The sequence below is a fragment of the Lacerta agilis genome, chromosome 14 (genome assembly GCF_009819535.1).
Source record: "Lacerta agilis isolate rLacAgi1 chromosome 14, rLacAgi1.pri, whole genome shotgun sequence".
NCBI classification, from domain to species: domain Eukaryota; kingdom Metazoa; phylum Chordata; class Lepidosauria; order Squamata; family Lacertidae; genus Lacerta; species Lacerta agilis.
In genome coordinates this window covers 23,917,346-23,988,577 of record NC_046325.1, presented here as the reverse complement: position 1 = coordinate 23,988,577, position 71,232 = coordinate 23,917,346, and the positions used below count along the sequence as shown (strand labels likewise).

The window sequence follows — 71,232 nt, the reverse complement described above, 5'->3', positions numbered from 1 at the left end:
CCACTAAAGGTAGAGAAGTAGCTATTTAAAGCCATACCTCTCTGAGCAAATTGAAGTCATCATCAATGCCACCTTTCCCATTGAATTCTATTGATTTTCCTCAATAATGCCAGAAAGTGACTGAGAGAAAAAAAGGACACCAGATAATCAGGCAATCTTGCTTTTCTTTTTCTTTTCTTTTAAAACTAGAGGATGCCTGCTTACTCTGGTCACCAACCCCACCTACCCACCAAACCCTTTTCCAACCCATGTCCCCTCACACCTGGCCAACCCCTGCTACTTTTACATCTGACTAAATCTTCTTTCCTTTACAAATCATCCACCCCTCCCCTATCCCCTCACAGCTCACCACCCACACAGCTTGCCCCAAGCCTCCCCTCCCCTCACAATTCAGCCCAACTCCTTTTATAAAAGGGTCGGAGTTGCTCCCTTCCTGGGCTCTGGGAAGGTCATGGGAGGAGCCCTCCGCCTTATAGAGGTATGGTTCTGGGCAGCAGTAGTGGAACAAGGTGGGGGGGCAGTCACCGCTGGTGTCATCCGGGGGGGGGTGACATTTGATGTGCCGCCCGCTCCTGACTCCCAAGCCTCCCGCGACTCCCAAGCTGTCAAAACAAAGGGGGAAGGCTGTCAGCAAAGTAGCACAGCTTCCCCCCTTCCCCCAACAGCTTGGGGGAGAGTTGTGGCCATGCAGCTTGCCCCCCTGTGATGCACGAGGCTAGCCCCACTCTGTGCGGCTAGTCCCGCCCCTGGATGCAATGTGCTGCTCCAGGTGGCAGAGCACCTAGCTCTGCCTCTGCTGGGTGGTTCCTTACTTTGCATGATTTTGCCTTTGCATCTGTACCCCAGAATGGAATCCTTGCAAAAGTGCCAAGCCAACTGCACTTTAGGCCCAAATAAACTGTGTATAGATGGTTCCAGCATCCACCGTGAAAAGGATCAAGGAACATAGAAAGAGCATTGACTGGTGCTGGCAGCAACTTGGGAATGATGCTTCTACTGCATCCCCTTTCATCACTTTCAGGATTAATAACAGAACTGCTGGGAGTCTGAACCATTCAATAATTGCTCCAAGGATACAACCAAATGTGCACATACTCAACTCTTTTTCTTCTGTTTTTCCATTAGTTACCCATAAGAACTGCAATTGGTTACAGATTAATAACCAGCAGTAAAGTTCGGTTATTCATTCTCCTATAACCTCTTGCTTATACTACTACTGCAGTGTACATGGGCCTGCCCTTGAATGTAGTTTTACAACTTCAAATAGTGCAATAAATTTGACTGAGTTGGGAAATGTATCATAATCAATTTTTAACAATCACTGCTGGATGCCAGTTCATTCCCGAGGTGTTGGTATTGACCAGTAAGTAGGGCTGGTGGGGGGGGGATGAGTAAATTTGAATTTAAAGGTGAACCTACGTAATTTACACTTCCCAAAACAATATGTGAAACGGCTTGCAGCCAGCCTTTGACATTGCTCCTTCTCTAAAATTTGAAATTCTTTAGTGTAGCAATTGAATTGAATTGAATTTATTTTTACAGTCACAGACCAGCTCACTAAATCAACAATACAAAAGTAATACATTAAAATTTGCACAACAAATACCATACACGTATATACACGTATACAGCAGCATTTAAAATATATAGATTAGAATCGGGGCATTTAAAATATTGCCTAAAAATTGCCATATAGGGTTCTGTTCATAGCGATAACACCACTTGTTCTCTGAGCTTTATGGCTGCTACACAGTATTTCGCTACTTTCAGGGTAATCTCAGGGTCCCTGTCTTCTACAAGGCATTTAAGGCATAGGAATTCATTTAAAGGATTTTGTATGACTGGGGAAATAAAAACCCTGCGTATGTCATTGTAAAAACGGCAACGTAATAAAACATGAGTAACAGATTCTACCTCCGGCAGGCCACAGGGGCAGAGTCGTTCCGCATATGGTTTACCTGCAAATCTTCCCTGCAGTAAGGCAGATGGTAATACATTAAATCTAGCAAGAGTAAACGCCTGTCTATATTTGGGTATTTGTAATTTTGTCAAATACTTTGCTGGAGAGAATCCTCTCCCATTGTCCCTTATAGCTAGATGTTTGTTCATCTCACTCGTATGGCGTTGGAGTTCCATATCCCAGACTCGTTGGCAAATGGTTGCTCTTGCTTTCTCGTATCTTGTAGCCAACAAGACCTGAGGCGAGAAATCCATTTCCGCCCCTTAGGAAGGAGGGGGAGTTGCATTCAGCACGATCCCAGCACGTGCGCAGGGGATGGTTTCATCCCCTGCCGCTACTGGCTGAGTCCTGGGCGCGGTGCCCGGCAAGGTCCCTCTGACGCCATGGTGGTGCAGCTCAGCGAAAATGACCTCGCCTATCAGAAGGGTGTTGATTTGCAATGGAAAATATTCGAGGACTTTAATGAACTGTTGGCTTCTTTTCCATCCATGACCTTGTTCTGGTCTACCCTTTGTACTGTACTTGCCCTATTGCAGTCAACAGAGCCAGGAAGTTGTTGGACAAGGCGGTGGCACGCCGGGTGGTGGCCCTTGGGGGTCAAGTCATTCCTCACCCGGCAATAAAATTCAGCGAGGCGGCTCTCTATCGGAACGATGGCGTTCATCTCTCTGATGAAGGAAATGATGCTTGGCTGGCGGATATTGTGTTAGCTCTTAGGTATTGGTTGCGGGTCTGAGGGTATTGGCGGCGAGCCCCTTTGGGGCTCGATTGGCGGTTAGGCATTGGATTATCTCAGTTAGAATCTCGGTGGGGGGGGAGGTTCGGCCATCACCTCCCCCCAAGGCTCTGAAGGGTACTTCAGTAAATGAGTCCGGGGGGGCGTGTCCCTGTCCGAAACCACGGTGGGTGAGGGCCAAAGGCACGCCCCAGTCCGGTGATCACTGGGTGAGTCCCTAGCTGATGTACAGCAGCAGGGTTCTCACCCATCAGTGGTTAACCCTTCCCGGACTGCCAGCGCGACGTGCTGGAGTCAGATATTGTTAGTTAGTTCCAATGCCTAAAGCCAATACCACTCAACATCCGTAACCAATAAAGTTGTGGCCTTTTATGCCCATTAACCTTATTTTCAGTGTCCTTTGTCGTCATTTCACCTCGGGGGGGGGGTCGGGTATTGATATGCAATCCCAAATCTCTTAGCTTTCCATACAGAGTGACTTTCCATTTGGATTGGAAAGCGTCCAAAAGGGTTAAGGGTGCCAATCCAACAGGAAAGAAAATAAGTTTCAGCCAGTAATGATTCTTCAGAATCCATATCCGGGCGCTGACAGGGATTTGCCCTACCTCCAAGCGTACTGCTATATTGAACCGCTGGTGAATTTTCATGAAGGTTTTTTAAATATAAAATAAAATTGCAAGCTGATGTGGAAATCTAGAAACTGAAGAGTGGAAAAAATGAGGAACAAGAGAAACTGAAATTTATGTATACAATTCTGAAGAAACCAAATATTCATTGACACATGCACTGTTTCATCTTAGAAATCTAGCCTGAATTATTTTTGCTTGAATTTTCCTTAAGGCTTCTTTCACCTCTTTATTTCGCAGGCTATAGATCAGGGGATTGACCATTGGAGTCAAGACAGTGTAAAAGGCAGAGAAAACTTTGTTCAAATCTCCTAGTAACTGAGTGTCAGGCAGCATGTACACAATCATCAGGGTCCCATAGAAAATGGTGACCACAATGAGATGGGATGAGCAGGTAGAGAAAGCCTTTTTCCTTCCTGTGGAAGAAGGGATTCTCAAGATGGTGGCTATGATGCAAGCATAAGATGTCACCGTCAGAAAAAAGGGGGGCAGTGTGAAAATGCAAGCGATCATGAAAGCAACAATTATAATTTTGTGAGTATCACTGCAAGCCAATTTTAGCAAGGGGTTGAAGTCACAAAAGAAATGATCAATTTCGTTTGCCCCACAGAATGTCAACTGCAACAAAGGAAATAATATAGTATTTCCTAGAAAGCCACTTATCCAGGACCCAATCATTAAACAGAGGCAATCCCTGTTGCTCATAAGGGTTGTGTAGTGCAAAGGTTTGCATATGGCCAAATATCGATCATATGACATGGCAGATAAGAGGAAACATTCTGTTGCAGCTAGTGAACCAAAGAAGTACATCTGTAAAAAACAGCCATTGAAAGAAATTGATCTGTTTCCAGTCACAAAACTGGCCAGCATCCTGGGCAAGATTGTTGAGCTGTAGCAAGTCTCCAAGCATGACAGATTCCCTAGGAAGTAGTACATTGGTGTGTGCAGATGCTGATCAGACATAACAAGTGTGACAATGAGGATGTTTCCAACCATGGTGATAATGTAGATTATCAGGACCATCAGAAAGAGCAAGACCTGGACAGCTGGGATATCTCCAAATGCCAGAAGGATAAATTCTGTAACCACTGTTTGGTTTTCCAATACCTTCTTTTCCATAGAATGAATCTAGAAATAAGTAAAATTGTTATTAAATAAACTTTTTCTATGTACAAATGGGGCTTTCCCCCCAGCTAGTAAAGGTAAATGTAAAGGGACCCCTGACCATTAGGTCCAGTCGTGTCCAACTCTGGGGTTGCAGTGCTCATCTCGCGTTACTGGCCGAGGGAGCCGGCGTACAGCTTCCGGATCATGTGGCCAGCATGACAAAGCCGCTTCTGGCAAACCAGAGCAGCGCACAGAAAAGCCGTTTACCTTCCTGCTGGAGCAGTACCTATTTATCTACTTGCACTTTGAAGTGCTTTCGAACTGCTAGGTGGGCAGGAGCTGGGACCGAGCAATGGGAGCTCACCCCGTCATGGGGATTTGAACCGCCGACCTTCTGATCAGCAAGCCCTAGGCTCTGTGGTTTAACCCACAGTGCCACCCGCCCCCCCCAGCTACTTTAGGTTAAAAGACTTGTTCACAAAACATGAGTGAAACATAAAATATAAAATATATTTCTCTCAAATCTCAAAACACACGCTTCACAACGATTCCCCCATCCCTGAAAATAGACATATTTAAATGTGGGACTTTCATGCAGTCTGAAATCCAGTGGATAACTAATTTCTGATCCATACATGAGTCTTCCACCCGGTCAGTTCATAATGGAATTCTCAATGATCAATTTAATCCAGCAACACACACACATTCATAAAGTTAAATCTAAGAGGGTATTAGCATACCATACAACAATAAGGATGCAAAAATACATATGTTGACAAGCAAAGTACTGTATTATTAGACAAACCTCATTCATTAAAGGGGCCAGCAACCTTTCATTTCTCAAGTTGCACAGAGATAACATTCCTACTTCTGAAATATCTTAATTTAAATCACTTTTAAATTGGAGGAATAAGGGGGGGAGAGATTATTTGCACATCTTTATCACATGATAGAAAACTATTATGTTTACCATGTAGTTACCGTAAGTGAAGTTGCTTTCTCCTTACCTAGATAATGGATATTGATTGGAGAAGAAACAGAGAAATCACACCTCATGGATGTGAAACTCTCAATTATGGTGTGGTTGAAACTCCAACTCCTAACAGAACAAAGAGATACCGGTATGTTACAATTGTCTAATTTACCAGTGATGAATATTTAGTGCATCCTTGCTGTATGCTGCAGGGAGAAAAAAGCATGAATTTGCAAAACATTTCCCACATGCACACACATACAGGAGTGGATTTAATGGTTTATGAAGACATTGAGTTCCTTGTTCTCATTTGTGCCTATGCACCATTAAAAAACAACAACAACAACAACAACGATGAAACAAACCTCCGAAATCTTTTATGCACCTGAATGAGGTACATGAACTCATCACAACAATACTCCCATGCTTCTATGCTGAAGTGATTTATAGATATATATGTTTCCACCCAGAGGGCTCACCTCCCCAAGGAGAGCCAGGTTTTGTTTACTTGGCATTTTTGCAACAGTTCCCACCAAGGAGCAAGTACTGAAGGAGAGCCATTTTAAATATTACAATACCCAATGCTAGGATAGCAAATTCAGTGGCTCCCATAACAAATCTAGTCCCCAAGGCAATCTTACCTGGCCTTTTGGGGCCATACAAATTACCTGAGTTGGTTAAAATGCCAGAGTTCCAGTCATGAGGACAAAGGAAGGTACTTTTCTTGTTTAAACAATATAAATATTCTACATATCGGTGTTACATCTCTCAGTCTTCTATTGTATGGTCAAATCAAGGCCTTTGACATAATAATAGCAATAATAATAATTTTATTATTTATACCGACCCATCTGACTGCAATTCCCCAGCCACTCCAGGCAGCTTACAGCACATAAAAAATTGTAAAATGTCAGACATAATTTTTTTTCCTATACAGGGTTGCCTTCAGTTGTCTTCTAAAAGTCAGATAGTTGTTTATTTCCTTGACATCTGGTGGGACGACATTCCACAGGGCGGGTGCCACTGCCAAGAAGGCCCTCTGCCCGGTTCCCTATAACCTCACATCTTGCAGTGAGGGAACCGCCAGAAGGTCCTCAGATCTAGAACTCAGTGTCCGGGCTGAAAGATGGGGCTGGAGACACTCCTTTAGGTATACTGGGCCGAGGCAGTTTAGTGTTTCAATGGTGAGAGCCAACACTCTGAATTCTGTTTGGAAACATACTGGGAGCCAATGTAGGTATTTCAGGACCGGTATTATATGGTCTCGGTGTTCCTTTGCTCTGTGCACAGACCTCCCTGCCATTGAACCGTCGAATTGGGGGGCATTGGCTGCTCAGAGGAATTAAGAGCGGGTGGGAAGCTGCCAGCAACCCCCTTTCAAAGGTTGAGGAAAATCTTTCACTGCTAAGTTAGGAACTGAAAGTTTGAGTGGCCTTTTGGCCGCGCTCCCCATTGGCTTGGGGAGGGGGCTCTCCCAGGTGCAGGGGAGTCAAAAAGGGGCAGCCCATGGGCAAGAAGGTCCTCTACGTGCTGGCTGTGCTGGAGGGTCCTTCGCGGCACATGAAAACCTTTTATTAAGAAATAATAAATTAAATATTGGATTTTCTGTAAAAGAATTCATTACAAGCTGAGGTGCGTGCGGAATTGAATGGGTGGAGGGGGGTGGAGGAGAGGCAGAAAGAAGAGCTAATTTGTCCATGGCTAGGGGGTGCAATCTGGACAGTTCTTCCAGGGGCGCAAGATCACCTAGCTATGGCTCTGCATATGGGTAATATATAGATTATAAAGGAAATGGATGTTCCCAAATATAAAGTCTGCTCATCTTCCGTAATATAATAATTGATGCTTCAAGGATCACATTTATTATAAAGAGGAAAGAAAGAAATAGTTTGTGGGTCTTCTGAAGGATCTCTAACGGATATGATACTCTTGAATATAATTTTCATACTGGATGACCACTATATTGGTGTGTGGTTCAGATACCAAATAAAGTAGCTAGGGCACTTGGCTCATATTTTGTCAGGGTAATGGCTCTGCTGTGACTGGTCTTTATTTTTGGATGGCACCTTTCAAAGACCAGCTCCTGAGGAAGCTGACTTGATTTCGAAGCCCACATTAAAAAAATTCAGAAATTATGGAGAGAATCTGATACCCAGGAATTTTAGGAGATCATTGCCACTTGCAAACACATCATATAATATAAGGCACCATTCACATGAGCTTGTGTGTTTGTGTGTGCGCGTGCGTGCATGTGCACATGTGTGTGTATATTTCACCTTTAAAGAAATCAGTGCAGAAAGATGATTTTTTAAGGCAAAAAGGAGGATGCAGAGCAGTGGAGAAAAGGTAAGGGGAAAGAAAAATACATGCCACCCAAGGCCAACTTGCACAAATAAAGTAACAACAATTCCACTCAAATAGTCTTGCTTTTTAAGCGACCAAATCAAAAGCATATTTTATTCATGCTTTTCTTATAACTCAACAAGTAGAAGAACTAGAGCTTTATTTCCATTAATAAAATCTGAACCATTAAAGAACATTTCTAAGAAAGGAAGTCCCCAAAGTGCCCCACAAACTGTGACTAGGGATGTGTGATCCCCATGTGAGTTTGGTCTAGATTGCAAGCTAATGTTCCCTCTCTGACAATTAGTCCCTATCTCTCAGTATGTTTACCTTTGATTTCTAATAATATATAACAACCAGCTAGAGACCTCTTCTTTCTGATAAAGGCTGAGAGGAGAAACATGCCATGGGATGCTAAAATAAATAAAGCAGCTATGGAGAAATAAACTTCCAATCAAGTCTGTGAAAATGGGTTTAGAAGAAGAAAAAACTATCCAACATGCTCCTAAAACCAGCATCTCAGAAATTGCACTCAATACAAACTTCAGCTCCTCACCCATTCATGATAAAGGTATTTCCATTCAGTGCTAATTATTTGCATGGACTAAAGCTTTGTAATAAAAGTGTTGCTGTCAATTCCTCACTTTATTCAGTAGTAAGAAGCACCTTGTCGCACTGAATGCTTTCCGTTTTCTTTGTTTGAGAGACCACTGAAGACTAGATTATATTGTTCTCCCTTCTATTTCTTCACTTAGTGGTACTTAACCATTGCATAATGGCTATCACTTTCATATTACTTTCCAATTATCTTTCAGAATATAGCATTTGATGACAACCACAATGCAGAGAAACCTGAGTGAAATCACAGAGTTCATCCTTCTGGGGTTTGGGGATCTCCCTCATCTGCACATCTTCCTGTTCCTTGTGTTTCTGGTGATCTACATTTTGACAATTGCTTTCAATATCCTGATGGTCGTTCTCATAGTGACTGATCATCACCTGCACACACCCATGTACTTCTTCCTGGGGAATTTGTCTTTTTTGGAAGCAGCCTACAGCTCAACCACCATGCCCAGGATGCTGACCAGTCTTCTGACAGGAGACAAAACCATCTCTGTTAAAGGATGTCACATACAATTTTTTGTTGTTGCTTTCCTGATTGGTACAGAATGCTATCTGCTCTCTGTGATGTCTTATGACCGTTTCTTAGCCATATGCAAACCCCTCTATTATGCAACTCTTATGAATGCTAAGCTCTGTATCCAGCTGGCCAGTTGCTCTTGGATCAACAGCATTGTGTTGGTCTCTATAATCTTGGTCTTGATATGGCAACTACGTTACTGTGGTTCCAATGAAATTGATAATATATTCTGTGAAGCTCTTTCATTGGTTAAAATCTCATGCAGTGACACTAGCCTTGTGATATATGTCATTCTAATCCTGGCTTTTTTGTTCAGTTTTCCTCCTTTCCTTTTGACCCTGATCTCCTACATATTTATTGTTGCTGCCATTTTAAAAATCCCATCGGCCACTGGGAAGCAGAAGGCCTTTTCCACCTGTTCTTCTCACATCATTGTTGTTTCCATCTTCTATGGGTCAATATTAATTGCATACTTCACACCAAAAAATGAAACAATGAGAGACCTTAACAAAATCTTTCCACTACTTTACATGGTCTTCCCCCCTTTAATTAACCCCCTCATATATAGCCTTAGAAATAAAGATGTCAAAGAGGCTCTGAGAAAGGTTGCTGGAAATTTTTGGAAAGTAAATTTGTGCCTCTTGGTTCCTAATACTAATAGCTCCTTTCTTCTAAGAAATAAAGCTGTATGGCTGTGGAGGATGAATGTTTGATTGTTCAGGCTCTGATTTTTAATCATGTCTATGCAGAAGTCCATTGTATTTATTTCAATGGGGCTTACTCCCCAATAAACAGAATTTAGATTACTGCCTTAGCTATATAGACTCTCACCCATATCATTATAATGTCAGAACAAGAAATTATAGAAATTAGTTGGGTGGTGGAATGCATGGAAGTTGCAAGTTTTTGCTTGAAAATTAGTTTCAAGCTTGCATAGGCAAACTCGGCCCTCCAGATGTTTTGGGGCTACAATTCCCATCATCCCTGACCACTGGTCCTGTTAGATAGGGGTGATGGGTGTTGTTGTCCAAAACTGTTGGATGGCTGACTTTGCCTATCCCTGGTTTCAAGCATCTGTTTCAGTGTAACTGTTTCCTATGGCCATATATATTTAAGAAATTGGCACAGAGAGTTAATTGGGGGAGTTGGACTTTGCTCATGCTTCTTGATGTGTCTTCAGATGTTGGTGTCCTCCTGGATTGACTCTGAGTAATTGTAATTGGAGGCATTGTGTTACAGTGGTTTCAGTTCTACATCTGAAGAGTAGCACTGACAGAGTGTTTTCCCAGAGTTTCTCTACAATGCAACTGAATATCTACTGTACCCTAAGGTTACCAGATTTTTTTTTCAAAGAATCCGGGGACACTTTTTTTTTTTTTTGGACACTGCTTGCCAATTTGCTACCAGACTATGCCCACTTAACTGCATTAGTCAGTGGAACTGGGATTGATAAAGGTGGCTCAAAAGTCTCATGCACACTTTTCAACTATCTGCCTATTGACTTAAGGCAGATGCCTTTCTTGAACTCTTTTTTTGGCACCTGCCAAAAACATTTTCCTTTAGGCAAATGTATTCAGGCATGTGAAATATTGACATGAATTTTAATTTGGATTTTAGCATACTGCTGCTATTATTATTATTATTATTATTATTATTATTATTATTATTATTTTAAAAGCTTGAAATCGTTATCTGTTTTTACTGATTATTTTAGTTTTTATTCTTGCTGAAAACCACTTTGAGATTTTGATGCAATCCAGCAATATGTACACCTTATGAAATAAATAAAGTAAAATAAATCCTATGGATGTCCAGGGATGAACAGATCTGCTAATTTCACTTCTCTCAGATCCTTATCATATCCCCATAGTTTAGTTGTAGATAGAGATAGATGAATCTGCCAGTTTTATTTTCTCATTTTCCCCCAATTGTAAATTTAGTTCTCCACACTTGCAGCATTTTTTTTTGGGGGGGGGGATAAATCCTAATGGAAGCATTTTGATGCAAATTTCTCCAGAGACATACATTTCTGTATATGTATAATAAGAATAATTTATTATTGGCCAAGTACATCTTCCAACATACTTGGAATTTGTTTCGGCTACATTGCAATGTAAACATACAGACACTGTTCCTCTCACAATACATAGAAGCAAAGAAACCCCACCCATAATTTACCACCCCTTCAGCTATAAAACTACGAATTTAACAATTTAAGCGGAAAGAAAAATGCGGGCCACCCAAGGTCAACTCAAACAAATAAGGTAATACCAGTATCAGCTTAGAGACCAACTAAGTATGTTCTGGGTATAAGCTTTTGTGTGAATGCACACAAAAGCTTATATACGGAACATGCTTAGCTAATCTCTAAGGTGCTACTGGACAATTTATATATATATATATATTTCGACTTGGCTACCTACCTGAAGGTAATACCAATTACTCTCAAATAGTCTTAAATTTTAAGTCACAAAATCAACCGTATATTGAATGCATGCAGAGCTAGGGCTTTGTTTCCATTAATAAAATCTGAATATTCATTAAAGCATTACTAAGGAAGGAAGTCCCCAATGTGCCCCACATCTGGGACTAGGGATGCAAGATCCCCATGTGAGTTTGGTTTAGATTTCAGGCTAATGTTCCCTCTCTGACAATTAGTCCCTATCTCTCAGTATGTTTACCTTTGATTTCTAATAATATATAATAACCAGCTAGAGGCTTACTCTATCTGATAATGCCTGAGATGAGGAAACATGCCATAGGATGGTAAAATAAATAAAGCAGCCAAGGAGAAATAAACTTCCAATCAAGTCTGTGAAGATGGGCATAGAAGAAAACAGACTATCCAACTTGCTCCTAAGACCAGAAATTTCACTCAATAAAAACTTCAGCTCCTCATCCATTCATGATGAAGGTATTTGCATTCAGTGCTAATTATCTGCAGGAACTAAAGCTTTGTAATAAATGTGTGATTGTCAATTCCTCACTTTATTCTGAAGAAGTATGTCACTGTGCTGAATGCTTTCTGTGTCTTTGATTGAGTGACCACTGAAGACTTCTGTGGTTGGCTCTTAGGTCCCACTGAAATCCATAGGTTAATTTAGTAATGGGAACTAAATACAATTCACTTAATCTGGAATCAGTCCATGGTGAAGTGCTGCTTCTGTTTAGTTGTATATATACAAGCAAAGCATCCAAGACGCAACAACAGTAATTCCTACAATAGGTTCACAAGTAGAAAAACTAAATCCACCAGCCAGCTCATAACTCAAGTCTCCCAGTCTTCTTACTTTTACTAAGATGGAAGCTGCATATTCCATCTCAGTGCTTATCTGCCATTTCTCAATATATAAAGCTCTACATCCAAATTGACTGAAGTGTATTCAAACTGTATGATGTCTCTATTAAATTTCCCAGATGAAACCAATATAAAAATCAAGACAGCCAAGCTTATAATACTGCCAAATTATAGTTACATTATGATAATTGTGAAAAGAAATTCTCATCTGATTTTCTCTTAGGATATTGGAGTTCCTTATGGTATGGTCTTATTTTCAAAGTTGAACTCATTCAGAATAACACTTTGCAACATTGTTTTATTTCTGTTTTGTGCGTGTATTCCTTCACAGTTCCCACCATCCTTTACAATAAAAACAAAATATCTTTAAATACATATCACAATGTATGCATTTTTAAATATATGTTATCTGAAAATAACAATTTTAATGCCTTCAGGGACTTTTATGACTTGATTTTCATACCTGAAAATGATATTGTACGATTCAGAAAAATATGAAATGCAAAGGATTATGTATGTCCTGATCCATGTATTAGTTCAGGAAGTGTGGATAAGGATGATCCTCCAACATTCCTAGATTTCCCATAGTTTTCCTCCATTGTTCAATTGTAAAAAGCATTGCAACAAAATTATATCAAGATTGTATCAAGTGGCCTGTTCGCCTGTAGCTGCTCTATTTTACCACTGAGTACCCCTACTAAATTCAGCATGCTGCCTTCTTGTTCAAAGTGCAGTCATTCAGATAAAAGCAAAAAAATTAACATTATGATATAATGAGAGGAAACCTGGGGTGTTGTGTCCCATTTACTGGTCAGGCACCAGTGTTACTTGTGTTTTCTCAGTAAAGTTCTGGCATGTTTTAACAATCAACTAGGTTATATTGGTCTCCCTTCCTTCTTTATCTTCTTTGGCGATCACTTATAGCTGAGTAAGATCATCTTCCATAGACACGGTTTTAAAAGTGAGTCCGTAAGTGATTGTGGAGGCCAATTCTACACCCACACGTCCTTCAACAGTGGGGACAAAGGTTCCCTGGTGGGAGTTGATAATGGTGAGAGCTTGCCAAGCATGCCTTCATTTGAGCCCATATCTCCCTTTCTTCCTGAGTTCGAATGACTTCAAAACATGACAACTTGGGTAAAGACTGTTCTCCAATTGGAGCACTCACAGGCCAGTGTTCTCCCATTGTCAATGTTTATACTACATGTTTAAAGATTTGCCCTGAGAGAGACTTTCAACCTCTTTTGTTGATCACCAGCATTACACTTACACTTAGGCTGGAGTGCAGTAAGGTAAAGGACCACTGGACAGTTAAGTCCAATCGAATTTGACTGTGGGGTGGGGTGCTCATCTCTGCTTTCAGACCGAGAAAGCCATCATCTGTCCACAGAGTTTTCTGGTCATGTGGCCAGACTAAACTGCTTCTGGCACAATGGAACATTGTGAGAGCAGCCAGCGCACACAGTGTACCTTGCTGCCACAGTGGTACCGATTTATCTATTAACGCTGGTAAGATTTTGAGCAACTTTTGTTCACCCCACAGGCATTTTACCATTGTGAGCTATCAGAAAAGTTATAGCCTGCAAAACATTCCATAGTCATACTGTGCTTTCCCCACATCTTCCCTCAGCAGTTACTGTAAAATTCATGACTACAAATACCTTTTACATATCTTATGTTTCAGTTGTCTTTCAGGATATGTTATAACTTTGTAATACACATTTGATGACAACAATAATGCAGAAAAACCAGAGTGAAATTACTGAGTTTATTCTTCTGGGATTTGAAGAACTCCCTCATCTACAGATCTTCCTGTTCCTTGTGTTTCTGGTGATCTACGTATTGACAATGACTTTCAATATTCTCACGGTCTTTCTCATAGTGACCGACCATTACTTGCACACACCCATGTACTTCTTCTTGGGGAATTTGTCTTTTCTGGAGACAGTCTACATCTCAACCACCCTGCCCAGGATGCTGATTAGTCTCTTAACAGGGGACAAAACCATCTCTTTTAAAGGATGTCATGTACAATTATATTTCTTTGATTTCATGATTGGCACAGAATGTTATCTGCTCTCTGTGATGTCTTATGATCGTTTCTTAGCTATATGCAAACCCCTCTATTATGCAACTCTTATGAATGGTAAGCTGTGTATCCAGCTGGCCAGTGCCTCCTGGATTAACAGCATTTTGTTTACTTCTATATACTTGATCTTGGTGTTGCAACTAAAGTATTGCAATGCCAATGAAATGGATCATTTCTTTTGTGACTCCCTTGCATTGGTCAATATCGCATGCAATGACACAAGCCTTGTGAAGTATGCCAGTGTAATCCTGACTTTCGTGTTCAGTTTCCCCCCTTTTCTTTTGACCCTGATCTCCTACATATATATTATTGCTGCCATTTTAAAAATCCCATCCACCACTGGGAGGCAGAAAGCCTTTTCCACTTGTTCTTCTCATGTAATTGTTGTTTCCCTGTTCTATGGGGCATTAATCATGGTATATGTGACACCAAAAACTGAAGCAATGAGAGACCTTAACAAAATATTTTCTCTTTTTTATACAGTCCTTCCCCCTTTAATTAACCCCCTTGTATATAGCTTGAGAAACAAGGATGTGAAGGAATCTTTCAGGAAGTTCACTGGGAAGATTTTAGAAGGCCATTTTGTGAGTTAAGGGTTCAAAGCTAAATAGTTATTCAAAGGCTTTTGCCAACCAACATCGGTTCCAGACTTTATGGGTATTTGGGTAAGAATTCCCTACTGAGGTTCCTTCCACGAATTCATCATCTTTCCATGTCACTGTTTTCACTAACTTGGGAAGGGTACTGTCCTTCTCCTGCTCTCTCACTACTCACTCAGAGATGGCAGGTGAACAGGCAGCAATATCAGGAGGACAAATTGCAGGTCTAGGAGGATCCAGAGTTTGGCAGTAGGGCATTGCACATTTGCAATGAAGTTTGTATGTGCAGCTTGAGAATATATACATCTACAAGAGTATATGCATATGTGTTACTTTTGCATGCTGGTATGTCACCTTAGAGGCTGATTTGTGACCTGTGAAACAGAGCTGAAATTGCCACCCTCACTTTGCCATATGTACTACTCCATGAATACCAATCTCTTCATGAAAGAAGCCTTCAATCATGATTTGTGCTCCAAGGGAATTTTCCTGTCATCAACATAGCTAATATTCCTTAATGAAACAATATGAAATCTTGAAAGAGATGGAAACATGGATGGGTCTGCTGGTTCTTTACACACCCAACTGTTCAAATGAAGAGGAAAATAGTAATATAAAATAATTTTTCTTAAAGAAGTGAATTTCCTTTCCTTTCTCAATTCATTTCTGATTAAGCATTTAAAAAATACCGAAGAATGAAAAATAGTTGTTGTTGTTGTTGTTGTTCCATTAATATTTTCTGGTAAATGGTTCCCTTCAGATGTCTTCTAAATGCCATTTCGTTTTTTATTTCCATGACATCTGATGGGAGGGCATTCCACAGGGCAGGAGCCACTACCCCAATGGCCCTCTGCCAGGTTCCCTGTAACCTCACTTCTCGCAGTGAGGGAACTGCCAGAAGGCCCTTGCAGCTGGATCTCACATATACTGGGCCAAAGCCATTTAGGGCTTTAAAGGTCAGCACCAACACTTTGAATTGTGCTCGAAAATGTATTGGAGGTCAATGTAGGTTTCTCAGGACCAGTATTATATGGTCTCAGTGGCCACTCCCAGTCACCAGTCTAGCTGCGGCATTCTGGATTAGTTGTAGTTTACAGGTCACCTTTGAAGGTAGCCCCATGTAGAGCGCATTGCAGTAGTCCATGTGGTAGATAACTAGAGAATGTATGACACTGGCAGGACAGTCTGAGTAGGTAGGGTCTCATAATTTGTATCGGATGGAGCTGGTAGACAGATGCCCTGGACACGAAATTGACCTGCGCCTCCATGGACAGCTGTGAATCCAAAATGATCCCAGGCTGTGCACCTGGTCCTTCAGGGGAACAGTTACCACATTCAGGACCAGGGAATCCCCCGCACCTGACTGCCCGCTGCCCCCTCCCAAAGTACTCCATTACATCTCACCCAAAGCCAATTCAAAGAAATAAAGTAACACCAATCCCACTCAAATAGTCTTACATTTTAGGTGACCAAATAAACAGCATACTGTATGCACGTTTTTTCTTATAACTGCACAAGGAAAATAGTTAGGGCTGTATATCCCCTGATAAAATCTGAATATTCATCAAAGAATATTTCTAAGAATGGAAGTCCCCAGACTGCCCCACATCTGAGACTAGGGATGCAAGATTCCCATGTGAGTTTGGTCTACATTTCAAGCTAATGTTCCCTCTCTGACAATTAGTCCCTATCTCTCAGTATGTTTATCTTTAATTTCTAATCATATATAACAACCAGCTAGAGACATCCTCTTTCTGATAAAGCCTGAGATGAGAAGCATGTCATGGGATGCTAAAATAAATAAAGCAGCTATGGAGAAATAAACTTCCAATCAAGTCTGTGAAGATGGTGATAGAAGAAGACACACTCTACAACTTTCTCCTAAGAACAGCATCTCAGAAATTGCACTCAATACAAAGTTCAGCTGCTGATTCCTTCATAATATAGGTATTTGCATTCAGTGCTAATTATCTGCAGGAACTAAAGCTTTGTAATAAATGTGTGGTTGTCAATTCCTCACTTTATTCAGAAGTATGAAGTACGGGCATGTTGCCACATTGAATGTTGTCTGTTTTCTTGGGTTCAGAGACCACTGAAGACTTCTGGGGTTGGCTCTTAGGTCCCACTGAAATCAATATGTTAATTTAGTCATAGGCATTAAATTCATTTCACTTAATCTGGAACCAGTCCATGGTCAAGTGCAGATTCTGTTTAGTTGTATATATACAAGCAAAATATCCAAGACAGCAACAACAGTTATTCCTACATTAGGTTCCCAAGTAGAAAAAATAAATCCATCAGCCAGCTCAGAACTCAAATCTCCCAATCTCTTTACTTCTGCCAAGATGGAAGCTGCATATTCCATCTCATTTCTTATCTGCCATTGCTCTATATACAAAGCTCTATAACCCCCAAATTGACTGAAGTGCATTCAAAGTACATGATTTCTCTATCAATTTTTCCAGATGAAACCAATATCAAACATCAAGACAGCCAAACTCATAAGATCACCAAATTAGATTTAACTTAATTATACTTCTGATTCCCCCCCCTCACCTGATTCTCTCTTGGGATTTTGGAGTTCCTTATGGTATGGTGTTATTTTCATAGTTGATTATTTTTCTTTGTAGTCCTTCATAGTCCCCACCCTCTTTTACTGTAAAAATGAAATATATTTAAATACATATTACAATGTACGTATTCATTTTTAAATATATGTTTTCTGGAAATAACAATATTAATGCCTTCAGGTACTTTTATGACTTTATTTTCATAGCTGAAAATGATATTGTACAATTCAGAAAAATATGAAATGCAAAGGATTATGTATGTCCTGATCCATGTATTAGTTCAGGAAGTGTGGATAAGGATGATCCTCCAACATTCCTAGATTTCCCATAGTTTTCCTCCATCGTTCAATTGTAAAAAGCATTGCCTCAAAATTAATTCAAGATTGTATCAAGCGGCCTGCCAGCCTGTAGCTGCTCTATTTTAACACTGAGTACCCCTACTAAATTCAGCATGCTGCCTTCTTGTTCAAAGTGCAGTCATTCAGATAAAAGCAAAAAAATTAACATTATGATATAATGAGAGGAAACCTGGGGTGTTGTGTCCCATTTACTGGTCAGGCACCAGTGTTACTTGTGTTTTCTCAGTAAAGGTTATATTGGCCTCCCTTCCTTCCCTCATCATCTTTGGCGTTCACTAATAACCAAAAAAGATTGTTTGAGTAGAATAAGTTTTAAAAGTGAGTTGGTAAGTGAGGACAATTCTGGATCCACATGTCCTTCCATAGTGGTGACATAGGTTTCCAGATAGGAGTTGATAATGGTGAGAGTTTGCCAAATGTGCCTTCCTCTTAGCGCGTTTCTCCCTTTTGTCCTGAATTCGAGCGTCTTCAAACAGATGACACCTTTGGTAAAGGCTGTTCTCCAATTGGAGTGCTCACAGGCCAGTGTTTCCCAGTTGTCAATGTTTGTACTACTTTTTAAAATATTTGTCCTGAGAGAGACTTTCAACCTCTTTTGTTGATCACCAGCCTTACACTTACTGTTCTTAAGTTCAGAGCAGAGTAGTTGCTCTGAAAGACGATAATCAGGCATCCACACAACTTGACCAGTGCAACAAGGTGGGTGTTGAAGAATCATTGTTTTTTCATTTGTGATCTTTGCTATTTCCAGTACACTGGGATTAGCTTCATATCACTTTCGAATTATCTTTCAGAATGTAGCATTTGATGACAACCACAATGCAGAGAAACCTGAGTGAAATCACAGAGTTCATCCTTCTCGGGTTTGGGGATCTCCCTCATCTGCACATCTTCCTGTTCCTTGTGTTTCTGGTGATCTACATTTTGACAATTGCTTTCAATATCCTCATGGTCATTCTCATAGTGACTGATCATCACTTGCACACACCCATGTACTTCTTCCTGGGGAATTTGTCTTTTTTGGAAGCAGCCTGCAGCTCAACCACCCTGCCCAGGATGCTGACCAGTCTTCTGACAGGAGACAAAACCATCTCTGTTAAAGGATGTCACATACAATTTTTTGTTTTTTCTTTCCTGGTTGGCACAGAATGTTATCTGCTCTCTGTAATGTCTTATGATCGCTTCTTAGCCATATGCAAACCCCTCTATTATGCAACTCTTATGAATGGTAAACTCTGTATCCAGCTGGCCAGTTGCTCTTGGACGAACAGCGTTGTGTTGGTCTCCATATGCTTGGTCTTGATGTGGCAACTACGTTACTGTGGTTCCAATGAAATCGATAATTTCTTTTGTGAATCTCTTTCTTTGTTTAAAATCTCATGCAGTGACACCAGCCTTGTGAAATATTTCATTCTAATCCTTGCTTTTGTTTTCAGTTTTCCTCCTTTTATTTGGACCCTGATCTCCTACATATATATTATTACTGCCATTTTAAAAATCCCATCCACCACTGGGAAGCAGAAGGCCTTTTCCACCTGTTCTTCTCACATCATTGTTGTTTCTATCTTCTATGGGTCAATATTCATTGCATATTTCACACCAAAAAATGAAACAATGAGAGACCTTAACAAAATCTTTCCACTACTTTACATGGTCTTCCCCCCTTTAATTAACCCCCTCATATATAGCCTGAGAAATAAGGATGTCAAAGAGGCTCTGAGAAAGTTTGCTGGAAATTTTTGGAAGGGAAATTTGTGCCTCTTGGTTCCAAATAATAATAGCTCCTTTCTTCTAAGAAATAAAGGTGTGTGGGTGTGGAGGATAAATGACTGATTGTTCAGGCTCTGATTTTTAATCATGTCTATGCAGAAGTCCATTGTATTTAATTCAATGGGGCTTACTCCCAAATAAACAGAATTTAGATTTCTGCCTTAGGTATATAAACCCTCACCCGTATCATTATCATGTCATAACAAGAAATTATAGAAATTAATTCGGTGGGGGAAGGGATGGAAATTGAAAGTTTTCACTTGAAAGTTAGTTTCAAGCAGTCATAGGCAAACTTGGCCCTCCAGGTGTTTTGGGACTACAATTCCCATCATCCCTGACCACTAGTCCTGTTAGGTAGGGATGATGGGAGTTGTTGTCCAAAAACAGTTGGAGGGCCGAGTTTGCCTATGCCTGGTTTCAAGTATCTGTTTCAGTGTAACTGTTTCCTATGACCATATATATTTAATAAATTGGCACAGAGAGTTAATGGGGTGCGGAGTAAGACTTTGTTCATCCTTTTTGATGTGTCTTCAGATGTTGGTATCCTCCTTGATTGACTCCGAGTAATTGTAATTGGAGGCATTGTGTTACAGTGGTTTCAGTGCTACATCTGAAGAGTAGCACTGACAGAGTGTTTTTCCAGAGTTTCTCTACAATGCAACAGAGTATCTACTGTACCCTAAGGTTACCAGATTTTTTTCAAAGAATCCAGGGACACTTTTTATTTTTATTTTTTGACACTGCTTGCCAATTTGATACCAGGCCTACCAGCCAGGGCTTTGTTTGTTTATTTGTTTGTTTGTTTGTTTCTATTGTTTTATTGGTTTTTTTTTACTGTTTTTAATAGAGGGTTTATTTTGTTCTTAAGAAGGGGTCAGTTGTTGTCTGAGGACTATCCCTGCCTCCGGGTCTGGTCGTGACCGGAAAGATACTGGAATCAGCAAGGGATACCCACATGACCTGAAGCTGCTGTTGTGCAATGCCAGGTCAATGATGAATAAGACCACTGCCATCCATGACCTGATTGTGGATGGGGTACAACACAACCACCTGTCTCCTTGATCCTTGCCCATACTGGCTTACAAAAGCTAACTGGGAAGGGCTGGGTGATGGGCTTTGCGGGGTGGTGAATGCTTCTCTCTGTGAGGGAGCCTTTCCAGCCCCACTGAAAGAGGTGGTTATTAAACCGCTTCTTTAAAAACTATCCTTAGATGCGGCCAATATGGCCAAGTATTGCCCAGTCTCAAATCTTCCATTCTTCGGCAAGGTGATTGAGCAAGCGGTTGCAGAACAACTCCAGGCATGCCTGGAAAAGTGGACCATTTGGATCCCTTCCAGTCCAGTGCCGAGGGCCTTCTGGCGGTTCCCTCACTGCGAGAAGCCAAGTTACAGGGAACCAGGCAGAGGGCCTTCTCGGTAGTGGCACCCACCCTGTGGAATACCCTCCCACCAGATGTCAAAGAGAAAACCAACTACCAGACTTTTAGGGGACATCTGAAAGCAGCCCTGTTTACAGAAGCTGTTAATGTTTAATAGATTATTGTATTTTAACATTCTGTTGGAAGCCGCCCAGAGTGGCTGGGGAAACCCAGCCAGATGGGCGGGGAATAAATAATAAATTATTATTATTATTATTATTATTATTATTATTATTATTATTATTATTACTTCAAGGTGTAAGTACATACAGCTTGGGATAAATCACCTTACTCTATCTATGCCCACTTAACTGCATCAGTCAGTGGAACTGGGATTGCTAAAGGTGGCTCAAAAGTCTCATGCACACTTTTGAACTATCTGCTTATTGACTTAAGGCAGGTGCCTTTCCTGAACTCTTTTTTTTGGGGGGGCACCTGCCAAAAACATTTTCCTTTAGGCAAATGTATCCAGTTATGTGGAATATTGACATGTATTTTAATTTGGATTTTAGCATACTGCTGCTCTTATTATTATTTTTTTAAAAGCTTTAAATCATTATCTGTTTTAACTGATCATTTTAGTTTTCATTCTTGCTGAAAACCACTTTGAGATTTTTATGCAATCCAGCAATATGCACATCTTATGAAATAAATGAATAAAGTAAAATAAATCCTATGGATGTCTAGGGGTGAACAGATTTGCCAATTTCACTTCTGTCAGTTCCTTATCCCCTGCCATGGTTCTGTTGTAGATAGAGATAGATGAATTTGCCAGTTTTGGTTTCTCTTATTTTCTCATTTTCCCAATCTAAAATTCCGTTCTCCACACCCGCAGCAATTTTTGAGTGGGGGAGGGGAGGGGAAAATATATCCTAATAGAAGCATTTTGATGCTGCACATTTCTCCAGATAAACGCATTTCTGTATGTGAATATACGTATTTTTTCAAGCATTTATTCCTAATTTAATGCATTATGTATGTTATTTTCCCCAATATGCACCTTATCTCTGTGTATGCAGTTTTGTACACATCACTTGGCTGGAGAACTGCGTTGCAAAATTCAGAGAAAAGTGAATTTAAAAGAATGGCTGTCTGTTGGTTCACATATTTTTCCCAGGTTTCAGCTACAAGTTGGTCTGGATCAATGCACTAGGCATGTCGAAAATTCCTATTTCCTTTTAAATAAACCAGTATGTGTTTAAAATTTAAAATATAAACTGGAGGATGCACAGCACTGCCAAAAGGTCTAATGAAAAGAAAAGCACATAACCTGATGAACATTCACAATAAAAACAATAAGTCAATATCACATCTATTGCCTTACTTTTTAGTGAGGCCTTGAGCTCTATATTGCCCACATGCCTTTCCTGCTCCTTATAATTAAAAAAAAGTAAAAGAGGTAGCCGTTAAAAGAAGAATTACTGTGAACATTCAGGAAAGGAGTGGAAATATTTCTGAATGAGGGAAAACCCCACAGTGTCATACTTTTGTGACTATGGTCCAACAGTATCCCTGTGTGGCTTCAGTATAGCTTTGAAACCTACATTCCCTCTTAGATAATTAGTGTATCTCTCAAGATATTTACCTTTTATGATTAATAATAAATAATAACCAAACAGAGGCTTCCTCTCTCTTTTTATATATAAAGCCTGAGATGTGAAACAAGCCATAGCAGACGAAACATAATTCAGAAATTATGGGAAGGCAAGCTTTGTCCATTGAGATGCTTATAGAAGACAAAATGTACAACTTGCTTCCAAGACTAACAGCTGCTCACAATTGAGCTCACAAAAATCTTCCTTCATGAGAGAGGTAATGACATTCAGTACAAGTTATTTTTGGGAACTGAAGTGCTGTGATAAATGTGTGGTTATGAACTGCTTGCTTTGAGTAAGAAAGCCGTGACAGCACTGAATCATAGCTGTCAACTTTTCCCTTTTCTTGCGAGGAATCCTATTCGGAATAAGGGAATTTCCCTTTAAAAAAGGGAAAAGTTGACAGCTATGCACTGAATACTTTCATTTTCTTTGGTTGAGAAAGATTTGGAGGCTTTGGGGGTTGACTCCTCCACAGAAATCAATGGGCCAAACTTATCATGGCTTAATAAGACCCATAGTTTTAAATGGGAACTAAATTCAATTCACTTAATCTGGATCTAACCAATGGCCAATTGGAACTTGGGATGGGCAAACCTGTGCATTTTGGCTTCTCTCAATTTGTCATTTTCCCACTTCTATGTTCAGTTTTACAAATTTCCACATTGGTTTCTGATTTTTTAAAAGTCCTCATAAAAGTTCACTAAGATTTTAGTGCAAATATCTCAAAATATGCATATATTTGTATGCAAATTTGCCTAAGATACTTCCTTTTACAAATCAGTTCCCCCTAATGGAACACATTTTTACTTGTTATTTCAAGAATATGTGCATTTATATGCACACTTTCCCCTAGTATGTGCATTTTTAGAAAAATAACTTGGCTGGAGTACTGTATTATTGCAAGATCCAGAGAAGAGCAAATTTTAATGGAAGGCTGTGTTTTGGTCCAAGCATTATATCAGCATTTACAAATTATGTATCCTTGCCTTTCAATGTGAACTAAATTGATTCCCCCCATCCCTAATATGACCATTGCTTTATTTACATACATACAAGTAGACCACTGAAGGCAAAAATAAGAATGATTATTCCTGTGATCCTATATGTGAATATCACATTCATTTGTGTTTAATAAAAGAATACTGTATGAAAATTAGCAGTGAAATACATATACATCACAAGATAAACATGAAATAGATTTCTAAATGTATGCATTTCTACACGTATTTAATAGATTAGACAATTTAATACAGTTTAGTACATTTTTTTATTTTCTGTATTACAAAATTCAGTAAATTATGAACTCCAAAGTATACTTATGTCCTGATCCCTGTTTCAGTCCACGAACAGTGAATAAGTTTGTTTCTCCTCTATTTATAGATTTCAATATTTTCCTCCCTCTCCATCATGATTATATCAAGTTGCCAGCAAGCCTCTATGGGTATTTTACCAGTATACCAATGAGTATTCCTACTAAATGCAACATTTCCCGATTAGGCTGGAGTGTAGTAAGGTAAAGGACCACTGGATGGTTAAATCCAGTCGAAATTGACTGTGGGGTAGGGTGCTCATCTCTGCTTTCAGACCGAGAAAGCTATCATTTCTCCACATACAGCTTTTCTGGGTCATGTGGCCAGCATGACTAAACCGCTTCTGACACAATGGAACACTGTGACAGAAGCCAGAGCACACAGAAACACCATTTACCTTCCTGCCACAGTGGTACCGATTCATCTATTCACGCTGGTATGATTTTGAGCAACTTTTGTTCACCCCACAGGCATTTTACCATTGTGAGCTATCAGGAAGGTTATAGCCTACAAAACATCCCTGAGTCATAGTGTGCTTTCCCCACATCTTCCCTCAGCGGTAACTGTAAAATTCATGACTACAAATACCTTTTACATATCTTATGTTTCAGTTGTCTTTCAGGATATGATATAACTTTGTAATACACTTTTGATGACAACAATAATGCAGAAAAACCAGAGTGAAATTACTTAGTTTATTCTTCTGGGATTTGAGGAACTCCCTCATCTACAGATCTTCCTGTTCCTTGTGTTTCTGGTGATCTACGTATTGACAATGACTTTCAATATTCTCACGGTCTTTCTCATAGTGACCGACCATTACTTGCACACACCCATGTACTTCTTCTTGGGGAATTTGTCTTTTCTGGAGACAGTCTACATCTCAACCACCCTGCCCAGGATGCTGATTAGTCTCTTAACAGGGGACAAAACCATCTCTTTTAAGGGATGTCATGTACAATTATATTTCTTTGATTTCATGATTGGCACAGAATGTTATCTGCTCTCTGTGATGTCTTATGATCGTTTCTTAGCTATATGCAAACCCCTCTATTATGCAACTCTTATGAATGGTAAGCTGTGTATCCAGCTGGCCAGTGCCTCCTGGATTAATAGCATTTTGTTTACTTCTATATACTTGATCTTGGTGTTGCAATTAAAGTATTGTAATTCCAATGTAATGGATCATTTCTTTTGTGACTCTCTTGCACTGATCAATATCTCATGCAGTGATACCAGCCTTGTGAAGTATGCCAGTGTAATCCTGACTTTCGTGTTCAGTTTCCTCCCTTTTCTTTTGACCCTGATCTCCTACATATATATTATTGCTGCCATTTTAAAAATCCCATCCACCACTGGGAGGCAGAAAGCCTTTTCCACTTGTTCTTCTCATGTAATTGTTGTTTCCCTGTTCTATGGGGCAATGATCATTGTATATGTGACACCAAAAACTGAAGCAATGAGAGACCTAAACAAAATATTTTCTCTTTTTTATTCAGTCCTTCCCCCTTTTATTAACCCCCTTGTATATAGCCTGAGAAACAAGGATGTGAAGGAATCTTTCAGGAAGGCGACTGGGAAAATTTTAGAAGGCCATTTTGTGAGTTAGGGACTCAATGTTAAATAGTTATCCAAAGCCTTTTGCCTACCAACATTGGTTCTAGGCTTTATCTGGGTAAGAATTCCCTACTGAGGTTCCTTCCACAAATTCATCGTCTTTCCATGTCACTGTTTTCACTACCCATTGGATTGCTTTTTCCTCTGGCACCAACCGGCATCACAACTTTTAAAGAGAGAGGGGTTAATGCTTGGGAAGGGTACTGTCCTTCTCCTGCTCTCTCACTACTCACTCAGAGATGGCAGGTGAACAGGCAGCAATATCAGGAGGACAAATTGCAGGTCTAGGAGGATCCAGAGTTTGGCAGTAGTGCATTGCACATTTCAATGAAGTTTGTATGTGGAGCTTGAGAATATGTACATCTACAAGAGTATATGCATATGTGTTACTTTTGCATGCTGGTATGTCACCTTAGAGGCTGATTTGTGACCTGTGAAACAGAGCTGAAATTGCCACCCTCACTTTGCCATATGTACTACTCCATGAATACCAATCTCTTCATGAAAGAAGCCTTCAATCATGATTTGTGCTCCAAGGGAATTTTCCTGTCATCAACATAGCTAATATTCCTTAATGAAACAATATGAAATCTTGAAAGAGATGGAAACATGGATGGGTCTGCTGGTTCTTTACACACCCAACTGTTCAAATGAAGAGGAAAATAGTAATATAAAATAATTTTTCTTAAAGAAGTGAATTTCCTTTCCTTTCTCAATTCATTTCTGATTAAGCATTTAAAAAATACCGAAGAATGAAAAATATTCATTCTCTCTTACTCTCACCATTTTCCGCTCACAGATATCATCTGTCTGTAGGATAGGGAGACTGATTTCAGAGGCATATTTGAGACTTCCGTGTACCCCTAAGGAACAGGATTGTGCAGGAACTTGGGTGGTTTCTAATAAAGTTTACATTCTGTTCTCCATTAAACAAATTTTTATTTCATTTTCCAGGAATAAAAGTTATTTGAATAAGTTATAAAAATTGTTCAATGACTTCCTCCCATTTTGAAATACCAGTTTCAATTCCATTTCCCTTATTTACATTACAGGATCATTTCCTTCTCATTTGTTTCACAATTGTCATCTGCTGTAAGAAACTACGGTCAGTGGCCCATTTTGGCTCACCAATCAGTATCATTCTGGGGAGGAGGAGACTGAATTATGCACCTTCACATGATTAGAAATCCCAACTGCCTAAATTTCACAATTTCTAATTGCATGAGTAAATAAGGGTTTTTGTTTGTTTTTTTAAGGGTAAAGACCCCTGAACAGTTACGTCCAGTCAAATGTGACTATGGTGTTGCAGCGCTCATTTCGCTTTCTGGCTGAGGAAGCCGGCGTTTGTCCACAAACATGATATTAATAATTATTTATACCCCGCCCATCTGGCTGGGTTACCCCAGCCACTCTGGGCAGCTTACAGCACATAAAAAGTTGTAAAACATTGGACATTAGGGACGTTTTTAATGTTTGATGTGTTATCGTGTTTTTAATATGCTATTGGGAGCCGCCCAGAGTGGCTGGTGAATCCCAACCAGATGGACAGGGTATAAGTAAAAAGTTGTTGTTGTTGTTATTGTTGTTGTTGTTGTTGTTGTTGTTGTTGTTGTTGCATTAAAAATTTTCCTAGTACATGGTTCCCTTCAGATGTCTTCTAAATACCATTTCGTGTTTTTTTATTTTCATGACATCTGATGGGAGGGCATTCCACAAGGCAGGAGCCACTACCCCGATGGCCCTCTCCCTGGTTCCCTGTAACCTAAATTCTCGCAGTGAGGGAACTGCCAGAAGGCCCTTGCAGCTGGATCTCACATATACTGGGCCAAAGCCATTTAGGGCTTTAAAGGTCAGCACCAACACTTTGAATTGTGCTCGAAAATGTATTGTGAGTCAATGTAGGTTTTTCAGGACCAGTATTATATGGTCTCGGTGGCCACTCCCAGTCACCAGTCTAGCTGCGGCATTCTGGTTTAGTTGTAGTTTACAGGTCACCTTTGAAGGTAGCCCCATGTAGAGCGCATTGCAGTTGTCCATGTGGGAGATAACTAGAGAATGTATGATACTGGCGGGACAGTCTGTGAGCAGGTGGGGTTTATTCCTGTGTACCAGATGGAGCTGGTAGACAGATGCCCTGGACACAAAATTGACCTGCGCCTCCATGGACAGCTGTGAATCCAAAATGATCCCAGGCTGTGCACCTGGTCCTTCAGGGGAACAGTTACCACATTCAGGACCAGGGAATCCCCCACACCTGACTGCCCCTTGCTCCGTCCCAAAGCACTTCATTACATGCCACTCAAGGCCAATTCAAAGAAACAAAGTAACAACAATCCCACCCAAAATAGTCTTACTTTTTAAGTGACCAAATAAACAGCATACTGTATGCATGTTTTTTCTTATAACTGCACAAGGAAAATAATTAGGGCTGTATATCCCCTGATAAAATCTGAATATTCATCAAAGAATATTTCTAAGAATGGAAGTCCCCAGACTGCCCCACATCTGAGACTAGGGATGCCAGATTCCCATGTGAGTTTGGTCTACATTTCAAGCTAATGTTCCCTCTCTGACAATTAGTCCCTATCTCTCAGTATGTTTACCTTTAATTTCTAATCATATATAACAACCAGCTAGAGACATCCTCTTTCTGATAAAGCCTGAGATGAGAAGCATGTCATGGGATGCTAAAATAAATAAAGCAGCTATGGAGAAATACACTTCCAATAAAGTCAGTGAAGAAGAAAAAGAAGAAGAGTTTGGATTTGATATCCCGCTTTATCACTACCCGAAGGAGTCTCAAAGCGGCTAACTTTCTCCCTTCCCTTCCTCCCCCACAACAAACACCCTGTGAGGGGAGTGGGGCTGAGAGACTTCAAAGAAGTTTGACTAGCAGAGGGTCATCCATCAGCTGCATGTGGAGGAGCGGAGACGTGAACCCGGTACCCGCTCTTAACCACTACACCACGTTGGCTCTCAACTGTCTGTGAAGAACTGTCTGTGAAGATGGCCATAGAAGAAAACATACTCTACAACTTGATCCTAAGAACAGCATCTCAAAAAATGCACTCAGTACAAACTTCAGCTCCTCATTCCTTCATAATATAGGTATATGCATTCAGTGCTGATTATCTGCAGAAACTAAAGCTTTGTAGTAAATGTGTGGTTGTCCATTCCTCACGTTATTCAGAAGTAAGAAGTATGTTACCACTCTGAATGTTGTCTGTTTTCTTTGGTTGAGAGACCACTGACGACTTCTGGGGTTGGCTCTTAGGTCCCACTGAAATCAATATGTTAATTTAGTCATGGGCAGTAAATGCATTTCACTTAATCTGGAACCAGTCCAGGGTCCAGTGTAGTTGTGTATATACAAGCAAAATATCCAAGACAGCAACAACAGTTATTCCTACAATAGGTTCCCAAGTAGAAAAACGAAATCCATCAGCCAGCTCAGAACTCAAATCTCCCAATCTCTTTACTTCTGCCAAGATGGGAGCTGCATATTCCATCTCAGTGCTTATCTGCCATTGCTCTATATACAAAGCTCTATTACCCCTAAATTGACTGAAGTGCATTCAAAGTACATGATTTCTCTATCAATTTTTCCAGATGAAACCAATATCAAACATCAAGACAGCCAAACTCATAAAATCACCAAATTAGATTTAACTTAATTATACTTCTGATTCCCCCCCCCCCCTCACCTGATTCTCTGTTAGGATTTTGGAGTTCCTTATGGTATGGTCTTATTTTCAAAGTTGATTATTCCTGTGTGTAGTCCTTCATAGTCCCCACCCTCATTTACTGTAAAAATGAAATATATTTAAATACATATTACAATGTATGCATGCATTTGTAAATGCATGTTATCTGGAAATAACAATTTTAATGCATTCAGGTACTTTTTTGACTTTATTTTCATAGCTGAGAGACTTCCAACCTCTTTTGTTGTTCACGAGCCTTACACTTGCTGTTCTTAAGTTCAGAGCAGAGTAGTTGCTTTGAAAGACGATAATCAGGTATCCACACAACATGACCTGTCCAACAAGGTTGGTGTTGAAGAATCATTGTTTCTTCACTGGTGATCTTTGCTTCTTCCAGTACACTGGCATTAGTTTGCTTCTCTTCCCAGGTGATGTGTATTTTTTTTCCAGAGACACAGTTGATGGAATCTTTCTCCCTTCCATTACTTGATTCAGTGGTACTTAACTATTGCATAATGGCTATCACTTTCATATCACTTTCCAATTATCTTTCAGAATGTAGCATTTGATGACAACCACAATGCAGAGAAACCTGAGTGAAATCACAGAGTTCATCCTTCTGGGGTTTGGGGATTTCCCTCATCTGCACATCTTCCTGTTCCTTGTGTTTCTGGTGATCTACATTTTGACAATTGCTTTCAATATCGTCATGGTCTTTCTCATAGTGACTGACCATCACTTGCACACACCCATGTACTTCTTCCTGGGGAATTTGTCTTTTTTGGAAGCAGCCTACAGCTCAACCACCCTGCCCAGGATGCTGACCAGTCTTCTGACAGGAGACAAAACAATCTCTGTTAAAGGATGTCACACACAATTTTTTGTTGTTTCTGTCCTGATTGGTACAGAATGCTATCTGCTCTCTGTGATGTCTTATGACCGTTTCTTAGCCATATGCAAACCCCTATATTATGCAACTCTTATGAATGGTAAACTCTGTATCCAGCTGGCCAGTTGCTCTTGGATCAACAGCATTGTGTTGTTCTCCATATGCTTGGTCTTGATGTGGCAACTACGGTACTGTGTTTCCAATGAAATCGATCATTTCTTTTGTGAAGTTCTTTCATTGGTTAAAATCTCATGCAGTGACACCAGCCTTGTAAAATGTGTCATTCTAATCCTTGCTTTCGTTTTCAGTTTTCCTCCTTTTCTTTTGACCGTGATCTCCTACATATATATTATTGTTGCCATTTTTAAAATCCCATCCACCACTGGGAAGCAGAAGGCCTTTTCCACCTGTTCTTCTCATGTGATTGTTGTTTCCCTGTTCTATGGGTCATTAATCATTGTATATATGACACCAAATACTGAAGCAATGAGAGACCTTAACAAAATATTTTCTCTTTTTTATACAGTCCTTCCCCCTTTAATTAACCCCCTTGTATATAGCCTGAGAAACAAGGATGTGAAGGAATCTTTGAGGAAGGCCACTGGGAAAATTTTAGAAGGCCATTTTTTGAGTTAGGGGTTCAAAGCTAAATAGTTATCCAAAGCCTTTTGCCAAACAATATCGGTTCCAGGCTTTATGGGTATTTGGGTAAGAAGTTCCTACTAAGGTTCCTTCCAAGAATTCATCCTCTTCCCATGTCACTGTTTTCACTACCCATTGGATTGCTTCTTCCTCTCGGACAAACAGGCATCACAACATTTAAAGAGAGGGGTTAAAGCTTGTTAAAGTTGCTGGCTTAGGCTTTTTATGTGATCTATTCCGTGTGTCCGGGTTGTGGCAACAAGGAGGGCTAGCCCTGTGCTAGCTTCACAGGCAGATAGGGCTAGGAGTAGAATGGGTAGTATAGCAGTGGTTGGGGTGTTTGTAGAAGATAAAAGAGTGGTTGTTATTAAGTAGGGGATTAGTGTTATTGCTTCAATGCAGATTAGGACAGATATGAGATGAATTCGATGAAAGGATAGGCCCAATAGGCCGAGTAAAAATGACATATTTAATAGGAAAAGAATTGTTGACATGTTAGGGGTTCCGATATATCAAAATTTATTAAGTCGAAATTAATGGTCTTATTTAGACTAACCCCTTATTCAGCTCAGTCTAGTCCGCCCTGTATTCATTCAAAAATTAGGCCTAGGGTTAGAAGGGAGATAATTATGTATATTCATATGATGGTTGTTGTAGGTTGTGGGAGATTTGTTGCTCATGGGGTTGGGAGTAAGAGGGCAATTTCCAGGTCAAAAAGAAATAGAATAGCTACTAGAAAAAATGAAATGGAAAAGGGAAGTCGTGCAGACCCCAGGGGATCAAACCCACATTCATAGGGGGAAAGTTTTTCTGTGTCTGGTAATATTTGTGGGAGTCAGAAGCTAATTAGTATTAGGATTGTTGAAACTAAGATAGTAAGGGTTAATATTGTTATAAGATTCATTACTTTTTCTCAGATTTTTGCTGAGGTTGGATGAGTGGAAGTCATCTATATTAAGTATATTAAAAAAGTATGAGCCTCATCAGTAGATTGATATGTATAAGAATAGTCATACGACGTCTACAAAGTGTCAATATCAGGCAGCAGCTTCAAATCCAAAGTGGTGATTTGTTGTAAAGTGGTATAATAGTTGTCGAATAAGACAAACAAGGAGGAAGGTTGAGCCAATAATTACATGGAGGCCATGAAATCCTGTGGCTACGAAGAAAGTGGCACCATAAACACTATCTGAAATTGTGAAGGGGGTCTCATGGTATTCATTGGCTTGAAGGGTTGTAAAATATAAACCAAGTAAGATTGTTAAGATTAATGCTTGAATCATATCTTTCCGGTTTCCTTCTATTAGGGCATGGTGGGCTCATGTTACTGTTACCCCGGAGGCCAATAGGACGGCAGTGTTTAGTAGTGGGACTTCAAAGACATTTAATGGTTCAATTCCAGTCGGTGGTCACTGGCTTCCTAATTCTGGGGTTGGAGCTAGACTTGAGTGGTAGAAGGCTCAGAAGAAGCCTGCGAAGAATACCGGTAGTACTTCTGAGGTAATAAATAGGATTATACCGTATCGTAATCCTTTTTGTACAGGTGCTGTGTGCTGTCCTTGATATGTTCCCTCGCGGATGATATCGTGTCATCACTGCTGTATTGTTAATAGTAAGATGGCTAGACCTAGGTATATTAGATTCATATTATTAAAGTGGAATCATGCTGCTAGGTCTGATGTTATTAATAATGCTGCGATGGCTCCTGTTAATGGTCACGGACTTGGGTCTACCATGTGAAATGGGTATGCATGGTGGGTCATTAGATGTTTTCTTGTAAGTAGAGGGTTAAGAGTAGGATGAAGATGTATGCTTGAATTATGGCAACAGCTATTTCTAGACAAGTTAGTAGAATGAGTACGACTAAAGTTATTGATGCTGTGATGGTTACAGTATTTAAGAGGGCAAGTACTGCTGTTGAAGTAAGTTGAATTAGTAGGTGTCTGGCTGTAAAGTTAGCTGTTAGTCGTACACCTAATGCGATTAGACGAATGAATAAGCTAACTGTTTCGATTAAGATTAGTATGGGGATTAGTAATGTGGGGGTGCCCTCTGGAAAGAGGTGGCCTAGGGAGGTTGTAGGTTGGTTTCGTAGTCCAACGAGGATTGTTATTAATCAGGTTGGGATGGCAAGGGCTATATTTATTGAGAGTTGGGTGGTTGGGGTAAAAGTATAGGGCAATAAGCCTAGTGTATTAAACAGTATGAGTATTAATATTAGTGTTACAAATGTGCTTGCTCATTTATGTCCTGTGGAATTAATTGGTGATATTATTTGTTTTGTGGTATAAAAAATAAGAGAGGATTGAATGGCTGTGTATTGATTCTGAACAAGGCGGTTTATTGTAAATCAAATAGTTAATGGAAACAATAAGGCAGGGATTATTAAAGGAATACCTAAAATGCATGGGATATTAAATTGATCAAAGAAACTTAACATCATGGTCAGGTTCAGTGATTGTTGTGAGGTTCTTTATAACACTGTGGGGCTAAGAGATGGGGGGTGTTGTTTAAAGTTTTTGTGAGTAAAGCAATAAGGAATGTTCAGATTAGAATAAACACTATAAATCAGGGGGCAGGGTTAAGTTGTGGCATGTCACTAAGGAGAAATGTTTCCCTTCTCTAGCTTAAAAGGCTAGTGCTGTGTGTAGCTTCTTAGTGATGCAGCTACTATTAGTTTAGATCATGACTCAAAGTGTTTAGAGGGGTAGATTCTACTACGATGGGTATAAAGCTGTGATTTGAGCTGCAAATTTATGAGCATTGGCCATAGAATAAGCCTGGGTGGGATGTAATTAAAGTTGTTTGATTAAGTCGGCCTGGGACTGCATCTGTTTTAATGCCAAGTGCTGGGATTGCCCATGAGTGTAGGACATCTTCTGCGGAGATTAAAATTTGGATCGGAGATTCTATAGGGATTACAACTCAATGGTCTACTTCTAATAGGCGAAAGTTTCCAGGGAGTAGGCCGGATGTTGGAATTATGTATGAGGATGTTGGAATTATGTATGAGGTTTTCGTAGTCTGTATACTCATAGCTTCAATATCATTGATGTCCGAAGGCTTTAATAGCTAGGTGTGGGTTATTAATCTCGTCTATTAAGTAGAGAATTTGGAGGGAGGAGAGTGCAATCATGATTAAAATGATTTTTCTATGCTCTCTCATTACTCACTGAGAGATGGCAGGTGAACAGGCAGCAATATCAGGAGGACAAACTGGAGGGCCAGGAGGATCCAGAGCTTGGCAGTAGGGTATATGCCCATTTGCAATGAGGTTGTATGGAGCTTGAGAATATGCACGTCTATGTGCATGTCTGTTACTTGTGCATGCTTGTATGTGACCTTAGAGGCTGATTTGTGACCTGTGAAGCAAAGCTGAAATTGCCACCCCACTTTGCCATCTGCACCACACCATGAAAACCACTCTGTTCATGAAAGGAGCCTCCATTCATGAGTTATACTCCAAGGGATATTCCTGTCATTAGCACAACTGTCTTTCCATGAAAATAGCAAAGACCTTACATCCGCACAATGACTAGTGTGGTTGGAGTGCCTTTTCATTCATGAATCAATCAGTCTATGAATGTGAAAGGTTAAATACCAGACATTTGGCATTATTGGAGGGGGGGTCATGCAGAACTTTCCTTGAATGTCCCCATGCTATTTCAGATTGTTTATATTTTCCCGTTGACTGCCACTGTAATTCATAGCAAACAGTCTATTTTCCCCTCCTTGTCAGGATTTATGATGCCCCTCTCACACCTAGACATGGCAGGCTGGCAGGTTTATTATGCTTAAATTTATTAGTATTTACACAGTCGTTACACAGTCGTTTCAGCTCACAGCTCAATCATCTTCTGATGAGGACGTTGGACTCACTAAAGGGCGGGTTCTTCACCAACAGGATATCCTCCACCAGCCGCCCCTCCTCCTGTTTGACTGATGTGCGCCTGGACTCTTCTCCTTCACCTTGTCCGTGGAGACAGTCTGCCCCTCCCTCTCTTGAGCCATGTCTAGAAGCTGCAGTTCCTCTGAACAGCCTCTGTCTGCCCTACACTGTCTTGGGAATTTACAACTGGCATTACAGAATGGGAGGAGGGGCTTGCATCACTTTCAGTATGGGAAGGAATCAAGCCTCTGCTTCCCCCAGCCTGCCTCCCTTCCTCTCCGGAGTCTTCACTATCGCTCTGGGAAGGGATGTCCCTGACACTCCTCAACAATTAATCAATATCTCCTGAGATGCCACTAGTTGTTGTTTTTTTTTTTTTAGCTTAAATAACCAATAAAAAGCAAGCTCTTTTTCATATATGGCATGAGATGTAAAAGAAAGCAGGAACACATCCATTCAAGAAATGTTTCCATGCCTATGAAGATGAGCATGGGAGATATACTGCACGTTTTGTTTCTTGGACCAAGGAATCCTTCATCTTATCATTTACCCATAATAGAGGTATTTAGAACACTGTCTTGTTCATGCACCCTATGCAAAATATATCTGCTATGTATATGGCCTCATCAGTTACCTTTCAAAAACTTTGTGAATGAGCCATTTCATTCCAGAAAAAATATTTAAACATCCTGTGTGGCTCAGCAGATTTAAATGTGTTTCTGCTTAGATTGAATCTATGTGGCTTAAATCTATGTGGCAACAGTATCTTCTATATGCCAATTAAAAATAATAGTTTGTCCATGCATGCAAATAAGAATTTGAGTAAGCTGCACTAGGCAGGACAGAAGATTAAATGGTAATACAGTGAGGCACTTAAAACTCTGATCACTGAAATACCGGTAGTCCCATCATGGCATCTGCAGACATACATTGAAGTGAGGAGGTTGGAAAACAGAGCTATATACAGCCATATGGTGATCCTTTCACAGATTGGTTTGGTCCTAATCTAAGATGATTTTTGATCACCACTTCTAAGTTGGCTGGTTTTATTTTGAAAATAGCAAACTACACTTTGAGAAAGTAGTGTCTTATTTTGTTCTCTTTGCATCCTGTGATCCACTGGCCACTAATAATCAGAATTAAAATGTAAGCAGTTTCTGTGTCTGAAAGCATAGTTCACTTATTTTAAACATTTCAGTCTTTAACTGAACTCAGTTTCTACAACAAGGAATGAAGGACTATAGTAAAAAGTGGGGGTTAGATTTACATAGGTTCGGTATTTGTTTTTATTATACTGACAGGAAACCCATTGAAATAAATTGATTTAAGTAACTTAGATCCATTAATTTTGATGAATCCTATAAGCTATGATTTAGTTGGATATCACCAATAACACTGCCAGTCAGTGGTCTTCATCCATCATATTTTAGATATTTACTGAGATATTTATATACTTGTGTTCACAAAATATATGAAATCAGTGTGCAGCAATTTAAAACAACCAAACTTTGTTGTTGTTCAGTCGTTCAGTTGTGTCCGAACTACATAACTACATAAAGATCTACACCTCATACAACAGACCAATAATAAATAGAACAAAGTGAATGAGCTAGGGATCATGGTTTTGCAACTGGTTGGGCGAACAATAATATCTTAAACTACTGGTGGAAACACATCCCTGAGGATGCCTTCCAGATCTCCAAGGAAATTCTGCTACATAATGTAGGTGCTAATAGCAAGAACACCTTTTTCCTGGTTGATGCCAGATGCACCAAGGCTGGTTGTATTGCCACCAGAAGGGGCTCCTCTGAAGATCTTAAAGAATGGACATGTTCAAATGTGAAAGGGCACTCTCAAAAAACTGGGTCCCAAGCGGTGTAAGACTGAGTAGCAAATTGGCAACCAGTGCCTGTGTTAGATGAGAAATTGTACTACATAGATAAACAGAAAAACATTGTCAGTCAAGTGCTCTGATAGAAAAGTTCCAGATTGAATAAGAATTTCATTGCATGTATATCCCACTCTATGTAATAAAACCATGATTAATGCTTCTGAAATACAACCATATATAAAATCACTTATGTCTCTCATGTTCAAACATTTTTTCAGGACCTGAAAAAACTTCACTAGGTATATTTAACATAGTGATCACAATGCAGAGAAATCTAAGTGAAATTACAGAGTTTGTCCTTTTGGGATTTGGAGAACTCCATCACCTGAAGATTTTCTTGTTCCTAGTTTTTCTGGTGTTATACATTTTGACCATGGCTGCCAACATCCTCACCATTCTTCTGATAGTGACTGATCAGCACCTGCACACCCCCATGTACTTCTTCCTAGGAAATTTGTCCTGCTTAGAGACTTTCTACAGCTCAACCATCCTACCCAGGGTTTTGGTGAGCCTCCAAAAGGGAGAGAAAACTATATCCATGAGAGGATGCATTACGCAGATGTACTTCTTTGCTTTCCTGGTTAGCACAGAATGCTATCTCCTCTCTGTAATGTCATATGATAGATATTTAGCTATATGCAAGCCTTTACATTATGAAAATGTAATGAGCAGGAAACTCTGTATTCTGTTAGCTGCTGGCTCCTGGTTCAATAGCATTGTGTTTACTTCTATATTTTTGGGTATGTTCTTAAAAATACAGTTCTGTGGTCCTAATGAAATTGATCATTTCTATTGTGATTCTCTCCCATTATTAAAGCTTTCCTGCAGTCACATCAACCTTGTGAAACACGTCTCTGTAGTATTCTCTTTTGTATTCACTTTACCCCCTTTTCTTTTGACTTTGGCTTCTTATATCTATATTATTGTTACCATCCTCAGAATCCCATCAACCACTGGGAGACAAAAGGCCTTTTCCACCTGTTCTTCTCACCTGATTGTCGTCTCTATTTTCTATGGGGCACTGATCATTGTATATCTGATACCCCAAACTAAAACCATGAGATATTTCAATAAAATTGTTTCTGTTCTCTACACAGTCCTTCCCCCCATAGCTAACCCTCTTATATATAGTTTGAGAAACAAGGATGTAAAGGAAGCCCTGAAAAGGCTACTACAAAAGTTTAGGAAGGGCAATTTGTGAATCGGGATTGGCGGTCTCCTTTATGTTTATAAATAAAACTGAATGCATGCAAAAAATAAAAAAATTATGAGTGATTTTTTTTTAATTGCGTGGTTTACAATGTCCTCTGTACCACTTCTTGTATTGATGTATGGCAAACAGAAATAATAGTAAGATGCCACATTATAAATATCTAAATCAAGGGTGGTATACAGCAAGGATAAAGAACCTGTGGTTTTCTTGGTGTTGTTGGACTCCAACTCCTACTATCCATGACCATTAACCATGCTGATGAGGCTGCTCAGAATTGGTGACAATTTCAATCCAATTTTCTTTCATTTTTTTCCCTTTTTCTATTTCAGTCTAAGCACCTAAAGATATGTAATGAAGGTGCCAGATGAGCAGGAAAGACAACTGAGTTGGCTTGATTTCAAATTCCACATTCACAAATTTTAGAAATTATGGGGAGAACCTGAAACCCAGGAATTTTAGGTGATCTTTGCCACTTGCAAACAAATGATAATACAGTATAATACACCCTTCACATGGGCTTGTGTGTGTGAAGATATAAAGTTACAGGTGGGTAGCCGTGTTGGTCTGCCATAGTCGAAACAAAATAGGAAATTCTTTCCAGTAGCACCTTAGAGACCAACTGAGTTTGTTCTTGGTATGAGCTTTCGTGTGCATGCACACTTCTTCAGATATCTTTAAGAAGTGTGCATGCACACGAAAGCTCATACCAAGAACAAACTCAGTTGGTCTCTAAGGTGCTACTGGAAAGAATTTCCTATTTTGTGAAGATATAAAGATATAGATATCACATTTAAAGAAATCAGTGCAGAAAGATGATTTTTGAAGGTAAAAAGGAGCAGGCAGAGCAGTGGAGAAAAGGTAAGCAGAAAGAAAAATACATGCCACCCAAGGCCAACTCACACAAATAAAGTAACATCAATTCCACTCAAATAGTCTTACTTTTTAAGTGTCCAAATCAACAGCATATTGTATGCATGCTTTTCTTATAACTGCACAAGTAAAAGAGCTAGGGCTTTGATTCCCTTAATAAAATCTGAATATTCATTAAAGAACATTTCTAAGAAAGGAAATACCCAAAGTGCCCCACAGCTGTGACTAGGGATGCAAGATCCCCATGTGAATTTGGTCTACATTTCAAGCTAATGTTCCCTCTCTGACAATTAGTCCCTATCTCTCAATATGTTTACCTTTGATTTCTAATAATATATAACAACCAGCTAGAGACATCCTCTTTCTGATAAATCCTGTGATGAGAAAGCATGTCATGGGATGCTAAAATGTTCCCTCTCTGACAATTAGTCCCTATCTCTCAATATGTTTACCTTTGATTTCTAATAATATATAACAACCAGCTAGAGACATCCTCTTTCTGATAAATCCTGTGATGAGAAAGCATGTCATGGGATGCTAAAATAAATAAAGCAGCTATGGAGAAATAAACTTCCAATCATCTCTGTGAAGATGAGAAAAGAAGAAAACAGACTCTCCAACTTGCTCCTAAGAACAGCATCTCACTCAATACAAATTTCAGTTCCTTATCCTTTCATGATAAAGGTATTTGTATTCAGTGCTAATTATCTGCAGGAACTAAAGCTTTGTAATTAATGTGTGGTTGTCAATTCCTCACTTTATTCAGAAGTATGTTGCCACACTGAATGTTGTCTGTTTTCTTTGGTTGAGAGACCACTGAAGACTTCTGGGGTTGGCTCTTAGGTCCCACTGAAATCAATATGTTAATCTGGAACCAGTTCATGGTCAAGTGCAGCTTCTGTTTAGTTGTATATATACAAACAAAACATCCAAAACAGCAACAACAGTAGGTTTCCAAGTAGAAAAACTATACAATAGGTTTCCAAGTAGAAAAACTAATCCATCAGCCAGCACAGAACTCAAGTCTCCCAATCTCCTTACTCCTACCAAGATAGAAGATGCATATTCCATCTCAGTTCTTATCTGCCATTGCTCAATATACAGGGTGAGTCTTTTAAAAGAGGCCCTGTGGAATATGTGTACTCTGTATCCATGGGGCCTCTTTTAAAGGACTCACCATGTATAAATCACTATATCCCCCAAATTGACTGGTGTATTAAGACTGTGTAGAAGAAGAGTTTGGATTTGATATCCCGCTTTTCACTGCCCGAAGGAGTCTCAAAGCGGCTAACATTCTCCTTTCCCTTCCTCCCCCACAACAAACACTCTGTGAGGTGAGTGGGGCTGAGAGACTTCAGAGAAGTGTGACTGGCCCAAGGTCACCCAGCAGCTGCATGTGGAGGAGGGGAGACGCGAACCCGGTTCCCCAGATTACGAGTCCACCACTCTTAACCACTACACCACACTGTAATGTCTCTATTAAATATTCCAGATGAAAACAATATCAAACATCAAGGCAGCCAAATTTATAACACCGCCAAATTATATTTAAGTTAATGATACTTGTGATATTTTTTCTCAACTGATTCTCACTTAGGACTTTGGAGTTCCTAATGGTATGGTCTTATTTTCAAAGTTGAACTCATTAGGAATAACACTTTGCAACATTATTTTATTTCTGATATGTGTGTGTATTCCTTCATAGTTCCCATCCTCTTTTACATTAAAATCTAAATATATTTAAATACATATCACAATGTATGCATTTTTAAATATATGTTGTCTCAAAATAACAATTGTAATGCCTTCAAATATTTTTATGATTTTATTTTCATAGCTGAAAATGATATTGTACAATTCAGAGAAATATGAAATCCAAAGGATGTATTAGTTCAGGAAATGTGGATTAGGAAGATACTCCAACATTCCTAGATTGCATGTATTTTTGCTCCATTGTTCAATTGTGCAAAACATTGCCTCAAAATTAAAAAAAGATTCTATCAATCTGCCTGCTAGCCTCTAGTTTCTCTATCTTACCACTGAGTACCCCTACTAAATTCAGCATGCTGCCTTCTTGTCGAAAGTGCAGTCAATCAGATAAAAGTAAAAAATAAATTGAAAAACACATTATGATATAATGAGAGGATACTTGTGATGCTGTGTCCCATTTACTGGTCAGGCACCAGTGTTACTTGTGTTCCCTCAGTGAAGCATGCGGCCTTTTTTAACAATCAACTAGGTTATATTGGTCTCCCTTCCGTGTTCTTATTTGGCGATCACTTGTAGCTGAGTGAGATCATCTTTCATACACATGGTTTTAAAAGTGAGTACAGAAGTGATTGTGGAGGCCAATTCTGTATCCACACATCCTTCCACAGTGGGGACATAGGTTTCCGGGTGGGAGTTGATAATGGTGAGAGTTTGCCAATTGTACCTTCCTCTTAGCGTGTTTCTCCCTTTCGTCCTGAGTTTGAATTTCTTCAAAACACTGAAGAAGTGTGTATCTGAAGAAGTGTGCATACACACGAAAGCTCATACCAAGAACAAACTTAGTTGGTCTCTAAGGTGCTACTGGAAGGAATTTTTTTTATTTTTTATTTTGTGTCAGAACACATGACATCTTTGGTAAAGGTTGTTCTCCAATCGGAGTGCTCGCAGGTCAGTGTTTCTCAGTTGTCAATGTTTATACTACATTTTTTTAAAAAAAATGCCCTGAGAGAGTCTTTCAAACTGAGTAGTTGCTTTGAAAAACGATAATCAGGCATTCCCACAACATGACCAGTCCAACAAAGTTGATGTTGAAGAATCATTACTTCAACACTGGTGATCATTGCTTCTTCCAGAACACTGGCATTAGTTCACCTGTCATCCCAGGTGATGTGTATTTTTTTCAGAGACTTGGTTGATGGAATCTTTCTCCCTTCCATTACTTCACTCAGTGGTACTTAACTATTGTATAATGGCTATCACTTTCATATCACTTTCCAATTATCTTTCAGAATGTAGCATTTGATGACAACCACAATGCAGAGAAACCTGAGTGAAATCACAGAGTTCATCCTTCTGGGGTTTGGTGATCTCCCTCATCTGCACATCTTCCTGTTCCTTGTGTTTCTGGTGATCTACATTTTGACAATTGTTTTCAATATCGTCATGGTCTTTCTCATAGTGACTGACCATCACTTGCACACACCCATGTACTTCTTCCTGGGGAATTTGTCTTTTTTGGAAGCAGCCTACAGCTCAACCACCCTGCCCAGGATGCTGACCAGTCTTCTGACAGGAGACAAAACCATCTCTGTTAAAGGATGTCACATACAATTTTTTGTTGTTTCTTTCCTGGTTGGCACAGAATGCTATCTGCTCTCTGTAATGTCTTATGACCGTTTCTTAGCCATATGCAAACCCCTCTATTATGCAACTCTTATGAATTGTAGGCTCTGTATCCAGCTGGCCAGTTGCTCTTGGATGAACAGCATTGTGTTGGTCTCCATATGCTTGGTTTTGATGTGGCAACTACGGTACTGTGGTTCCAATGAGATTGATCATTTCTTTTGTGAATCTCTTTCATTGGTTAAAATCTCATGCAGTGACACCAGCCTTGTGAAATATTTCATTCTAATCCTTGCTTTCGTTTTCAGTTTTCCTCCTTTTATTTGGACCCTGATCTCCTACATATATATTATTGCTGCCATTTTAAAAATCCCATCCACCACTGGGAAGCAGAAGGCCTTTTCCACCTGTTCTTCTCATGTGATTGTTGTTTCCCTGTTCTATGGGGCATTAATCATTGTATATGTGACACCAAAAACTGAAGCAATGAGAGAGCTTAGCAAGGTATTTTCTCTGTTGTATACAGTCCTTCCCCCTTTGATAAACCCCCTTGTATATAGCCTGAGAAACAAGGATGTGAAGGAATCTTTCAGTAAGGCCACTGGGAAGATTTTGAAGGCCATTTTGTGAATTAAGGGTCCAATGGGAATTATTCAGCTAAATAGTTATCCAAAGCCTTTGGCTAACCAACACGGCTTCCAGGCTATATGAGTAAGAAGTTCCTACTATGGTTCCTTCCAAAAATTCAATCTCTTCCCATGTCACTGTTTTCACTACCCATTGGATTGCTTCTTCCTCTGGCACCAACAGGCATCACAACTTTTAAAGAGAGAGGGGTTAATGCTTGTGAAGGTTACTGTCCTTCTCCATGCTCTCTCACTACTCACTCAGAGATGGCAAGTGAACAGGCAGTAATATCAGGAGAACAAACTTCAGGACTAGGAGTATCCAGAGCTTGGCAGTAGGGCATGGGCATATGCACATTTTCAGTGAGGTTTGTATGTGGAGATTGAGAATATACACATTTACAAGAGTGCATGCTGGTATGTGACCTTAGTACAAGCTTCCTCAACCTCAGCCCTCCAGATGTAATGAGACTACAATTCCCATCATCCCTGACCACAGTTCCTGCTAGCTAGGGATTATCAGAGTTGTACGCCAAAAACATCTGGAGGGCCGAGGTTGAGGAAGCCTTCCTTAGTAGAATCAGAATTGGCGGTCGTCTCCATGATTATAAATAAAACTGAATGCATACAAAAAATAAAAATTATGAGTGATTTTTTTAATTGTGTGGTTATACAATGTCCTCGGTAGCACTTCTTGTACTGATGTATAGCAAACAGAAAAAATAGTACAATGCCACAGTATAAATATCTCTATCAATGGTGGTATACAGGAAGGATAAAGAACCTGTGGTTTTCTTTGTGTTGTTGGACTACAACTCCCATAATCTATGACCATTAACCATGCTGATGGGGCAGCTCTGAATTGAAGTCCATCAACATCTGGTAGCCACAGGTTCCCTATCCCTAGTTTGCAGGATGTCCAATATACAAATTCCTATTCCTTTCCCTGTACAAAATTTGATTTTCAATTTCAATCCATTTCTTTCTTTCTTTTTCTATCTTCACTTTTTTTTCCTTCGTAATACCCATGTAGTTTGAACAAAATGGCAGAGAAGTTGAAAATCTTCCAACCTTAAACTTTTTAAGTAAATGCCTATACTCAAAATACGCTGGTGGGGTCATTATAGAACCCGGCAGAATCCCACTGAAACAGAGTGTTTCAGAATGAAATTAGTGTACCAATTCAGCTGGGAATCCCCAATGAAATGGTGAGAAATGAAGTAGTGTACCCACATTATGTGAATTGGTCCAAAGGACCATCTTCAGGGGTTTCCTTTAATAATGCAACATCCCCATGATATTTCAGTCTAAGTTCATTTTGTTTGCCTGAACTCTCACTGGAGTTCATAACTAATAATTGGCAATCTCTCTGCAACCATTGATAATAAATTATTGCAAGGCCACCTATTTTCCCCAACAATAAATAACAGTCAAGGAGAGACCTCCTCTTGCTGATGAAATGAGAAATGTTAAACCATCAGATAAAGAAATTACACAAGGAACTAAGAAAATGTAGGCCAAATATCATGAATATTGGAAAATAATGGAAAAGGTACAGCTTTCTTCCAGGAGCAACAAATAATAGAAATTGGACCTGCCGTAAACTTCCACTTCCTCCTTCATCTGGGATACAGGTACTTAACACATTCTTTTGTTCACACACCCTGTAAAAATATCTATGAATATTATGTGATAGCATCACATATTAGAAAATATTAGGAACAATTGTGTTTTTCTTATACCAAATACTGGTGTCCCCATGCCTATCAGTTTCAAAATAAGGTCACAGTAAACAGAAGCTAATGCTTTCATACTTCTACGAGCTACCATATAGGCACACATGTATTAGTGTCTAAATTAAAATGGGGGAAGGTTTAAATATTAACCCAACAAGGACCTATGCTCAGTTGTCTAAGATGTCTGGAATACTGAGGGTGTAACTGGGAGGTGGAATGGGAGATTGGTCTGTGCGAGCACCAACATAATATCATGGCTTTGAGTTGGGGTTGGTAGGTTCACAATGAAGTTATACACCATACGTAGTTCACTTTACAGTTTTCTTTCTGGAAGGAGAAAAAGGAACATTGATTTCCTCTTCCAGTATTCAAAAACTTCTTCCTTTGTTATACAACAATAAATCTTTCAAACTTTCAGGTTTCCAAAGAGAGAGTACTGGAAACTTGTGGTCTCTGTAATGTCTATTTGGTTTATATATGCCAGAGTTGCAGAATCTGTGGACCTCCAGATCAGGTTGTACTCCAACTCCCATCATTCCAACTCAGCATGGAAAAGCATCAGGGAAGAGGGGAGTAGCAACACCTGAAGGGCTGTAGGTTCCCCACCTCTGATATATACAACCAGAGCCAATTCACTTATCTTTCCTACTCACCTGGCATCTTCATTACATATCTTTAGGTGCTAGGTGAAAAGATTCCTCTTCTCCCAGGCCTTTGGCTAATTAAATAATCAATGGCTTTTTAAACTGGGGGCAGGGGGGCATACGGCATTGTTCCGTTTGTTATTATGTTATGTATTTTCTTATTTTATATTCTAAGGTACCCTATGATTCTCAGATGAAGGGCGGTATATAAATTTCATCAATTTATTATTTAGTAATGCACTATCTCTCTCCAAATCTCAAATATCAGAGCCTTCAAAAATGAGCCCCTGGTCACCATCAGTGTTGTCAGAGAAAATCACACTAATAGACTCCGTCACAATAATCAAGACTGCCAAAGTCCTAGCAACTTATTCAATTAGATCCAGAATTCCATAAACTAGATTTTGTTCTTGAAATGCTGCCACTAATAGAAGAGAAAGGAATATTATTATTATTTTGCTGATTTCTTCTGCAACCCTTGTACATCTCTGCAAATCTGCTCTGGAAAGGACCATTGACAATCTGGAACCATTTCCTTTAGAAATATGCTGTGTCTCTCATATTGATGTCATAAAGACATGTTGTCTCTTTTCTGTTTTCTCAGATTTGCAAATGAGAGTCAACAAGAGCATGGTGAATAGTTTCCTGCTAGCGGGGTTTTCTGATCTGCCAGGTCTGGAGGGTTTCTTCTTCTCTATTTTCCTAAGCATCTATGTTTTGACCCTGATTGGGAACATCCTCATAATAGCTGTCACACTGGCTAACCAGGCACTCCACAGCCCCATGTATTTCTTTCTCAGAAACTTGTCCTGTCTGGAGATCGTCTGCACCTCAGTCATTATTCCCAAGATACTTGAAAACCTCCTATCAAAGGACAAAACTATTTCATTTGTTGGTTGCGCCTTTCAAATGAGTGGCTTCCTCATCACAGGGGCAGCAGAGTGCTTCCTGTTGGCTGCCATGGCATATGACCGCTATGTTGCCATTTGCCGGCCCCTGCATTACACCCTGATTATGAGCAGTAGAGTGTGCTTTGGACTGGTTGCAGCTTCATGGCTAGCTGCCATTCCAGTGCAACTCGGGCAGACTTTCCTGGTGTTCACCTCTTATTTCTGTGACTCCATAGAAATTAACCACTTCTTCTGTGACTTCCCTGCTGTGGTCAAACTTGTATGTGGAGATACATCTATAAATGAGATGATGGCTCTGGTTGAGGTAGCTTTACTTGGACTAATACCCTTTGCATTGATCTTCATGTCATACATGTGCATTGCCTCCACCATTTTCAAGATGCCATCTGTGGAAGGGCGGCAAAAGGCCTTCTCAACATGCTCCTCACATCTTATGGTAGTGATGCTGTTTTATGGCTCTGGAATAACTGTGTATTTGAAACCTAAAAGTCATTTTCATGACACAGACAAAAGCCTTTCACTCTTGTACACTGTCCTGCCACCTTTGTTAAATCCTCTTATTTACAGTTTGAGAAACAAGGAAGTCAGAGTTGCTCTCAGAAGTGTATTTTCCACTCATCCCTAACTCATATGAAATATGTTACAGGTAGGTAGCCGTGTTGGTCTGCCATAGTCAAAACAAAATTAAAAAATTAAAAAATTAAAATGTGCTACTGGAAGGATTTTTTTATTTTTTATTTTGTTTTTTTTATATGAAATATGAAACTGTATACAAAAAAGTGAAAATATTAAGCTGTAAATACTGGTTAGAATACCTGTTCTGTAAGCCCTGTTCTGTTGGTACATTTATGTGTGATGTTTGATTATGTTTCTATGATGAGGATGTACAGAAGCAGTCATCCAATTTTCATTGATATTTCTGAACAAAAATAATAATTCTGAACACAAATGTCAGAAAAGTAAAAAAAAAAAAAAAAGGTAAAGGACCCCTGGATGGTTAAGTCCAGTCAAAGGCAACTATGGGGTGCAGCGCTCATCTCGCTTTCAGGCCGAGGGAGCCAGCGTTTCTCCACAGATAGCTTTCCGGGTCATGTGGCCAACATGACTAACCACTTCTGGCACAACAGAACACTATGATGGAAACCAGAGTGCATGGAAAAGCCAGAATTACCCTAATGATGTAAGATCATCAAAAGTGCCCTGCAAATTTAGTCCAACATCCATCTAGTCTAGCATCCCATTTCTTACAGTGGAGAACTAGATGCATCTGGGAAGCCCATAAGCAGGCACAAATACCAACTTTCTCTCACACTCTTACTCCCTAGCAACTAGTACTCAGCAGCATATTGCTACCATAGTTGGATGTTTCATATAGTCATGACTAGTGACTACGTTTAGACCTAATCTTCACGAATTTGTGCAAAAGATCCCTGGTATCAACTATTCTTTTCTAGTGAAAACTATATGGTATTATGTGGAATAGTTTAAGATTACAATTTAGATCTGATAAATTTTAGAATGGGTGCTAGTTATGCCCTCCAACTTCCTTTTTTTTTTAAAAAAAAAAATAAATTTTTATTATTTTTTCAAATACATAAAATTACAACCAATTCAACATCTAATATAAAATTCATTCACCATTGCTCTGCCGAGCTACGACTCCCCTCCCTCACGTCAGCAGGTTTTCTAGTCCATTCGCAAAACACAGTTTTTATCACTTCATCTTAAACTATGTCAAAGGTCTATTCCAGTCCTACTAGTGTTTTTAAACTTCCACGGTTCAATCTTAAGTATTCCACAAATTTACTCCAATCTCTTCGAAACCTCGAGTCATCCTGGTTTCTGACCCTACCGGTCAGTTTTGCAAGTTCTGCATATTCCACCAACTTTGTCTGCAACTCATCAATCGTTGGTAATTCCTGTAATTTCCACTTTTGAGCAAACAGTGTTCTTGCTGCAGTTGTCGCATACATGAACAGTCTTTTGTCCTTCTTGGCTATTTCTTCTCCCATCAACCCCAACAAACAGGCTTCTGGCTTTTTTGGAAAAGTATATTTGAACATCATCTTAAGTTCGTTGTAAATTGCTTCCCAAAAAGCCTTAACCTTATTACAGGTCCACCACATGTGATAGAAGTCTCCTTCTTCTTGTCTACATTTCCAACATAATTTATCATGTGTTCTATACATTTTCGACAATTTCACTGGAGTCAAATACCATCTATACATCATCTTATAAACATTTTCTTTCAAAGTTACACATGCAGTGAATTTCAAACTCTCATTCCATAATTTTGTCCATGCATCGTACTCAATATTGTGCCCAAAATCCATTGCCCATTTTATCATCACTTCTTTCGTTAACTCGTCTTTTGTATACCATTCTAGCAACAAATCATAAATTTTTGTCAATAACTTACTTCTACCTTCTAACAACTCAGTTTGTAATCTGGATTTTTTATCATCAAAACCAGTTTTTCTATCTTCTAAAAACAAATTGTTCACCTGGTGATACTGTAACCACCTATGCCCTCCAACTTCCTTCAGGCATATCAATATGGCCAATGGTTAGGGATGATGGGAGATGGAGTCAAGCAACATATTGATGGCATAGACCAAAGGTTACTCACTCCTGAGTTATAAAGTGGTGTGTGGGAAAGCATGGTCAACTCCATCATGGACACCAGCCTCTCTTTCTCAGTGAATCCCATCAAGGTTTGAAATGTTCCATTGCCAAATATTTAAAAGCATACAAAATAATCACATGAAATAACAAAATGACTCACAAAAATGTGTACAGTGGTACCTTGGTTGTCAAATTTAATCCGTTCCAGGAGTCCATTCGATTCCCGAAACTGTTAAAAAACCAAGGCATTCGGCTTCAAAAAAACATTCGCAAACTGGAAGAATGGAAGACTTATTGTGGACATTTTAGAAAAACTGGAGAGAGACATAAACACAGATGCGGCACTATTATTTGTTGATGCAGAGAAAGCATTTGATAAAGTATCCTGGACATTCATGAAAAAGAATCTGGAAAGGATGGGAGTTGGAGAAAAATTCTTGAATGGCATTAAGGCCATCTATACAGAACAAAGAGCTAAAGTAATAGTAAACAGTGTGATATCGGAGGAGTTTGAAGTTGAAAAGGGAACAAGACAAGGGTGCCCTATCTCCCCTTTACTTTTTATTACGGTCCTGGAAGTCCTCCTAAATATGATACGAAAGGACAAACAGATAAAAGGAATTCGTGTGGGAGAGAAAGAATACAAACTACGCGCCTTTGCAGACGATCTGATGTTATCCCTGCAGGAACCGGAAAGCAGTGTCCCCAGAGCCTTGGAAATAATTGAACAATTTGGACTTGTAGCTGGTTTCAAATTAAATAAGCAGAAAACCAAAGTTTTAGGAAAAAATTTGAGTGCAGAACAAATTCAAAGAATACAGGAAGGCACTGGCCTCAATTTTGTCAAAACAGTAAAATATCTAGGTATCAATCTCACAACCAAGAATCTGAACCTGTACAAGGACAATTACGAAAAATTGTGGACGGAAATAAAGAAAGACATAGAGATATGGACTAGATTGAAACTGTCGTTAATGGGAAGAATTGCCGTGATAAAAATGAATGTCCTACCAAGGATGCTGTTTCTATTCCAAGCCATACCAATTTTGGATAAACTGGATTGCTTCAAGAATTGGCAAAAGGACTTATCAAAGTTTATATGGCAGGGCAAAAAGCCAAGAATCAAGTTTAAGATCCTAACAGACTCTAAAGAGAGAGGAGGCTTTGCCCTGCCGGACTTAAGACTTTACTTTGAAGCAGCGGCCTTTTGCTGGCTAAAGGATTGGTTTAAACTAGAGAATGTTGATGTATTGGACTTGGAAGGACATGATAATATGTTTGGCTGGCATGCATACCTTTGGTATGACAAGGTTAAGATCCACAGAACTTTTAAATCTCATATAATTAGAAAATCCTTGTATCAGGTCTGGACTAGATATAAAGACTTGTTAGAGAGAAAGACCCCTAGATGGATTTCTCCAGTGGAGGCCAAAGCCTATAAGAGACCGAACATGTCTGCAAATTGGTTAAGATATATGGACATATTGCAGCAGGAAGGGAACTCTTTTAAGCTAAAAAGCTACGATCAGGTGAAAAGTCAGGTCCCCGACTGGCTGCACTATCATCAGGTATATGAAACATTTAAAATGGACAAAAAAGTTGGTTTTCAAGTAGAAAAATCAAAACTGGAAACAGAACTGATAGAATCGAATTTTAAGAACCTTTCCAAAATGTATAATCTTTTGCTAGAGTGGCATACGAAAGATGAACTGGTTAAATCGTCAATGATAGATTGGGCGAAAGACGTAGGACATAATATCATGATGGATGACTGGGAGAGATTGTGGCAGAAAGGTATCAAATTTACTGCTTGTCATAGTTTAAGAGAAAATATAATGAAAATGGTTTATAGATGGTATTTGACACCAGTTAAGATAGCCAAGATGAATACCAAAATGTCAGATGTATGTTGGAAATGCAAACATGCAAAAGGTACCTTTTTTCATATGTGGTGGTTGTGCCCAGCGGTAAATGCTTTCTGGGATAAGATTTATAATGAACTAAAGAAGGTAATGAAAGTTACCTTTTGTAAGAAACCAGAGGCATTTCTTCTGAGCATAACCAATGAAGAGATACCCAGTCAGGATAGAGTGTTTTTTATGTATGCCACAACAGCAGCTAGAATTCTATTGGCAAGAACATGGAAAGGTGAAGAGATACCAACGGTGGAAGAATGGCAGATGAAGATGATGGAGTATATGGAACTCGCAGAACTGACCGCCAGAATCCGAGACCAGAGGGAGGAGAAGGTGTCACATGACTGGAAGAAATTTAAAGACTATTTAGTTAAATCAGTAAAATTGAATATTTGAGCAGAATTAAATAGAAGAGCGGCTTCAGTAGGTTTATGTTAGATAAAATTGTTAGGAAGATATTTTTGTGTGAAAGAATTATTTGTTAGAAAATATGTCAAGATTTGGTGTTTAAGTTAAGATCTATATGCAATTAGGTATATGTTTAAGTAAAGTTAATCACATTAAAAATTGAGCAAATGTGAATAGAATAAGATACAAAGCTACCTAGAAGATATATATGGTTTTGAAGACAGTGGAGGGAACGGGGGAAGTCCCCAATCACAGAGAGGATAGTACCAAGTAAAGTAAGAGGATAAGTGTTAGTTTAAAGGTTTGTATATGTTTCTTTTATTGTAGTTGTTTGATTGTGTTTATGTATTGTGTTTATGTATTGTGGTTTTGTATTGTTAATGTTGATGTTTATGCTATGTTTTTCTTTTGTTATAATAGAAAATAATAAAATCTTATAAAAAAAAAAGGAAGACTTACTTCCTGGTTTGTGACGTTCGGGAGCCGATTTGTTCGGGAACCAAGCCATTTGAGTACCAAAGTACCACTGTAATTAGCAAGCAATTAACATAACATCAAAAAATAAACCACTTGTATTTGGGGAAATGGAGCATGTGTGACATGAGAGATGAACCCAAGGAACAAAAAATATGACTCCCTGGCAACTTGCAGTTCATAACTAATGTTCAATATTCCTGCTTCAACAAATAGCCAAAATCTCTTGAGAGCCTTTTGTGATCTGAAACAAGCCCAGAGGGACAGGAAGACTATTACAGAGTTCATAAGACTTCAAAATATTAAATGAGTCTAAACTTCAATAAATGAGTCAAGGAGGCATGCTATTCAGTGTGAGCCTGCAAGTGCACAGACCTACTGCAAATGCCAATTCTCCATTTACTTGTGGTAGAGGTATTGTATCTTGCACACTATACATTTGTGGTTATTTTTTAGAATTCTCAAAAACAGAAATAATAATATATGTATATTGCATTTTCTTTAAAATAAATAAAAAAACTATTTTGATTGAAGATTAGCATTAATGTACATAAAAATGCACACATGTGCCTATATATATATATATATATATATATATATATATATATATATGGATTATTTTAAAAAAGTTAAAGCACCTGGGCTTAACTTCTGCTTCATATAATTAATAGATATGTTCTACCACCCAACATACAATGGTTCCTTTATTACAACTTAGTCACCCACCTTAATGTTTTGGAGAAGGAGAGAGAGAGGTGACATGGGCACCAGGGCAGTATATAAGATCAGAATAAAAAAAAGAAAGAAATCATAAACAGAGCAAGTAGGCAAGTGTGATAAATATTCTGTTGAATTTAAATAGCTACTTAGTTGATTTTACTTGTGGAGTCTGGAGGTGAAGCATAAACAACTCAGAAAGTACATTCAACCCTTATCTAAAACTGAAAGCCCTTTCCTCGCATCCTTGAATAACTATACACTTCTTTGCTGTTAAAGCAAAACAGCAAATGAATGTTTTATTTCCAATCACATTTCTTCTTGTAAAAAGTTTGGTGTTAAAAATCCAATGAATTTGTAAGTCAAAACCATACAGTATATTTAATTTCTTACAGTCTGCTATATTTATTTGGAAATGAATATACTATATGGCACATTTGATATAATCCTTTTTAAAAAAAAATCACATGCAAATAAACAAAGAAAATAAATTATTTTTCAAACATAATTTCATATCTAGGCTGATATAACCACAATTAAAATTGCAATAATAAATAAAGCACCATCATTAATAGTAAACTGAGACCCAGTTCTTCTTTAGACTGTGTGCATCTGTGCCAAATCAATACATTTTAGTAATCATTCTCAAATTAAAGGAAATTGGGAATCCTCCACCCCCAATATTCCTCCAACCAATATTGGGCCTTGTTTCTTATGAGAATATTGGCATTAAACTGTTTGTGTGTGACAGAGAGTGTTTAAGGTGAATTTATACTGTGCCATTTGTGAATTTATACCTTCATATAAGTATTAATTAAATTTTATCTTCTCATTGTTTTTCAGGATATGAGATAATTTCACAACATGCCTATTATGAAAAAGACCACATAGTGTAACCAAACAGCAATCACAGAGTTTACACCTTGAAGAACTCTGACATCTGCAGTTCTTTCTGTTGCTAACATTTATTTTTTTAAAGGGGAAGGTGTCCAAGGGCAGGGGAGAAAACCAATTCTGCATATTAACCCTCATTGCCAACATCCTGATAGTCACCGTTCAGCAGCCGCAAACTTCACAGATGGGCTTCTGTCTGGGGGATTTATGCAACGAATGCTCCTGAAGTTCATGCCCCTATAGCAGCACCTCATATCTCATGTTCAAATTTTACTTTAGTACTGTGTATATGTTGGTTGGAGAACACAATGCAGAGAAACCAGTCTGAAATAACCGAGTTTATCCTTCTGGGATTTGGGGAACTTCATCATCTTAAATTCTTCCTGGTCCTGGCATTTTTACTGATCTACATTTTGACCATGGTCTCCAATTTCCTCACCATTCTTCTAATACTGACTGATCAGCACTTGCACACACCCATGTATTTCTTCCTGGGGAACTTGTCCTGCTTGGAGATGATGTACAGTTCAACTATTCTGCCCAAGATGCTATCTGCTCTTGTGACAGAGGACAAAGCTATTTCCATTAAGGGTTGCTTTACGCAGTTTTATTTTGGCTCCTTTTTGGTTTGTACAGAATGCTATCTCCTCTCTGTGATGTCTTATGATCGTTTCTTAGCAATATGCAAACCTTTACATTATGCAACACTGATGAATGGTAAGGTCTGTGTCCAGTTAGCAGGGAGCTCTTGGATCAATAGCATTGCAGTCATCTCTATATATTTGGGCTTGATGTTACAACTACGGTACTGCGGACACAATGAAATAGATCATTTCTTTTGTGAAGCTCTGCCACTGGTAAAACTATCCTGCAGTGATACATTTCTTGTGAAACTTGTCACCTTTGCTGTGGCATTTATAATCACTTTCCCTCCTTTTATTTCAACCTTGGTCTCCTATATATATATTATTGCTGCCATCCTGAGGATCCCTTCCACCACTGGGAGACAAAAGGCTTTTTCCACCTGCTCTTCCCACCTGATTGTTGTCTCTATATTCTATGGGGCCATATTTATCGTCTATCTGATACCAAAAACTGACAGTGTGAGATATTTCAATAAAATATTTTCTCTTTTGTACACAGTCCTGCCCCCTTTACTTAACCCCCTCATATATAGCCTGAGGAATAAAGATGTAAAGGATGCAATGAGAAAGGCTGCTGGGAAGATTTTGAAAGTGAAATGCATGCATCAGAAATTCAAAATTTAATAGAACTCTTCTCTTATAAATAAAACTGAATGGGTGTTCAGGGAAATTGCCAGCTATTTAGGCTACAATTCTAACCACATCTACACAGAACTAAGTCCTTATGAATTTTGAGTAGGCATAGTTAGGATTCCACTTAATTATATAAACACTTCCCCAGAGAACCATTATATATATCCTAATTCAAGAAATCAGGAGACAAAGCATGTAAATTGAAAACATTCCACCCTATTTTGCTTAGAGGTATAAGGCTGTTATGTTGTTGTATATCAGGATATAGATATATACTGTACAAACTGGGATGTCATATAGCAGTTGTGTGCTTATCATTGCCCCCTGGGCTGCCAGAACATACTGGTTCCCTTTGGAATAATAGAAATGGGTGATCACTGGTACACTACTTTTAGCAGCATTAATAGCAAATTCTGTGACCCAGCCAGCCTTATAATGAAAATAAATGCCTACATATTTAAACCACTTAACTTGCTCAATGATGTTTCCACTTATCACTCACTTATGGACTCTCCATGACTTTGCATGATTGTTGCCTTCTCAGAATTTAGTGTGCACTTGCAATACTCCAAAAAGTGTAGCAATAAGCGGTTTAATCCTATCTTTGAGTGTGGAAGTACCACCACATCGTCCAAATATAAAAGTTGCAGAACATGTCTTGTCTTAAAATGAAGTGTGCCTACTGGGGGCTCATATTTCCCCCAACCATGATGATTGACTAACGGAGATCTGTAATGAAACATCACCAGCTATGTTTTCTATGTTTCTTTATAATCTTTAATACAGGAATTGATACAGAGAGGTGGAGGTATGTAATTTAAGACAGAGTCTTCTGTTCCCAGATTATTGAGAGTATAATTCAGGTATCTGATATCCACAACAGAATTCTGGACTCAGTGGGCCTTTGTTCTGATCCAGCCGGGCTCTTCTTATTTTCTTCTCATTCTTCTTATTTATAAACATTAATTGGTCAGAATATTTTTAATGCAATGGTAATCTAGAAACACAATAATGGCAAAACCTACTTCCCCTAGCAACCGCATACACACTAAAAGGTCAGCACTACCACAGAGGCTAGCATGGTTACCAAACTAAGGTCTTAGCCTGGCACCTAAAAACTGAACATGATGGTATGTATTTCCCTGTGAAGAGCATTCTACAGCCATTCCAAGCTCTTTCTTCTGGAGTGAGAAAGGGGAAGAAGTTGTAGCTGGACTGAAGTTACAGCAGGTAGTCCATTGATCTGAAGAGTGTTGTGGTAGGTGGCATTATAAATCTCCATTTGGAACAAAACCACCATCAAAGTAGTGGTAAGGAGAATACACACACACACACACACACACACACACAGTGGTACCTTGGGTTACAAACACCCCGGGTTACAAACACTTCAGGTTACAGACTCCGCTAACCCAGAAGTAGTACCTTGGGTTAAGAACTTTACCTCAGGATGAGAACAGAAATTGGGCAACGGAAGGCCCCATTAGCTAAAGTGGTACCTCAGGTTAAGAACATTTTCAGATTAAGAACGGACCTCCGGAACGAATTAAGTTCGTAACCAGAGACACCACTGTATATATATTCCACACAGGGGTTCTGTTCACACCCCCACCCCATATCAGCAGAGAACGTTTATTCATGCCCCAATCCGTTCCATCCTCCCCCATTCTACCCTCTTCCGAGTACAAAAGGACCCACATGTTACCGATCGCACATCAGTTGCATCTGATCACTAGGACTTTGTGCTAGATTAACCCAAAGCTTGAATCCTGAACTGAATCAGTTCAATTTTGGGAGCTCCAGGCTTGGACCAAGTCAGGTCTGTTCTCAGTCAGGTGGCAGTAGATGGGAATCAGCATCTCCTTCTTCCATGTCCCTCTGGACTGTATGCTTAGTCAGGGGTTTAAAAAACCCTAATTACACATTAGCTCCACCCCCCCAAAAAACTGATTTGGATGAGATTTGGGTGTGGCAAGTAGCGCCTAAATCAGGTTACAGGTGCAGGGCAGTATTGATCAACTCCCTTCCTGGTCTCTCCCCCTCCCCTACTTGTCTTTAACGCTAAACAAGTTAGCTAGCACATTTTGAAATATTTTGAAATTTGCTATCCTATTTTTTGCCTTTCCAAAGGCCCTCTTCACCTCTTTATTTCTCAGACTATATATGAGGGGGTTTACTAGAGGAGGAAGAACTGTATACAAAAGAGAGAAGGCCTTGTTCATTGAAGAGGACTTTGGTAAGAGATACACAGCTGTTAAAGAGCCATAGTAAGTTGAAACAACAATGAGGTGAGAGGAACATGTGGAGAAGGCCTTTTGCCTTCCAGTGGTCGATGAGATTCTTAGGATTGCCCTTATAATGCATATGTAGGATGTTAGAGTCAGTAGAAATGGAGGCATAGTGTATATAAACAGCAAAGTTAAATTGACATGCTCTACCAAATTTGTGTCACTGCATGAAAGTTTTTTAAGTGGAACGGAATCGCAGAAGTAATGATCGATTTCATTGGGGCCACAGTATGTAAGCTGCAGCATAGCAGCCATGATTATGGAAATGCCTATGAAGCCATTTGTCCAGGACACGGCTGCTAATTGGACACACTTCCTGGTGTTCATAGCTGTTGCATAATGCAGTGGCTGACAGATTGCTAAATACCTGTCATAGGACATCACAGACAGCAAATAACATTCTGCACCCAAACAGTAGCCAAAGAAAAATAACTGCAGGAAGCAACTCTCAAATGAAATGACCCTTCCATTCCTCAAGAGAGTGGTAAGCAATACAGGGATGAGTGTTGAGCTGTAGCAGATCTCTAAACAAGATAGGTTTCCAAGGAAAAAGTACATGGGGGTGTGAAGGTGCTGATCACTGACTACAAGCATAAGAATGAGAAGATTCCCTGCCATGGTGACAGTGTAGATTGCAAGGAATCCCAGAAACAGAAGGACCTGCAGATTCTTCAGCTCTCGGAATCCCAGAAGGATAAACTGAGTGACATGAGTTTGATTTTGTCTTACAGGCACCTCCATTCATTTCTTTTCTTTTCTCTTATGATTCCATTCATAAAGAGGATTTGGGTGCTACAGTAGAATAAAACAATCAACACTGTTACTATATTACAAGTAGCCAAGTTTTCAGAAATTCAGCACATTTGCAATGTAATTCTTGCCAGCCCTGCATTTCCACATCACCACAGTTCCAAAACTATTTTTATTGACAATTCTTGAAAAACTGACCTCACCTTTAGAAGCAGTTTGCTTAGCAGCAATCAGGAGGTGAACCTTTTTGATGAGACATTAAGATAACCATTATCACCTGCTTATGTTTTTTTGCAAGAAGTGGGTGTTAAAGGCAGCATCTTGGCAGATGTTTAAAAAGCCATGGCTTGAATAAAAATAAAGTTGAAATCAGGAATTCATTTAAGTCAATTACAAATGTAATGTAGTGATCCTATAGTAAATTAATAACAAATGTTATTGATGCATTTAAGGTTTTTTTTAATGCACTGATGTAAAATATGCAATTCAATTTGCTTACCATCTGAAAAAGATTATTTGGTCTCAGTGGCATTGTCTAGAATTGTTTATGAATCTTTATCTCCATTCAGTTAATGGCTAAAATCAGTGATGCTCTCCCACATGAGCAAGTCCTCTCTTTTATATTATTTCACTTGTACATGCAATCACCATCAGCAGCAACTCTGACAGTATACAATATGTTTTAAGGAGTAAAAAAAACAAAAACAAAACTGGACACCTGGATTTAGTTCCCACAAATTAGGTCAGTTATAGTGCTGACTGGTTATTTCTTTTGCAATCAATGAAGATGTGCTGCGTGCTTCCACAGGTGGTGGGTGAGATCACCCTCCCCATATAGAAGGAACCTTCATGCCTAATGATTGAGAAACAATTTTAATGACTGATAAGAAGACTCACACATATTATCTCTGATTATTCACATGAACAGACACCTCCACCACCCATTGTATATCATCTCATGAATACTTTACTTGTTGGATGAAAATGGTCTTCCAGACCCACAAGTACTCAAAAAGTAGGGAAAGATGAAATAAGATAACCTGCACTAAGTTAATAATGAATGTCAAATGTCAAAAAAACAAAAACAAAACACGCTTCCTACAATTGCAATGCCATTCTTTACATATCTGTAGAGAAGTAATCTTCATAATTTTTTGGTAGGGTAAGTGAGTATATAATTTGGAGCTGCAATTTATCAAAGAACAGGTTGCCTTCATTTTGGTTATAAAAGGAGACGTAGTCTTTCTGAAACAGCAAACAAAATATATATTAACTAGACAAAGTGAATACAGAAAGATAATGGGTGCAAATGGAAGGCAGCTTTCACAATGATAGCCCAGAGTGTTTTGTAGGCTTCCCAACCCTCCTTTAACCCTCCTTTCAGATGCACTAGAGATAAATGGGACTTGAACAGAACTCTAACCTTCTGTAGCAGAAGTATATATATATATATATATAGAGAGAGAGAGAGAGAGAGAGAGAGAGGCATTTTGTTTTTACCTTTATGTGTTGAAAAGCATATCCAGAGCTCCTGTTCAGTTTAATTTTTTAAAAGATCCAGTTTCCAAAAAATAAATAAAAATGTTTCCTTATCTTTTCATGGATGGTGTGACTCAGCCCTCTGTCTTCTTGAGCTTATTGTATGATGTATGAAAAATAAAATGGACACCATTTCGCCTAGTGCATTATTTATCCTACAACATGCAAACATGGAACCTGTCTCCAGATATTACTAGATGCCTCAATTTGTAAATCTTCTAGAAATTATATTTAATTGGGCATCTCAAGGGGTGGAGGGAATCTTGAAATAGCAATTCAAAAATAGTTTTAGATGATTTAGATGATCTCATTGGGTGATATTTAGCTTACTGTTTTGGACAATATTTGGGAGGTGCAATCAAGGTGTTATTTCCAAATCATGAAAATGTTTTGTATAACATTTTGAGGAAGCTAGCTTCATGACCTTTCATTTCCTGCTCTTACCTAGTAGCCTTTCAACCAATATACAGATCTTATTAGCACTTGCTTAGCATTATGTACTTCAGGGTTAGGGAACACACACATACAGACGTTGATGGATTCCAGCCCCTGCTACCCAAAAATGATGGGTACTCAAGCATGGAAGAGGTACAGCATTCATCCCTGAAAGAAAATGAGAATAAAGGAACTTGGAGAATTGCGTCTCATCTTGAGCAAAGTCACCAGGCAATATTCAATGACCATCATACAAAATCATACACTGACAATCATACACACCTCTAGCACAAGTTATTGATGTCTGAATTTAGAGATTTTAGCTGGCATCCTCAGGAACTACAAAAAAACTGGTGGGTGGGATTGGTCAGAAATTCAAGATACATGAGAGAAGAGTAAACATAGCTTTAGAAGTCTACACTTCATAGAGATCCGATAAGGAACTGCCATTAATGAGTACCGAATGGAATGTTGACTTTCCAGTATTGTTTTTGGACCATACTAGAGGAAAGCATATTAGAGATGCAGGTGTATACAAGGCAGAATCTAGACACATATTAAAAACACTGCGAAAATGCTTTTTAAAAGAACGTTTTGAAACCAAAATATTGAATTTGCTTACCATCGTCATCTAGTGTCACATTTGTATAATGCACTTTACAACACACTTAAAATGTTTTATTTCCTGCTGCATGAACTGGACTATTGCGTGCTTAGAGTAAAGCATCACTGTCACTTGCTGTGATGAAGGATGGCAGGGTATTGGAGTTATGTGAGTGTACCCAAGGAGGCAATCTGCAACTCCCTCTGGTGCAGCTGTGGAACCCTGACCTTGCCACCTCCCTGCCCCACCATTCATCATCCTCATAAGAAGCAGCAGCAACACTGTTTGAAAAGTGGCAGTATGGCACTGACCGCTATACAATCACTCCTGGATATATCTCAGTTCACACTGACCCAGCAGGGCCTCCGAGGAGTCTGCCTGCCTTCTCCCACTCAGCTACCCTACACCCTATGGTCCATTTGGGACAGCATGGAGCCTGCGGGCACCCAACCCACCGCGTTACTCCCAAAAGAGATGTGTGGCTTGGGCATGCATGGTGAGTGCCGCCCGGCATTTTGTCACCACCCTCAGTGGTGACACCTAGGGTGGACCACCCCCAACACACACCCTTCCTCCGCCCCTGCACTGACTTCTACCATATGTCAGAAATTATCTCGTAACTCTATCAAAAATTAACTTTAACTGACACTTGCATTGTTTTATTAGTTATGTAAACCACTTTGAGGGTCTTTTTAATAAACAAATGATGCTTAATATTTAATAACTAACTAAATAAATTGAGACTTTCCCTGACTATTGAGATTTAGTTTGTTTCATTGAATCAATTTGGTTTATATGAATAGAAGATCTTCCATTTTGTTATCTTTTAATAAATATAACCTTTCGACCATTTCATATCTTGAGTCTTCTTTCAGGATTTGGGGGGCTAATTTTCCCTTATCTTGTACAGTGGTACCTCGGGTTACATACGCTTCAGGTTACAAACTCCGCTAACCCAGAAATAACACTTCAGGTTAAGAACGTTGCTTCAGGATAAGAACAGAAATCGTGCTCTGGAGGCGCGGCAGCAGTAGGAGGTCCCATTAGCTAAAGTAGTGCTTCAGGTTAAGAACAGTTTCAGGTTAAGAACGGACCTCCGGAATGAATTAAGCACTTAACCAGAGGTACCACAGTACATTATTAGGTTTTTGTGTATTTTGTAAGATTCTTTTTCACACATGTCTCTGTTCACCTTGTAATAAAACCAGGATCCTGGGAGAGCTATATTTTGTCATTATAGACCATATTCCCTTGAGCAGAATATTTTTTAAATAGTGTATGAACTTAAAGTAAATGTCCCTAAGAGTGTTGCTGTTCTGGTGCGGCTGAGACAGTAAATGCTAATTTCTTTTGCTTAAAAGCACAGGTTTTGCCATCTTAATATTTGACAACACAAGATGTGCTACACAGGACATCAAAACTGGTACACATTGTCTGCATGCATAAATCAAGAGGACAGTGATATTGGATGACTCAAGGAGAAGGAAGAGACTTAGAATGCCTTCCTCTATTCTCAATAAACAGATAACATGGATCAGTAAACTAGTGCTGAAAAATCTCATGAGAAAGGTAAATGTTTATTACTCTTAAATATGAATGAAGCTATCACTTTCCCAGTCTTACTGGTTCTTCACATTCCTGCATCAGTTTGTATGTGTTGTATGTGACCATTTTAGGGCATTTTTTGGTATTCATTTCTGAGTGATATACACATTACAAAAAGCAATTTTTATAACATTTTGCATGTTATTTTCACTTATACATGCATTTCACCCCTAATATCTATATGTTGTACATACTATTTGGTTGGAGAACTGAATTACAAAATTGGAAGAAGCTCAGATTTCGAAGTTTAGCTGCATTTTGGTTTGCCTATTGTTTTTGAAAGTGTGAATTAGTTAGGCTTGCATTAAAATCCTAACTGAACCAAATTGCCCTCTCATTCCTAATTCCTCTACAAGGATGGGAAACCTGAAGTCCTCTCAATGTTTATCTACTACAGCCCATAACACTTGAACATTTACTATGTTGTTTAAGGGTGATGGGAGTTGAAGACCAACAGCACCCATAGCCTTTCAAATGCTTCTGGGCTACAGATCTCAATATTCCTGGCCATTGACCATGCTTGGTGGGGATGATGGGCATCTGGTGAACCACAGCTTTCCCAGCCCTAGTTAACAAGATTTCTTTCTTGACATCTGTGCCTATGTTGCCATTTCTATTTTTCTGGCTTTGCTTTTGCAGTGGGAGGTGGGCAGCCAGCAAGGACTGGGCTTTAAAATATGGGGTGTACTTAAAATATAGATATAGTAGGAAATATTCTATTAAGGGGAATGCCTGTGATGAGCATTTGAAATAATGGAGTTTGAGATTTATTTCTGATCTCTGTGCACACTTAGAGGAACTGAAGAACTTCACACCGCTTCAATGGTTATTTTGTTTTGTTTTCTACTCCTATTTGTAATATTCATTGTGTTGATCATATGTGTGTTCCCCCCCCACACACACTCCCAAAAGAGAAAACACATCAACAAAGGGATTAAAGGGTTCTCTAGTGTCGCCGTCCCCAGTTCTTAAATTTCCAATCTAGCTGTAATGTCAAAACTGGCCACCGATGTCGCTGTCCTTACTTTTTTTTTTAATTTCCAAATCCGGCTGTAATGTCCCGACTGGCCACTGGTGTCGCTGTTTTCTTTTCCCCGCAGTCTTTCTATATGCAGTCCTTCTTCCACTGGCTTTACCCTTTCTTCTATCCTTTACTTGTGTCCTTCCTCAATTTCCCCTTTAGTACTTAGAACTCCACGCCTCCTTGTTGTCCACGCTGCTCCATTTTCACCGCAGACCCCAAGAACTTCACCCCAGCCAAACAACAGCAAATCGTCTAGTTTTCTCCGGTATGCTTTCTTTTTCCCCCCGTTGCCTCCTCTTCCCCCTCGGGATTACGCCAGACCACAAAAAGGAATCCACTTAATGCGTCAGATATTGCACTATCCGTATTAAATTCGAGTGCCCATACACTTTTTTATCTCCCCCCTTCTGGTTGTAAGCCAGGGGAGTTTTTAGCAGTACAGTTCATAGTGTTTAAAAGCAGCTTTTCTGAACCTCTTAGCTTCTGCGCTGAGTTTTTAACAGCGAGGTTAATTTCCTCTTTTCTTCCGTCTTAACCCCCTTATTTCAGTTCTTGTTTCCTAGGTGGCTAGACTTGTCTTAAATTTTCCTTTCTTTAACGCCAGCTAGGTATGTTCTGGGGTAATAAAACTAGGAAATTTTACCGCTGCCCACCTTCCCGGTAACGAGGCTTCTTGCTGGTAGGTGTTGTGCCCACACGTCCGAGTCCCCCGATCTCCCGTCGTAACAACGTAGAATTCGGAGGTCCCGTCCGACGCCGCTGGGTATTCTGACTCAGGGTCACCCCCTGAGTCTTTTATGGGGTCGTGCAGCCTTCACGGAACCCCAAAAACCTCTCCAGCAAGCGTTCTCCTCTAGGCTTTAGCAGAGCACTAGCGGAACGCGTCCATCCCGGTGCGCGGTAAAACCGGAAGTCCTGAATTGTAATATTACCATCATAAAGGAAAACAGCGACCACCAGTGGATGGACTTAAAAATACAACTGAAAACCGAAAAACAAAAGAAAACAAAATTAAGGATTTAAAAGAAATAAGTGGTAAATGTTAGTGGAATTTTGGTTGAGAATATTTGAAAAGGTGATATTATTATGTCAACAAATAAGAAATACAGTCAAAGTGTGATTTATAATCAGCAGAATAGAAGAAATTCAGGCCAAGATATAGACATGGAAGTGAAAGAATTAATTCTAAGCCTTAAAGGAGACATAGGAGAAATGAGAAAAGAATTCACTGAGTTGAAAAGGGAAATGAACAACAAAATGAATGGAATTGAGGAAAAATTAGACTCAATGAACATAAAGGTGGAAGATAATACTAAATCAATCGCAGAGATGAGAGCACAAATAAATGCGCTCTCAGAAGAAAACAAGGAGTTGGCTAAAAAAATAGAGGAAGGGGAAACCAAAACACAACAATTAGAAGAGACCATCAAAAAAGCCACCAAAGAAATAAAATATTATAAAAAAGAGGGAGAAAAAGCTGGTAAAGAAAGGGAAGAATTTAAAATAACACAAGAGGCTACTTGGGATGCGATGTCTATGTTACAGATGCAGTCCAAGGAGAAGACCCTAAGACTGAGAGGTGTCCCAGAGAGGTTGGATGAAAATCTACAAGGGGCTTTAATTAAAGAAATAGCTACCTGGCTAGAGGTAGAAGAAGAAGAATTGATAGACAACATAGAAAGTCTATTTAGAGTTAACTCAAAAAAAGCAAAAGAAAACCAATGGCCAGGGGACTGTTTAATAACATTCACCTCAAATAAATGGAGAAACAAGATTTTTCAAACTAGGAGACAAAAGAAACTTATAATAGATGAGGAAGAAATTGTAATCCTGAAAGAAGTTCCCCCACGTCTCTTGAAAAAGAGAGATAAATACCAATTTTTAACAAAACCCCTTAAAGCCAATTCTATAATTTTCAAATGGGAATACCCTGAAGGATTATCCTTCCACTTTAAAGGCAGGAGAAGGAGGTTTGATAACCCGGTGGACGCAGATATTTTTTTCAGAAAGTATAAAGATGAATTGGGAGTAAAAAAACAACAAATAAAAGAAAACCCTAACCAGAAAACAGCACGCCAAGACAGCAATTCAGAAAGTGAATAAATAGTAGACCTTTCCGTACTTTTTTCTTTTTTCCTTTCTTTGACTTAAGAAATAAACTGATTTTATTCGAATAAATAAATAAATGAATCTCAAAATCTCCTCTTGGAATGTGAATGGATTAAATAACAAAAACAAAAGGAATAAAATATTTCATATATTATTGAAACAAAGAAATGATATTATATGTCTTCAGGAAACGCACATCAAAAAAGAGCATAAAAGGTTGTTGATAAACCCCAAACTAGGACAAGAATTCATAGCTGCAGATGAAGTAAAAAAAAAAAGGAGTAGTGATTTATGTAAGAACAGGTTTAGAACCACAATTAATATTTTCAGATCCGGAAGGTAGAATAATTGTATTGAAAATAAATTATCTCGGAGAAACAATATTTATAATAGGAATATATGTGCCAAATACCAAAAAAGCAGAGTTCTTCAAGAAAGTGGAAACAAAACTATTGGAATATGTTGAAAATAAAATGGTAATTCTAGGGGATTTAAATGGAGTAATCGATCCGAAATTAGATAGAACAGGAAATAGAAAGGAAAATAAAAAAGGGAAACTACCGATATCCTTTTTTAATATGATAGAAAATCTAAATCTGAAAGATGCTTGGAGATTTAAAAATGAGGCCGAAAGAGAATACACGTTCTTTTCAGATTCAAAAAATATGGCAAGTAGAATTGATGCTATTTGGCTTTCTACAGAGATACTAAGCAGAATTCAGGAAGTTAAAATATTACCAAGAACAATATCAGACCACAATCAGATTTTATTACATCTAAATTCAGAATGGAAGTCAGGTATTAAAAGATGGAAATTGAATACTTCATTACTATATGATGAAAAAGTAATAAATGGCGCAAAAAGAACATTACAGGAATTCTTTAAATTAAATAACAAAAAAGACACTGACATAAAGACAATATGGGACACTAGTAAAGCAGTAATTAGAGGATATTTTATTAAACAAAATGCCACACAAAAAAGAGAAAAAGAGAAAGAAAAAAGGGAAATTCTGGAAGAATTAGAAAAGAAAGAAAAAGAGCTACATAAAAATCCCAAAAAATTAAACATAAAAACTGAAATTAACATGCTGAAAACAAAATATAAAATTAAAATAGAACAAGAAATGGACTGGAACTTAAAAATGTGGAAACAAAACAATTTCGAATTTGCAAACAAACCGGGTAAATATTTGGCATGGCAATTGAAAAAAAAGAGAAATGAAAAATTAATAAACAGAATAAAAATAGGGGAAAAATCTATTGATGATCCACAAATAATAATGAAAAAATTTGTCCAATATTATGAAGAATTATACAATAAAAAAGATGAAAATAAAGAGGAGATAAAGCAATATTTGGAAAAATATAAAATGGGAATTAATATAAAAAAAGAAATGAAAGAATTGGATACCCCTATAACTATCCAAGAAATAAAAAATTCAATTAAAAGGAGTAAATTAGGGAAAACCCCAGGGCCAGATGGCCTACCAATAGAATATTATAAAAAATTAGAGGACATATTGGCAGACTCTTTACTTGAGATAATGAATCATGCATTAGAAAAAACAGAAATTCCGGATTCCTGGAAAGAAGCATATATTTCACTACTGCAAAAACCGGACACAGATAATGAAAAAATGTCAAACTATAGACCAATTTCCTTATTAAACAGCGATTATAAAATCTTTGCTGGAATAATAGCAAACAGATTAAAAGAAGTGGCCAAAAAAGTAATACACCCGAACCAAGTGGGCTTTATTCCAGGGAGACAACTGTACAATAACACAAGGAACATCGTAGACATAATAGAATATTTGGAATTCAAAATAGATAAAAAGGCAGCCCTTCTATTGTTAGATGCAGAAAAAGCATTCGACAACGTCTCATGGGAATTTATGAAACAACAAGTTGAAATAATTGGGATAGAGGGAAGAATGCAAAAGGCCATTGAGGCAATATATAATCACCAAAGGGCTAGGCTCATAATAAATGGGAATTTAACGGAAAGCTTTATGATCTCAAAAGGAACAAGACAGGGGTGCCCCCTTTCACCTCTATTATTCGTCTTGACAACAGAAATTCTTTTACAAAATATCAGAAATAACAAGAATATTAAAGGAATAACATTAGGCAAGAATTCTTATAAAGTGCGAGCTTTTGCTGATGATATTATAATAACCACCCAAGACCCAATAAAGAGTATACCAGCAGCCCTAGAGACGGTCAAAGAATACGGGGAATTAGCAGGATTGAAAATAAATTACCAAAAAACATCATTATTAACTAAAAATTTAGAACTAAAAGAAAAAAAGGAGTTACAACAATTAACAGGATTGGAGATTAAAAATAAAGTAAAGTACTTGGGGATTTGGTTAACTGCTAAAAGTATCAATCTATATGAGGATAATTATGTAAAAGCTTGGAAAGATATCAAGAAAAACATGGAAACATGGAACAAGCTGCACTTATCATTATGGGGAAGGATTTCTGTTGTCAAGATGAGTATACTTCCAAAGATGACATTTTTATTTCAAACCATTCCAGTTTTAGGGGGCATGAAGTGCTTCAAGGATTGGAAAAAAGAATTGACAAAATTTATATGGAATGGGAAAAAACCCCGAATAAAATTTCAACTATTGACTGATCGTAAAGAGAGGGGAGGTTTTGCATTGCCCAACTTAGAACTGTACCATGCAGCTGCAGGGCTGTTATGGATAAAAGAATGGATTACATTGGAGAACCCAGAGATATTGGACTTGGAGGGGTCAGATAACCGATTTAGCTGGCACTCCTATTTGTTATATGATAAGGTTAAGGTCCACAGGGGGTTTTTAAATCATCTAATAAGAAAATCTTTATATAACATTTGGTCAAAATACAAAGGAATTTTGGAACCAAAAATACCCCTTTGGACCTCACCAGTGGAAATTATTTCAATTAAAAAAACAAATATGGAAGGAAGATGGGCCACATACCAAATATTATTAGAAAAACAACAAGAGGAATGGTCTTTAAAAAAATACGAAGAGGTAAAGGATTATTTGAATGGCTGGCTACAGTATTTCCAGATTCACCAAAGGTTTATATTAGACAGGAAAATGGGCATTGCAAAAGAAAATTCGAAATTCGAAAAAGAATTAATACAAAGCAAAGGCAGATATATCTCACGTATGTATAACCTATTACTTGAATGGGATCTTAAAGAAGAACAGGTGAAATCTGTGATGGTCAAATGGGCCCAAGATCTAGGCCATAATATCTTGATGGACCAATGGGAAAGGCTCTGGCAAGTAGATATAAAATTCACTGCCTGTTATTCCCTTAGGGAAAATGCTTTAAAGATGATGTATAGATGGCACTATACACCGGAAAAACTAGCCAAAATGTATAAAAACAGATCACCTTTATGTTGGAGATGCGGCAAGGAATGTGGGTCTTATATGCATATGTGGTGGAATTGCCAAGGGATTAGTATATTTTGGAATGATATCTATGAAGAATTGAAAAAATTATTGAAATGTACATTTAAGAAAAAACCGGAATTATTTTTATTAAGTATATTGCCAGATGAATTCAAAAAATCAAAAAGGACATTAGCATTATATGGAATAACAGCTGCAAGAATATTAGTAGCCAGGAATTGGAAGAACAAGACTTTACCAAATATAACTGATTGGCAAAATTTGATGCTAGAATATCTTCATCTTGCAATAAACACTGGAAGGGTGAGAGAGCAGCCCAAACAAAAAGTTCACACTGAATGGAAGTTATTCAAGGATTACCTGGAGAATAATGGTATAAGAAGTTCCTTCATAGCAGAAATAGACTGAACCAGAGGACAATTTAATTAGAATTAATAACGAGATAAAAAGGAATAAAACTTAAGTATAGAACTGTGCGATAAATGTAGATAATGAAAAGCAGAAACAGCGAGTTTAATTGGAAGTCATTTTTATTCAACACCAGAATGTTTAGATTTTTGGAAATTATGTTACAATATCGTGGCTGATGTTTGTATTGGATTATTCTTTTTAGAAATATTGTAGATATTTCCAATTTTTTTTTTTCTTTTTAATTGTTTCTTGTTTTTTCTTGTTTTTTCTTTTCTCTTTTTCTTCTCCCTTTTTCCTTTTCTTTTCCTAGTTTCTTGTCATTTTCTTATCTTGTGTTGCGTGTTGTTGTACTTGATCGTCAATGTTGTGAAGTTCATTGTATGTTTGAGTGTTTTTAAAATAATAAAGTTTATTAAAAAAAAAAAAAAAAAAACAAAGGGATTAAAGGGGCAGGACTGATACTTGAAGAAAACTATAGGTTTTTGTGTTGTTGTTTTTTGGTGTGTTTTTTTTTGGTAGGAAGTGAATTACTTATATATAAATTTAGGATTTCAAAAAAGTTTTCTAAATGTTAGATTTGTAGAGGCATGGATTAATAGTGCAGGAAATAATGTTAGAGTATAGTACCTTGTTTCATTTCCAAATATAATTGGTTATTTTTTTGAAAGAAAATTTTCTTTAATAAATGATAAAATAAATGTATGCATATGAGGTAGGAGGTAGGATTATTATTATTATTATTATTATTATTATTATTATTATTATTATTATTATCTGAATATGCATCATCATGATGGAAAAGTGAACAGGAAGAGATGTTAGGTGAAATTCCTTTTGCTATTGTTTTCTCCACTGCAAAATTCTTACTTTAGCTTTTTTACTACCTGATGATATAACATTTCAGTGCATCTACAGTGTAGCATAACAGCCAAATCAGTGCCCTGCACTGGTGAAAGATGTTACACAACCCCAAGACGAATGGTGGTCATTCTATTCAATGGCACTAATACACAAGCTCTACCACTTGTATGACAACATCAGCTCTCAAACCTCTTGCACTAATGTGACAATGGACTCATCAATTATTTCTATTTTTTTGTTATTCCTTTTTTGAATAGGACCTGACATTTCTCAATTAGATGAAGTTGGAAAACCAGTCAAAGATTGAGGAATTCGTCCTCCTGGGATTTGGGGAATTATATGAAGTGCAGACACTTCTCTTCCTGGCATTTCTAGTAATTTATGTTGTGATGATGGCTGGAAACACTCTCATTGTTGTCCTTATAGTTTTTGATCAGCATCTTCATACACCAATGTATTTCTTCCTGGGGAACCTCTCCTTCTTGGAGGCTTGCTACAGTTCCAATGTATTTCCACGGATGCTTTCATCTCTCTCCACCGGAGATGGAAGACTTTCTGTCACCAGCTGTTTTATACAGTGGTATCTTTGCAGTTCCTTGCTTGCTGCAGAATGTTGTTTACTTTGTGTGATGTCTTATGATAGGTATCTAGCAATCTGTAAACCACTGCATTATTTTACAACCATGAACACCTGGACTTGCATCCAATTAGCAGTTGCATCTTGGATCAATGGATTTATAGCATTCCTGATATTACTCAGTCTGATGTTGCAGTTAACGTTTTGTGGTGCCAATGAAATTAATCATTACTTTTGTGACTACTTCCCGCTCATTAAGCTCTCTTGCAGTGACACCAGCTTGATGGAAATGTTGGGTTTCATTGTGGCTATTATATTCACACTCCCTCCTTTTGTTCTAACTTTAACATCTTATGTATATATAATTGTTGCCATCTTGAAAATCCCTTCCTCTACTGGGAGGCAAAAGGCCTTTTCCACCTGCTCCTCTCACTTGATTGTGGTTTCGATCTTTTATGGTTCACTAATGATTGTGTATATGCTACCAAAGGGGGGAGGCAACAGAGAGATGCAAAAATATTCCTCTCTCTTTTATTTAGTTTTGCCCCCTCTGGCCAATCCATTTATATACAGCCTGAGAAACAAAGAAGTCAAAAATGCCTTGAGAAATAATATTGGTAGCCTTGTATCATGCAAAGCAACTGCTAAGAAGTTTGTGGATATGTAAAATAAGCAACATAATAGTTGTGCTATGGTTGTTGTGATATATATATCCATCCCGTCTTGGCCTATAAGCCTCACTTTTTTTTCCAAATTCCGACTGTTAAAAGTTAAAGTGCGGCTTTAATTTCCAACCTTACAAAAATTGGCTTTTATGATATTGCTGATGAAACAGACATACAGTAAAATGAAACGGGTGTGAGTGCCTGCAGAATTCTAAGGGAGCGGCTTATATTTGGGCCAATACAGTATATATATGAGATCAATAAATAAGTTTTGTAAGAAAAAAATGAAATTTAACAAATTACAGCACACAATGATTTGTGAATATCTAATGGAGCAATAAGCTTCTCAGCTCCCAGATAAGCAAATAAATGTGTGACTCTATCAAAATGAATGTTCTGCAAAACTTCCAGGTTTCACTTGTAAAATATTGCTAGACATTCTGTCAGAATAGGGAGTTGTCTTTTATATCATTATGCAGGGAACATCATGTCAGGAAAAGCTTTCTAAACCTTAATCTTACCAGCCAAAGGACTAGCAAATCTATAGCTGAGATGAGCCACAATCACTGTTGCATCACACCTTCTGCAGTTTCACTGATGACATACTGCCTGGACTTTGCCTTAGAGGTTTTGCCCACTCCATTCAATTTCTAAACATAATATGACTGATTATCAAGTTTCATATCTCAGGAAACAACCAGGATCTTGTATGTTTGTCTTTCCCATTGCAGAACATAAGGCAAGCGTTGATTTCAAGGATGTTGTT

The 71,232-nt window shown here is 38.6% G+C and overlaps 8 protein-coding genes and 1 pseudogene across 8 annotated transcripts; 6 read left to right on the top strand and 3 right to left on the bottom strand.

The window, feature by feature from the left end:
* Window positions 1-3,487: 3,487 nt before the first annotated feature.
* On the bottom strand, window positions 3,488-4,441 carry LOC117057878 (olfactory receptor 6C75-like). The gene has a single exon (XM_033168718.1). It carries the CDS (start codon window positions 4,439-4,441, stop codon window positions 3,488-3,490), a length of 954 nt encoding a protein of 317 aa, XP_033024609.1.
* Window positions 4,442-13,921: 9,480 nt separating this feature from the next.
* Window positions 13,922-14,866, top strand: LOC117057877 (putative olfactory receptor 2W6). Its single transcript, XM_033168717.1, has one exon. The coding sequence runs from the start codon at window positions 13,922-13,924 to the stop codon at window positions 14,864-14,866; it is 945 nt and encodes a 314-aa protein (XP_033024608.1).
* A 15,280-nt stretch (window positions 14,867-30,146) lies between these two features.
* LOC117057876 (olfactory receptor 6C4-like) lies at window positions 30,147-30,743 on the top strand. The gene has a single exon (XM_033168716.1). The coding sequence runs from the start codon at window positions 30,147-30,149 to the stop codon at window positions 30,741-30,743; it is 597 nt and encodes a 198-aa protein (XP_033024607.1).
* Window positions 30,744-32,511: 1,768 nt separating this feature from the next.
* Window positions 32,512-33,192, bottom strand: LOC117059430 (annotated as a pseudogene).
* Window positions 33,193-36,791: 3,599 nt separating this feature from the next.
* LOC117057875 (olfactory receptor 10A7-like) lies at window positions 36,792-37,730 on the top strand. The gene has a single exon (XM_033168714.1). It carries the CDS (start codon window positions 36,792-36,794, stop codon window positions 37,728-37,730), a length of 939 nt encoding a protein of 312 aa, XP_033024605.1.
* A 3,906-nt stretch (window positions 37,731-41,636) lies between these two features.
* LOC117057874 (olfactory receptor 2AP1-like) lies at window positions 41,637-42,575 on the top strand. The gene has a single exon (XM_033168713.1). It carries the CDS (start codon window positions 41,637-41,639, stop codon window positions 42,573-42,575), a length of 939 nt encoding a protein of 312 aa, XP_033024604.1.
* Window positions 42,576-45,563: 2,988 nt separating this feature from the next.
* Window positions 45,564-46,487, top strand: LOC117057873 (olfactory receptor 10C1-like). The gene has a single exon (XM_033168712.1). It carries the CDS (start codon window positions 45,564-45,566, stop codon window positions 46,485-46,487), a length of 924 nt encoding a protein of 307 aa, XP_033024603.1.
* Window positions 46,488-53,204: 6,717 nt separating this feature from the next.
* LOC117057872 (olfactory receptor 1019-like) lies at window positions 53,205-54,164 on the top strand. The gene has a single exon (XM_033168711.1). The coding sequence runs from the start codon at window positions 53,205-53,207 to the stop codon at window positions 54,162-54,164; it is 960 nt and encodes a 319-aa protein (XP_033024602.1).
* A 2,054-nt stretch (window positions 54,165-56,218) lies between these two features.
* On the bottom strand, window positions 56,219-57,202 carry LOC117057871 (olfactory receptor 10A7-like). Its single transcript, XM_033168710.1, has one exon. The coding sequence runs from the start codon at window positions 57,200-57,202 to the stop codon at window positions 56,219-56,221; it is 984 nt and encodes a 327-aa protein (XP_033024601.1).
* Window positions 57,203-71,232: the final 14,030 nt, after the last annotated feature.

What these genes read in the sequence shown, in the direction of transcription:
- LOC117057878 (XM_033168718.1), bottom strand. Translation starts at nt 4,441, where the DNA reads ATGGAAAAGAAGGTATTGGAAAACCAAACAGTGGTTACAGAATTTATC.
- LOC117057877 (XM_033168717.1), top strand. Translation starts at nt 13,922, where the DNA reads ATGCAGAAAAACCAGAGTGAAATTACTGAGTTTATTCTTCTGGGATTT.
- LOC117057876 (XM_033168716.1), top strand. Translation starts at nt 30,147, where the DNA reads ATGTCTTATGACCGTTTCTTAGCCATATGCAAACCCCTATATTATGCA.
- LOC117057875 (XM_033168714.1), top strand. Translation starts at nt 36,792, where the DNA reads ATGCAGAGAAATCTAAGTGAAATTACAGAGTTTGTCCTTTTGGGATTT.
- LOC117057874 (XM_033168713.1), top strand. Translation starts at nt 41,637, where the DNA reads ATGCAGAGAAACCTGAGTGAAATCACAGAGTTCATCCTTCTGGGGTTT.
- LOC117057873 (XM_033168712.1), top strand. Translation starts at nt 45,564, where the DNA reads ATGAGAGTCAACAAGAGCATGGTGAATAGTTTCCTGCTAGCGGGGTTT.
- LOC117057872 (XM_033168711.1), top strand. Translation starts at nt 53,205, where the DNA reads ATGCAGAGAAACCAGTCTGAAATAACCGAGTTTATCCTTCTGGGATTT.
- LOC117057871 (XM_033168710.1), bottom strand. Translation starts at nt 57,202, where the DNA reads ATGGAGGTGCCTGTAAGACAAAATCAAACTCATGTCACTCAGTTTATC.